Source organism: Cucurbita pepo, chromosome 2 (genome assembly GCF_057944985.1).
Source record: "Cucurbita pepo subsp. pepo isolate OVF chromosome 2, ASM5794498v1, whole genome shotgun sequence".
Classification (NCBI taxonomy): domain Eukaryota; kingdom Viridiplantae; phylum Streptophyta; class Magnoliopsida; order Cucurbitales; family Cucurbitaceae; genus Cucurbita; species Cucurbita pepo.
The window spans coordinates 7,416,412-7,477,359 of record NC_141799.1 but is presented as its reverse complement, the minus strand read 5'-3'; the positions used below and the strand labels follow the sequence as shown (position 1 = coordinate 7,477,359).

The window sequence follows — 60,948 nt, the reverse complement described above, 5'->3', positions numbered from 1 at the left end:
TGTCATTGAAACACAGCAACTACCTCCATTTATTTGAGAGTTATCAAAAATATGCATAAACCTTCTTCATTCAACTCAAATTCCAACATCATAAAAGAGATTGGGACATAATCCGAGAGACATCAACCTCAAATTCCAACTCAAATGATTAGGAATTCCATGAAAGTACACGTGGCAATAAGGGATTGGTCCAAAGTGGCAACGGGCGGCTCACCAAAGCTGGATTGTTGGAGCGACAGACATCAACCTCTACTAAAACAAAACAGACAATCCCTATGCTCACCTTCCTCATTATTGGTTGTTTAATCTCAAAAGGACAAAACCAAGTCATGTTTTTTTTTAACATTCCCACACTTTTCACCATTTTTAAAATTCTTAATTTTATTAGATCAATATACATATAGACTTAGTTCTCGTGGGATTAAGGAAATTCCTTATATACCCATAATCAACTTTACTGAATCGTGAGTTACATTATTTCAACGCCTTAACGATAATACTTTAAAAAGATATAATTTAGGGTTTTTCCAACATGTATGGTGATTTAAGCATAGTATGACAAGAAAAAAAAAAAAAAAAAACCCTGTAGAACATATAAATTTAGGGTTTGCAACATAAAATACAAGGAAAAGCATCTATGAAAGACAAAACAGCGGTGGGAAGAACATGAGAGAAGAGAAGAGAAGAGATGAGATGAGAGGGAGGGGGGGTGGGTGGCGTGAAAACAATGGTTTCACGCCGTCCAAACAAACCTTTCTATTCATCTGCCACCCCACGCGTAATCAATACCTTTACTTCTTTCTATCCTTCCTTTCTCTCTTTAGATATATATATATATATATATATATATATATATATATCTATCCTCTTAGTTTCATATTTTATTATGCATTCAATCTTCTCTTTCAATTTCTCTCTTCTTCTTCTTCATTCCATTGCCAACCAAACCACAATTTTCTGTGAGTATCTATATGTTTATGTCCTTTTTTAGGGTTTTATTTGGGATTTTGTTTCTTTCTTGGGTTTTGCTCGAGGGTTTGGTCCAAAGAGAAGAAAATCTTGTTCTATATAGAGTTTGTTAGGAATCACGACCCTCCACAATAGTATGACATTGTCCATTCTGAGCATAGACTCTCATGACTTTGCTTGTCAATAGAGATGTATTTCTTACTTCTCATCTTGTAATTAGTCAATATGGGACTCATCTTCCAACCGTAATCAGTTTAATTGAGATGGGTTTGGAAGAGGTTGAATATTAGTGAAGCTTATAAGTGAACTCCACACGTGTGACTTACAAAAGAGAGAGGAGAGACAAAAGGTGGTTGTGGGAGAGAGAGAGAGATAAGGGAGTGAACTACACTCAAAGAAATGTAACATGCTTTGTGGCAGCTAAAGTCAAGCTTTTCGGCCAACTTTCGTTTTAAAAATCAAAACTTTGGCCCCCAAAAACAGTAATTTTACTTCATGCACCTCAAAAATCACCCAAAATTAGGATTCTTGTCTCAAACCATATCAAATTTAAGCAACAAAATCAAATCTTCTCTCTTCTTCTCAAAGTTTTCTCTATTTTTTGTGTTCTTGTGGGTTCTACTCATTATTGTCTGCCATTATTTTCTGTTCAAATAACATTAGGGTTTCATTTTAATGGTGTTTTTTTATTGGTCATAGAAGAAGTTCATCAATGGAGAATTTGGAGTCATGTGTACCACCAGGCTTTAGGTTTCACCCAACTGATGAAGAACTTGTTGGGTATTATCTGGAAAGGAAGATCAACGCACAGAAGATTGACTTAGATGTGATTATTGATATCGATCTCTACAAAATGGAGCCATGGGACATCGAAGGTAATTCATTATGAATTCAAAGTCAAGTTCTTAGTGGAAGTTAGCTTCAAACCCATTTCCCCTACTTGGACTTTCTCCTTCATTCTACAAAAGCTAGGCTCCACTTTTTTTAACTTTGATCATTTTGAAAGCTTGAGATTTTTGGTTTGTTTTCATACAACTTTTTGTTAGATTGAATTCGTGGAATCCACTTCGATCGTAATCAGTATTGTTCAATCGTTCAAAATTATAACTTTTTGTTCAATTTTTATGATAATGAACACGATCCAACTATTTCAAATTCTAAAGTGACCAAAAAATTTTACATTTAAATCTAGCAAGATTAGGATTGTTCCTATTTTGAAAATGATGTAAAACTCCCTCTTAAATTCGTAATCGTATAGGTAATTGTAAATTTGGCCTCGAAGAACAGAAGGAGTGGTATTTCTTTAGTCATAAAGACCGAAAGTACCCGACGGGAAGTCGAACAAACCGAGCTACAAGTGCAGGGTTTTGGAAGGCCACAGGGAGGGATAAGGCCGTTGTTTCAAAGAATAGAGTGATTGGGATGAGAAAGACATTGGTGTTTTATATAGGACGAGCTCCTAACGGCAGAAAAACTGATTGGATTATACATGAATATCGTCTCCAAACCTCTCAACTTGCACCTACTCAGGCAAGTTTCTAAATTAATTTTGTTTTCACATTATGGTGCATGAGTTTATAATGATTGAAACAAAATTTGCAGGAAGAAGGTTGGGTGGTATGTAAAGCATTCAAAAAGCCAAACCCTAATCAAAGCCAAGGCATTGGAGGTTGGAACAATAATGGGTATCATAATCAAAATCAAGGGTATTATGATCTAAAAAACAACCCTCAATTTGTTAGGTCCCTTTCCTTTTCAGATGGCATGACTCCAACCCACATGCTCAATTCCTCTTGTTTGGAGTATCAACATTTTGTCCCAAACAACAATCATTCCTCTTGTTTCGACATAAACCAACTCATCCAACTCCCGAGTCTCGAAAGCCCGACGCTGTCGCCCAGCTTTGACACTAACGAGATGAAGAGAAATCACGACGTAATGTCGCCTTCTTCTTCATACCCTAATTTTTTCCCAAACTATTGAGGTGCAACCACAGAACCATTGTGGATTTGGTAACTTTTGTTGACTTTTGTAATCATATAAAATGAAAGCAAAGGCTGAAAGGCATTAAAAAGAAGTTAAGCTTCCTTAGAGTGTTTTTATTTGTATCCCTTTGTTTTTGGAAGTATAAAGTGAGAGATCAACTTCATATCTGATTCATAACAAACTTGTTTCACTGCAACCATAAGGGTTTACTTAAAACCCTATGTGGGCTGCTCAATCAGCTTGTTCATCATGCATAAGCCTCTTACAATAAACAATATAATTTAATGGATGTCATCCATAGTATGAAATAAAATATGAAAATTATGGTAAATTTTAAATAAAAATAAAAACAAACTATGTGGTGTTGTTTGAATTTATAATAAATGGAAAAACCGGTTCATAATACAATTACAAAACGAAATATAAAAGACCCAAAATGCACAAATGAACTGATGCCCCGAAATGGCTCCCTCTATGACCACAGAGCTCTGGAACCCTCGCACACCTCGATCGGCAACCAGCGAACACATGAAAATAAAAGGGAAAGGGGTGAGTAAAAATACTTAGTAAGCAATTTACTTGTGAGTTCTTGTTGCATTCTTAACCGAGTAGGTATCCATGGCTTTTCTCTGGGCTTTAGAAACTTCAAGCCTAGTCTCTATTGCTACCTTAGCATCTGGGGAGGTCTTAAAGTTTCAAGCAGATCTCTATCTGAATCTTACCCCTAGGGTTGTATAGGTTTTCCAACTTTTCTGCTCTTTGACTTAGGTAGCTTGCTTAGCCTACTCAATGAATGTTGGATATTCTAAGGCGTGACTTCATCATATCTCATAGAATAGTATGAAATCTGGTCTAAACACATTTGTGCAAGGTTAACAACTAGAAGAATGACCCTGTGTGTCTGCCAGCTACTAAGTCCACCAATGTGATCCCTTGCCCTTCTCAAGGCCAGTTTTGTATTACAACAAGCATGTTTAGGGGACCTCTAACTATTTCCACACATGATAATGGGATTTGGATGCCTCGACACGCTACACTATTTGCCCTAAGCCTGGTTCGATGATACCTGTACTACTAACATTTGGTAAGTCATTGCTAGTGCTAAGGGCGTATTATAGAAGATAGAAGGCAAAGATATTGTTACACTACTATTGGGTATGTTGAGCTTTCTTAGTTGTCTTTGTCGTAGAGGTCTACTAGGTTTTAGGGGTGTTTAAGCGATTTAAATCTCATTATGCATTTCTAGAACACTTGGGGCTAATCCAATTTCTAGGTGTACTTAGGTGGACACATTTGTTCGCTGCTCACGATCCTAGGGTACACGGTTTACTAAAAACATATTGACCAAAATCAACATCTAAATTGCTCTAGCATTAGCGCCTTAATCTTAACTTTGTTCACTCATGCATGTTTTGTTATTCTTATCTATCACTTAAAGCACGAAAAACATATTCTAAACATCACCTTGATCTTCCCCAAGTGCTAAGGAGGTTTACTAACTTCTTAGGGCCTAAAGAGGTTTACTAGCTTCTTAGGGCAGCTAGGTGGCTCTCAAACTTAAGACTCTAAGGTACTCTGTTTTGTCTCCTTAGTCTTTCTTTGTTTTGGAGCACTAGGGTCTGGACCCCTTGATCTAGATTATCATCAGCTAGCGTGACTCTAGGGCCCAATCTTAGCTCTATGAAGATGAACCTGCTCTATAGTGAAAACACACCATGTATTACCCAAAATTAAAAAGGAAGAAAAATGAAAGTTGTCCCACACTTAAGTTGAGAAAGTGGGGAGTTGGACTCCATATAAAATCAGTCTTTGATTTTCTAACTTACAACAATTGCTAAATTTTCTGACGACTCCAGGCCGGCTTTTCGGTTAATCCGACTTGGGTCTGATACGCTCATAATCTTTTCTACTATTTTCAACTCTTCGAAGCGTTTAAGGTTAGTACGACTGCCTTTATCTAGTTTAAAATATTTAAATTATTTTATGCAAAATTAGGTGAACCAATTTGCATGGTAGAATTATAATGTATGATTGTGAGACTCCTTAGGTAGAATGAAGTTTCAGAGAGTAGCGTTAAGCTAGCATCAAGGGGTCGTATAACTTCGGTCTAGGCCAACCAAGTAAGTGGCTCCACTATTGGGTTGGTTAAAATAATTTTTTTATATATGATGACACGTACCCAGTGACCCCTGCACGTGTCATATACTGTATGTTTTGATATGTGTTGTTATGTTATGTTAGACTATATGATATGCCAAATAATACTAATACTATGGTATAATGTAACGACCCTAATATTTTACCTGTCTAATCTAAGGTCATTACTATACTTTGAAATGCGGAATATACATTTAATGGGCCATGTTCATTAATGCGACTCGCACTCGCCTTTTATTACCTCAGAGAAAAATGGTTACAAGGGAAAAAGAGAAAATTGAAAGAAAGGAAAAGAAACAAAAACCAAAAATGCATATTTTATTTTACCCTAAGGTTTATTATGCAAATACCTTTCATCCTATACTAATCTATATTAATGATGCAACCAAATTCGGCCTAGACTACGAAATGGAAAAAGAACAACCAACTACCCTATGCATGTGCCACGATCCTGGGGGGTACGATGCCGTCGTCGTTGTCACATGGGTGCCTTGCCCTTATCTACAAAAGTAAAGTAGCACGAGGCTTGAGTATTTCTAGAATACTCGGTAAGTGACCCCCTATCAGGGTTATGCGACAAACACATGCAATGAAATGATGAGACCTATCGTTTCGTTTCGTTTCGTTTCGTTTTCCCTACGGTGTAATCCTAACAGGTAATCGTGGACGTGTACCATATACTCTACACGCAGCCCATACGTGCGAGTATGGGCTCACTAGCTAGTTCGCACACCGCTGGGCCACTGTCCCTAGCCGGTGGGCATGCTCTGGGGGCCCACCGGGACCCGTTAAAACTAAAACCGTCACGGCAGCGCTATGCAGGGCATAACGATCGTGGTCCTGCCATTTGGATGTACGCGTCCGTACCCTCGTGATGGGATAGGGGTATCCCCCAAATGCATGATCACACAATATGCATGAGGTCCCACTAGTCCTACAGTAATCATTTAATGAACATAACCCCGTGTCACGTTTTCATGCTTACATGTCATTCTCATTCTCATTTCGTTACATATCATACATATTCCTAGCGGGGTTATGTATCATGCAATTTACTGTATTTCATGTCATACAATTCATTCAGTTACATTTCAATACTCATACAACATGCCATAATCATACAAGGGTCACACATCGTCACATGCATTCATATCACATCAACTAAGCAGCATAAACAACATACATTCACGTTCACATGATTTCGTACTTAAGCACATTAAGCTAGCATACAATTTAATGGCACGTGCATAACCACGGGCACGTGCCAACATACAGCAATTAACACTTAACCTACGACGGGTGAGCCACTTACTTGGTAGGCCTTAGCCGAAGTACTCCCTAGAATATAACGTAAGCTCCTAGCTCCTCGTGGACGTTCTACGCTTCCGTTGGTGGTTGGTTCCTATTGGTTCATGAGTCACTTCCGTTAGTATTTCACAAATAAGAATAAATTCCCAACTGGAATTTGTGAAATACGACCTTAAAATGTTCTCTTTTACCTTAAACAGGGCCGAAACCAGGTCCGGGAGGGTCGGAACGGTGTCAAACGAGCTGGAAACAGGTTTCCCGAGCCACCACCGAGCCGATGAAGCCGCCTGAGCCGAGAGTAGCCGCGCTGCAGACGTGACACGTGGCACAATCCGAGAGCGACGCGTGTGCAGGCGTCTCGGGTCGAGGCGCGGGTTAACGGGCCGCTCGCGGGTCTCGGACCGAACGCAGGTGACGGGCCGTGCGGTGATGGGCCGGGTCGCGGGTGACGGGCCGCGGGTTGATGGGCCGGCTCGCGATTGAAGGTCGGGTGTTTGGGCTGCGGGTAACGTGGGTTCTGGGCTGACCGAAGGTACGGGGTTTGGTTCGGGTTTCCGGATCCAGATCGCGGGTCGGACTTCGTCCTCTTCGCCCGACTGCCTGCGCGATTTTCCGGCGGTCCCTCTCTCTCTTCGACAACGTCGTCCCGACGTCTTTTTTCCCTCTTTTTTTTCCCCGTTCCCGAGCTTATCCTTCACCAACCCCATTTTTGGTACCGATTTCGTTGGTAAGGGCCTCGCACTCTCGGATCTGGAGAAGCTCGGAAGTCCGCCGTTCCGTCTTCCTTGCCGACGGTGTTCAGCGTACGGGATTCGCGTAGAACCTACTCCTGATGTGTGTAAAGGGTTCTGGGATTACTTTTGTGGTGTGAAATGGGGGTTTTCGACGTCGATTCGTACGATTCGGCTTCGCCGGAGTTCCGTCGGTTTTCTATTCTCTCTCCTTTTTCCTTACCGTTTTCGTTTCTTTGCAGGTTCTTTCAGGGTGGCTGAAGGTCGGGGACACGATTTTGTGGCATCCCAGCCCTCGGCCGCCCTTTGTGGGTCGTGTGTGAGCGAAAACTCCGGCGTTCGCCGGAGTTTTCGGCTCTGCCGACGACCATCATTTTTTTTTTTTTCTGTTCCGTTACATATAAACTAAATGTCATGTTATGTAACGATAAACTATGATATGTTATGTTATGTTATGTTATGATATGCTATGGCATGATATGTTTTGAAATAAGGAAATCTATGATGCAAAACCTCCCTATGCAATGTCATGGAAGCTATGTTATATATGAAATGATGTATAAGAATTATGTATGCATAATTATCATATTTAATTTGTTAAGGAAAGAATGGAGGTTGTCTTGCATCATTTATTATGTCATGATGAAAAGTATAGGGACCTAATGCATAATTGTCTATGTGCATCAGGATGCTTCTATATTATGATGAGTACGGACGCGTCACTATGAGACTGATTATGACTATCATGTTTTTCATGATGATACGATGACAATTATTCCCTCCAAGTGTTTGGCAACAGCTCGCCAGCGAGTGCTAGCCCAAACAACATGCCTAAGGGGTGTGCAAGCTTGTCTGTTGGATTCACATTTACACGTGTGGACCATGTGTACAAAAGTACTACACATTCAATTTAGCCCGAACTGAAAAGCTGCCTAAGAAATGGAATGATGTTTTAAATTATAGATCCTACCATGTTGTATGTGACTGCATTTCACGACCCCAATAGTGGGGTCACTTACTGAGTATTTCTTAAAATACTCAAGCTATGTGCTACTCGTACATTTCAGGTAAAGATAAGGCACCCCTATATGGATGACGTAGGCGTCATGACGAAGGTCATGGAACCAATGTTAGAGTACGTGCATTCATATTTATTCTGTAGCTCTTAGGTTAGATTAGGACATTATGTTATTCTTCTCTTTTTTTTATTTATTTAAATTTTCGTTGTTTATTTTCAAACGGTTTAAGTCCATGGTATCATTTATGAACTATTTCAAATGAGGTATTCCACACTTTATAGTCATGTCGTGCATATGATAGCAACTCTATTTTAGTAGAAAAATAGGTCGTTACACACAATCAATTATGTAGAGCTAAATATACTACATCATGCATACATACATGCTCAATGAGAAGAAAATATCCATCAATCTCTTCGAGCACATATCACAATGTCCTATCATCCGTTGTAACACATCGAAAATCATCAAAATCAGCGTGCATCATAAATTCTCATCCTAGCGGTATTTTGTTAATTTTCCTTAACATACATAACATTATTGTCCAAATTTTTCTGATAGAATTCTAACCATGCATATCCTAACCCCCTAACCCCCTAAGCTAAGACATGCTTGTATGCTAGTAGGTCCAAGTGATCTCTACAAGTATTACAGGAAGAAAGTCCACATAGCTACTTATATTAGATGGCATGTGCATTTTCGAGCTAGTTTTTTCATAGGTTAAGAGATCCAAATTTTCTAAAATTTCGCTTATATGTCTTAATTCAAATCATAATAAGGTTAATATCAAATCGGAGTGAAAATAATCGAACAGTGGTCAAGATAGGACTACAACCACCTCATGCATGCTCATGTTCCTTAGACGCAAAAGTATAAACGTGCCTAAGGGAGAGGAACTCGCGACCTCGATGTGTCACGTGGCACACAATGAATGAGTACTTCAACCCTTGTGGCGCATGTTCAATCCTTGACTACATATAGATTTTTGTGATTTACAACATCTTGACATGTAGCACACACGAACTAGTGCTTTCAAGTCGGGTCGGGTTAGGCGGTTGGCTCGAGTCACAATCAAGGATGCAAAGAATCAAACCTGCGTTGATTTCCAAATGCACAAGTTTTTCAATTCTTACTAATTTCATTGGATTTTTCATAAATTTTTTTACAAAACTAAACTCAATTTAGTTTCTTCACTACTTTTAAAATAAAATTTCCACATAATCATTTATCAAACTATGAAAGGAAATAAACATACTCATATTCTTACCATTTCTTGAAGTTCACCTTCGAGTCCAAATCGACTCAAAGTTTCTTCTCGAGAGTTATGAGAAATCTTCTCGGGAACAACAGACCCCTCACTAGGAGATCAGAGGTTGAAAGGATCATTTGACCCCTTGACGTTTACCAAGTTTTTCTCTTTTTTACTATTTTCTTTTATATTTTTCAGGAGTTTTTGAGATTTTGCTAAGAAATTTTCTCCTTTCATAATCTTGAAATTGAGCTTCTAAAGTTGATCCTGGTCGAAAATTTTTCAATTAAAAAAAAAAATTGTTTATTTTTGGAAAATCTCAGGTAGGACTTCCTCATGTCCTACTTGCTTTTTCAGGTCACCTCATCCTCTTGATAGTTTCATCATAGAACCTTGACCAAGGGGTTCACTTTATTGTGCAACTGTTTCATGTCGCGAAATAGTATCCTGATAGACTTCTCTTCATAATACAGGTCCTCTATAAGAGGAAATGTCTCATGTTTTGTAATGTGCGCGGGATTTGGGGTGTACTTTTGCAACATTGAAACATGAAACATGTTATACACGGCGGCAAGGATGGATGGCAACGCTATCCTGTAAGCCATAGGCCCTATCCTTTGTAGGATCTTGAAATGGGCCTATGAATCTAGGTCAACTTCCTCTTCCAAAACCTCAACATCTCTTTCTTAGATGCTACCTTTAGGAAGACATGGTCACTCATGATAAACTTGACGTCTTTTTTACGACAATATTGAGTCAGTATTCATTATCTAATCTTTTGCACTCATGCTTTTGTAACCTGCACGAACTCCAATCCTAAAATTAATTGCTAGCCTCTTAACACCCATAGCAAGCTGAGCAACAAACGTGAAGATTGAATCTGAAAAATTCAAAGAGAGGTTGAGAAACATTTTTTGTGAAGATGTCAACAACTTGGTTCGGAGGAGACGTCTGGTTGGGCGCATAGTATTTTCTTGGCCATCGAAAACTGCAGAAGGATCGTCGAGCCGTGGCGATGCTGCCTTGGTTTCGATGAGAGAGAGGGAGAAACTCATAGGAAGAAGAAGAATAGAGAGAGAGGGTCAATGGAAAGGTCTTGATCAACCCGTGAAGAGAACAAAAAAAAAAACGAGAGAATGGAAAGTCCCCATGAGAATTCCAGCAAATCCAACCTTGGAAGATATAGAAATTTGAGTTAAAAATGGAATGGGAGTGAAACGAGAGAGAGAGTATGGAAACCGAGAAAGAAGAAGAAAGAAGTTAGAAATTGATGGGTCAAAAGGAAAGTCGATAAAGAAGACTCAACAGGAGATTGATAGATAGTAGGATTAGAGAAAGGAGAATCATCCGCAATCAGGTATTGATAAACAACTATAAGGTGTGAACTATAGAGAGGCAAGGTAAAAGCTTCAAAATTAGGGCGATAACTTTATTTTAAGAAGAGGGAAAGAGATAGATAGAGAGGGTTCGATGGTGGCTGGGGAAGGGTGGACGTGGTGGCAATCAGAACAAGAGAGAAAGAAGAGGGAAGAAACTGAGAATGCGAACTCTGGAGTGTCTTTTAGACGAAGAAAGAAAGAGAGGGGTGGAGACGAAGTTGGGTCTGCGCCTTGTGGACTAGTTTGCTATCGAGAAAATGAGACGAGTAAGAATATCTCGAACATATTTTAACTAACTAATAAAAAGACTATCGGGAGTGGTGAAGAGCCACAATGATAGATCAAGAGACAACGATTCTGTTCAGAACACCACTGTTGCCAGGAGTGGAGGCCAGCGACGGAGTAGTAGGCGGTGCCGGTGGAGAAGTAGTCGGTGCCATAGTAGGTGGTGAAGTTCCAATGGATGGAGAGGGAGCCACGCCCCCAGAGCAATCAACAAAGATGGTGTTGAAACCGGAAGATTCGCCACAATGGGCGAAGGAGCCGATTTTGGCGAAGAGGCCGACGACGACTTGGTGGGCGTAGAGGCTAGTGCGGCACCCAAATTTTGAAGGTAAATCTTTGTAGAAGGTTGATGGGCTTGTCAAGATTTCATGTATTTCTGATGAGAACGTTGATGAGGATCCTGAGGTTTCTATGAAGAATGAAGGGCCGATTGGGAAGAAAATGAGAGAGGCTACGTTGGCTAAGGGCAAACCGATTGCGTTGGAGAAGGTGAGGTCGTATGTACAGAGTATGGTTATCGGTGGGCCTGCGAAGGATGAGTTGGAGGCCAAAAGGGTGAAGCCAAAGAGTAATCAATCGGCTCCGCCTGCGACAGCCATGGAGACTGCACCTGCGGCGTCAAAGCTAGCAGTGGTGGTGGAGAACAAGATGAGTAGATGATTTAGAAACCATTGAAAATAAAGGATCGAGGTTGCCAAACCGAAAGGATACCATGGGAATATTTAAAACCACTAAACTTAAACAGCGGTGAAATTCTCTATTTATAATCATGTATAGAATCAGATAATTACAAAGGATATAGAACTAACAATAAATGGTAAGAGAAATAAATAGATTCAAGATATTACCTATCATAAAAGGTCAATTATGATATCTTTGATAAGCCGTAATAGAAGGCAATAAATGGATACAAGATATTTGACTTTGATAAATTGTCAAATATGACACCTATTTAAACTTTCTCAATCATACAGCATATTTTCGTGTAATAAAGGATATATACAGTAAACCATAATTCAGGACTAAATATACTTAACGACTATACTTTGATGAAGAAACCCGTGAGATAATGGTTATAGCCTCCAGATGAACTCAAGTTTTCATCCTTAGAAACCAACTAAACACGGGTATCATCATTGCTAGAGGTAGAAGACGATGATGTGTGAACTAGTCACATCAATTTTGAACCCTGTACACTATTTTGACCGGTTCACCTCTTTTTAGCCCAATTCTCATGAAAACCATATTGGTTTGAAGGCTATACTCAACTTAAAACACCTTCAAGCAATTTCAAAGAGTTCTAAGTTTGGATGCAACAAATGTTGATAGAAATCGACTAAGACTTGGTATAATAACTTCTAGAATGTATCGAGACTTGAATGAGAATGAAAATGAATAGCTAAACCTAAGATATGCAATATTTACATAGTTTAGCTTGATTGTATGTTTCAGGCTTTCGCTACGTTAAATTTGACTCAAATAATTTGTTAATAATGTTAGGACCTTGGCATGATACTTATGGATGCTTTATGATAATTATTTATCCTGTTAGTGTCCTAGAAGCATGATAGGAGGTTAAAAAACTTGATTATGCCTTAATGTATAATTAATCTGATGTTGTGTGGCCTACCGTATATACCTAATGAATTAGTGAGCCTTAACTTCTATTTTACCGTTCCTTAATTCTTGAGCTTAAAGTCTATTATGACTGTATGGGCTGATTAGTACTATGTAAGGACCGTTGGAATGCAACCCCTAATCGTGAACTTGTCTCGATTGGTGAGTGTCTACTTAGTATGTAGGATTACAATGACACCCACTTAGGGTCTATGACACGTCAAAGGGTACTACCGAAAGAGCTTCCATTGGGCTTAGTGGAAAGTCGGCCTTACCCTATATAAGGACTTGGAATTACAAAGGAATATTATGGAGTTTGTTAGGGACTATTAGCGAGGTTCCGACTAGCTCTTACTAGTATAGGTATGTATTGAGTTATAAGAAGACTCGGAGATTACCTATAGAGAGTGAGATTGTCTCCATGTTGAATATGAACACTTCATTCATGCAACCGAGCATTGAGATAGCCTTTCTCACTATCTAATATACGTTATTTATTTAATATTTAATGTATTAAATATAAAAAAATATATTTTTCTTTTTATAGATTAAATATTAATTCTCATTTATATTTAATATATGTAATATATTAAATATTAATTTAAATATTTTAAATTAAATAATTTTTTTTCTTTTTGTATTTAATATATTTTTAAATATTAATTTAAACGCTTCTAAATAAATATATTTATAATGTTATAGGTTAAATATTAATTTAAACAATTAATTTTTTTTTTAATAGATCATTTTAGTGTTACTAGAGTTAACCGTGACGTACAAATTATCTGCTTCAATAATACAAAATTAATTAAATTAACTATTTAATTAATTAATTTTTATTCGTTAACTACAGTTCACTCTACTATAGACCTAAAGTTGCACGTGTATGCAGCGTAGGACGAGTTGTATCCATTGATATAATATTTACTAGTAAGTCGAGCATTCATGAGTTGTTTGTAATTACAGCTAGGTCAAAAGTCCAGTTTACCCTTTTAATTACATCTTACACCTTAAGTAACGGTTGATTATTGAATTAATCATTTGTTTATAATCCAACCATAAACCAAGTTCTTCTTGAGACAGTGAGAGGACGAGGTACCACTATTCCAAGTCTTGAAACTATCATGACTTTGGTTAAGTCTAGGAACTTGAATGAACACATAACCTTAAGAAACATTGAATAGGATAAATTTGGATGATAGCCTATGAGTGGGCGGTTTATTGAGCAGTTTTTTATTTCTATTTTTCAGATGGATCGTAGATGGATGGAGGGTTGTCCATTGCAGGAGGGACTTTAGATGGGTGTGATGTGTTTTCTAGTTTTGATTACCTTATGGTTTTGTATATTGTTTGTAAATTTATATGTATTTGGATGTTTTTTAATTTCTCATTTATTTTAAAATTAAAAAATTTTGTGTTATTTTTCAGGGTCTATTATTTGAACACTTGAAAAGTGGATTGTTATACTTGACCTATGAGGTCGCTCCATATAGGTCGAGCAAATCTCAAGAGTTAGTTTTGTAATTAATTATAAAAAATTTTAAAAACTATGAAGTAATTTAAAATAAATAAATAAAATAAATAAAATAAATAAATAAAATAAATAAATAAATAAAATAAATAAAATAAATAAAATAAATAAAATAAATAAATAAATAAATAAAGGGGTGGAAGAGGAAAGACGGTGTGAGGAGAGAGAAAAGGGTCAAAACATTGAGGAGTTCACCGTCGTCCTCCCGTTGCTCTACGAGATCAGACGGTGGCGTAAGGCCATGGAAACATCCATTTCGAACCTCTTTCCCCACTGAAACACTTTTCCACAAATTCCCCACAAGTTCTCTACGTTTCACAGATTGCCCAATTTCTCAATTCTGACACACACACACACACACACACACACACACACACACACACGCTATTTTCTCCCGTTTCTCACTAGCGATTGCCTCAAATTCCCAACTCCCAGATCTGTCTTCATTCTATGTCTCACTGATGATTCTGTTGACCACAATTTCACGTTTCATAAACCACAAGCGTCGCATCAGTGTTCTTTAGCTTCTTTCGTTGGGAACCCCCCTTTTTTTTTTCCTCGGGTGGCCCTTTTTGAGTCCTCCTTCTAATCGTGTGAAATTGAAGGGGGGAGATATTTAGTTCGATCGCTTAATGGCGGCTTCGAGGAATGTGGCGGTGAGGGATGAGGAGAAGCTGAAGGAAGATGACTCTCCGACGGCTAAGAAGCCTAAATATGAGAGGTTTCCATTAACCAAGTGGGAGCTAGCTGCAGCTCTTGCTATATTCCTCGTGTGCTTCACTGGCCTTGTGTGTGTGTACTTGACGATGCCTTCTGCAGAATATCAGAGCATTAAGCTCCCTAGGACCCTTTCGGATCTTCGGGTGCTCAAGTAAGTCTGATTCTGTTCTGCCCCTTTTCGTTTGGGTCGTATTATGCCATTTTATTCCCTTCTTTCCCCTTGTTTCCATGTGGGGTTTGTGATATGATTGTTCATATCTCGTGAATTTCAAGGGGAAATATGGACGGGGTGGAGATATTGTGATTGAAGGAAATTGATTTTGAAACGATTTTGGGATTAAGATTGGAGTTATGAAAGATGAGGATAGATTCTTGCTAATGTAGAATGGATGAGGATCACTTTTTGATTATGCATAAATACTTGAACTTGCAGAATATATTTTGAGTTAGTTCTTCAGCATTAGGCTTGTTAATGCTCCATTTGTTGTCTCCTGATTGATTTCTCTGTTTAATTATACTCACCAGGGATCTGTTTGCAAATTATGCCAAAGATCATCCAGCACAATTCATTCTAGGGTATTGCTCCACTTACGTATTCATGCAAACATTCATGATTCCTGGAACAATTTTCATGTCATTGCTTGCTGGAGCTCTATTTGGTGTTATCAGGGGCCTTCTGTTAGTTGTGTTTAATGCAACAGCTGGTGCATGCTCTTGCTTTTTTCTGTCTAAGCTGATTGGAAGACCTTTAGTGTATTGGATGTGGCCGGAAAAGTTGAAAATGTTCCAGTCAGAGGTATTTAGTGACTCTAATTTTTATTCGAATTCCATCATACGCGTACGTACTCTCTAATCGCATCTAATGTTGCCTTGAACGCTTGGCTTTGAGTATCCAGATAGCGAAGCATCGAGAAAAGCTGCTCAATTATATGCTTTTTCTAAGGATAACACCAACATTACCAAACCTTTTTATCAACTTGGCTTCACCTATTGTGGACATCCCATTTCATGTTTTCTTCTTGGCAACTTTAATTGGCCTTGTTCCAGCATCCTATATCACAGTCAGGGTACATTTCTATCATTGTTGACGTTGCCATTTGTTTCTCCTCTTGTCTTTCATTCTATCACTAACCAATTTCCGATGTCTTTTATTGTTTGCTGCCCTCCCTGTTCGATAATCATTATCTTCGATCTTTTTGTGTCAGCTGTATTGATAGATTTATAGATTGCTTTCCATGTAAATATTGTTGGAGTACTTGAAAATTGATAGATTTATCTTCGAACTTTTCTTCTTTACGTTGATGTAGTTTTTCCTCTAGAAGCGCCGTATTTGGCTGGAATTTGCCCGACTTTAGTTTTATATTTAGATCTATCAACTTCTCGAAATATCTTACATTCGTAGCTGTGTTTGTTTTTGCAAGCATCTAAAACATATGAGACCAGAAAGATAAGTATGAATGTGTTTGAATAATTAGCAAACTGATGACTGATTATGTTATTCTCAGGCTGGACTTGCACTGGGGGATCTGAAATCAGTGAAGGATTTATATGATTTCAAAACTTTGTCTGTGCTTTTCTTTATTGGCTTTATCTCCATTCTACCTACACTTCTAAAGAGGAAGCGAGTATACGAATGAAGGCTATTTTTTGGGAGTCATTTCTGCCCGAGCCATGTGTATGGATGGCTGCTATAACAGGTCTTTGTAGCTTGAATTTTTGTGTCAGTATTCGAGCCGATCTGTTTCAGATTTATCTTTAGCGTGATACTGATTATTTTGCGAGTTTAAGATTTATTGCTACTCATGAAATGGCATTTTGTTTATCATATTACCACAATGATCTGAAGGGATGGCCTTGTGGGGATCTTTCTGATGCTACAAAGTTGATGTAGTCAACATATAATTTCACTGATCTTTGTATGCACTTTTTAAAACCATTTGCATTACACGACACTGAGAACGTTGGTTTCGATTGGATATGGATTTGAAATCACATTTTTTCGTATGCTCTCCATGGCTTAGTTCTACATCTTATACACCAACCGACCCCCTCTTGTTTCCTGGTTCTGTACAGATTGCTATTGGTTTGGTTTCAAGTGCTGTGATTGATGATACTAACCATGGCGATACCGTGGCGTGTCGGATGCAGATGTGACCATCAATCAAGCTGTTATAGCTCACATTATACAGTCAGTGGATGAATAGGCAGATGTTTGGAGGCTTTGAAATGAAATATTAGGTGAAGATACACTTGTATTCACGTTAGGAGCTCACTGATTATACGCAAAATAGGTTATTTATGTTTATTATTATTTTTGTTGCTCTATTATTATACATTGGAAAAGCATTCAGACTCTAGACAGCTTACAAATTAAAAACTAACTATATTTTGTTTTTTCTTTTCTCTATAGATTTCCACATTATTATTTATTTGTCTTCTCTTCTGCTTTTAAATTGATTCATACAAATTATTCCTTACCATTATTTGATGGTTTCAAAATGAAGAGTTTAAGATTGATGGTAACAATCTTATAGATTAATATACATATGGGATTCAAGATAGTTGATTCAAAAGAAAGATAAACATACCCTTTCGTTAATATTAATAAGCTATAAATTGGTAAATTTCTAGGAGTCCATATTAGCAACAAATTTGTTTGAAAAAATTGTCAGTAGAGTCACCTGAGAATCATTACCAGATTGAAATAACTGAATTGAAACATTTGATTCACAAGAACTTACATACAAGATATAAGGATTAAGATCTTCAAAGCTGCTGATTCAGTTCATCGGAAATTGTATCTACGACTCAAGTGTGGATGCGGGATAGCCTTCATATCCACTGATTTCCGTTATCCTAATTCGTGTATTCGGCTGCAGCATTACAGTCAAACACATTCAGAAACTACAAGGAAGAATATCTCTATACTCATGCACATAAAACATTCCTATCATCTGTGAATCAGTTCAGTAAGTTGAAGCTATGGAAGCAGTTGAATGGCAACGGATAGACAGAGAGAGATATGCGGTGGACAAGGCAAACACTAAGAACATACTGCAAAATTGTGTAATACAAGCGTACAGAGAGGCGCAGACTGAGAAATACCTGACGATGTCCGATGTTCCTTCGGTAGTTTTTCTTTTTCTTGTACTTGAACACGATTACCTTCTTATCTAATCCCTGAATAACAGAACACAAGAGAAACAAAAACAGGAAGACAATCTAAGAAAAGAAGAAGCTTGTTCTGTTCTTATGAGGGGGATGATCACTGAGCTGATGCATTACCTGCTCCTCGACAACGGCATGAACAGCAGCGTTTGTCACTATGGGTTTTCCAATGTATGCCTCAGTTTTTGTTCCCACAAGCAAAACCTTGTTCAGAGTTATCTGTTCAATCAGAAATTTAGAAAACCTTTAAGATGAATACAGCAAGCACATAAATAGATCTGTTTGTTATCATATAATCAATCTGTTCGTTTTGTTAACAATGATGGAGTTCATTTAGTAACTCAATGTGGAATGGAAGAAGTAAAACCTGAATGTATGTGCATATGTGGTGGCTTTCAACTAAATTTTGGTCCATAGTTACTCTCATTACATTTTTTAAGCTAATTTCTTCGTTTAATCCGTTGAATTGAAAAGCTCTTAAAAGTGGAAGAATGGAGCACTCTCCATAACCACCTACAAAGCGTTACTGCAGAAAGTGAAGAAGACAGAGATGAAACTATTTTCACTATCCCTTCCACAATGGCAAATTTGATTCCAAATGGTAAGCATGTCTTCATCCAAATCCTCAGTCTATTCCAAACTTTTATAGTAAAGTACATGATCCAAAATCTTATGTTACCTTATTCAATAGAACATACTACTAGGGTCTCAAAACGACACACTGACATCTTTATCTATCCTTCCCAAAATGATCAACTAGGAGAAAAAACCTAAGCTTCTTTGAGATTTTAAGGGCCAGAGAGCTGAAAAAGATTACAAAATGAGCAAAAAAAACTTACAAAGAAGGGTTGCAAGACTTCAGAGTTCGTTAATGAACGAGCAAAATTGCTAGGGAAAGGGAAAAGAAAAACTCTTTGAAACAAGAGAAGAAGGATAAATAAGTCTCGAGATTCATGGTCGATTGGCCATAAAGAGGTCATCCAATGAAATCTGAAAAAAGAATCGCAATTATGTGATGAATTCTATAACAGAATAATGGCTATGGATTATATGTTCTAGAGGAAAAGGATTTAGCCTACGAAGAAGCTCCTATCAAACTGTCCCTGACCCAAGATCAAGCTCTAACTTACCATCTCACACTTTTTCCCCTTGATGTCCAACACAAAGCATCCATTATGTGAAGCAGCAACCCCATTCACGAAATAATAAGCAGCAATCCTTCAAAGCCTCAAGTTCATAAATTACCATCATAATACTAACAATGAAAAGCCAAAAAGGTTCCTCTATGCAGTCAGTAAAGGAATCCAGATCTCAAATCCCTCATGGATAAATCAAATGTTCATAGATGGCTTCTTGCTCAAACTATATAATTTAAGCACGCTATATATGAGCTTCATATTATATATTACACATGCTGGAAACCAATTTTCACTAACAACTCAAGCTTAGGACCACGAAGGATCAAAATAATGTCAAAATTAAAAAATGGAAACTCCATCACTTCGACAAGAGTAGCACATCAGAATAAGAGATGAAACTTTTACCCAAATAGTATCAAAAGTCTCTCAATCAGTTCCTAAAATTACTTTCCTAAGGGCAGAAGGAACATTAATACATTATCCATAGGGCAGAGAGTAAACAACAATGCAAATCACTGCTTAGTACAATACGTTACCATAAAATTCAAACGCTGCAAGAATACTCTTTAAGTCTCCATAATGCAAGATTCATACTCACAAACTAAGATACTCAGACAATCCAACATAAAACGAGTAAGGTATTAAGGAAGCCCACCTTATCATTGACGTTAGCTCCTTTCAGCCTCTGGGTATGAATATAACGCCCTGGAAAGACTATATATTGGCGGGATCCAATCTATTAAAACAGACACACAAAACAATGACCAATGCTACCGTATAATAAACGTAAATCGCAGCACAAAAATCCCATCTGAAGAGTAACAGTAACAGATTAATCCACCATTTTTCACAAATACAGAACGAAAGGAGGAGCTGAAATCAAAATGCAAGAAAGTAGTTACGTGAAATTAAACACTGACCATAACTACCGCAAAGATTTCCTCGCGCTTGGGGGCCTCTTCCGAGGGGACTTCAACAGTTTGGGAAGCGGCAGGTTGAGACTCGATTACCGCCGCTTCGGACTCGGAGGACTTGAGGAGGAAGGGCAATGCAGGGTGGGAAGAAGTAACCGAAGAAGAGGAGAGTTTGAGGGAAGAAGATGAAGTAGAAAGGGCAAAATTGAAGGAATCATAATGGGAATTTGAGGGGAAATTTGGGGTTGAAGAAGGAAAAGTCTGCTTGGTGGAGAGTCGGCAATGAGAGGCGAAATGTGAGCAGAGGGAAAGAGTGAGAGACGCCATGGGAACAGTCCTTCAAGGTGATTGGGGCTAATTTTGGCCATGGCTCTGCTGGTTTTGAAATTCAGGCCTATCCTCCTATCCATTTCCAGTTTTAAAAGACTATTTTACCCCTATTTTTTTATCCCTCTTAATTTGGTGTGCAAAGCTCATTACCACCCCTGACCCAGGTAACCTATCCCTCTTAATTTGGTACGAGCTTTCGGGCGAGTGTAAAAATACTCAATAAACAGTTACTTGTAGGCATTATAGACTTTTCTCTCGTACTAGGAAGTATGGACCCAATTCTATAGTTATTTGAGCTTCTGAGAACACCTTAAAGTTTCGAGTAATTTTTTTATTTGTCACCAACCCTATCAGGACCTGAAACTTGTTCACCCGTTCTAGTGTATTTCATCTTTGGGTGAAATAACTTTTTTGATTCTCATACTTGGTAAATTTCTATAGCCACAGTAGTGAAAAAATTGACAGTATGGCTTCTTCGTCTAAACACGTTTGTATAAAGTTAACTAGCGACTATCCATAAGAATTACCATACAGTCAACATCTAGAGGGGCTACTCAACGTGGTCTCTCGTCCTTTCTAAAGGCAGGTGTAACAACAAAGCCTCAATGATAATTAAATTTTTAATTTTTGTTTAAAGTTGGAACTTAAGAATTTTATTGAGGGTCTTAAAAGAAACAAAGATATGTTGTCTAGTAGCTTCATGATACTAATAATGGGTGAACCACATCTAGACCTAGAGTGACTTTTTGATGGTCATGAGAACCGCTTGAAACCTCGAGGCCTTCCAAAAGCTCAGACAGCTGAATAATTAGGCTTAAACTTTATAGAGCTTAGAGAAAACGATGAATATGTTGCTTATTGAGTATTTTTATACTCATCTCTTTCTACCTTTCTTTTTCAAGTGTTAGTTGATTGTCATCTCTTTCTACAACAAAGACGAAAACGATGAATATGCAAAAGCATCCGCTTGGTACCATGTTACGTATCATCCAAATTTTCGTGATCGTTTCAGTAAATCGTATGATTTATGTTTTGAGATTTCTTTGAGTGGTACGTTAGAAGTCAAGTCGCTAATATTGGCATTATAGTCATAGATTAAGGGTTCTAGAAACTTGCTTATAATGTAAACTCTGTATGTCGACATGGCCAAACAACAAACGCCTAGTCCCGATCTCATATGCCCTTGTAGAAAGAATGTTTATGTATATATACTGTTCTCATATGCCCTTTAGGATGCTCCTATACTTTGCTTTTCTTCGGTGAAAAGCTTGATAGAGTGGAGAGGTGTTTATAATAGAAGGTAGACAATATGAACCATACATTTGTGATCATCTAGATTTATTGTCGAGATATCTAACTCTTTTTTGAACATTCTAAAAACTTCTAGATAATGGACTCGTATAATTATTGTAGGTCTCATTCTTAAAACAATTGAAACTCAACCTCCGCAAAGAAAGGAACCAAATAAAAACATGCACACTAGAGGGAAATGGAGTGGGGACAGGTGTACATGTCTTATGTCACAAACTAAGTATTTAGAGAGTAGGTTGTGACCATCACGTTACAACAAAAGAAGTGGTGACCCTCAAATGACTCCCATCCAGCCACGCGAGGGCCTAGACGAGTGCCATGATGCGGTTGAGGAGGACGGTGCATCATCTAACACACCACACAGAGTAAGCGTTGAAGAGAAGTCGAGGCATAAGCAAGATAAAGGCAACAAGTAGACAAGAGTGCCAAAGATAGGTTGGTTGAAGGGGTCGGGTAGGGCCTCGGACCTTAACCTCGAAAGTAGAGGTTCAATAAGGAATTTGGGCATGTGAAATATGAAAGCTTGCCAAAATTTGTGTTAATCAGACACTGGACGGACACTTCACAACACCGTATGTTTGTTCACCAAAATCATGTCTACACCCGCCACTTTGAAATTGCCTCAAAATGTACTGTAGGGGGAGGCATGGTGTCATATCTCCACCACTCCTGGGTCGTGCGGCCTAAGCGAGCTACCCTATGGCACATGTGTGTGTCACAATGAGGGCGAGTGTTTCGAGACGAGTGTCTCAAGCGACTTTCTTTGAAATGAGTTTTTCAAGGACGGTACCAAGCGACACGGGTGTGCCTCTATTGCGCCTCAACCCGTGCGTCGGAGGTTGAATTATGCACCCGCTATCCAGTACTATATCTGTAAATGACATGGAATGGGCATAGGAGGGCCAATGCCTCAATAAAACCCTAATGAATGGATATTTGAGATGTCCCAATGAGATCAGCGACACATGGGCTCATTCTCGATGGCATGACCGAGTGAGTTGCGATAGCCGACAACACCCTAAAACTTGGGATGACATCAAGACGTATGGGCCATGTCAATTGGGAACCAAAATGACAAATGAGAAGCGATGTCACATTGAAAGACCTTGGCCTCGAGTAGAGGCAAGGTCGAGCGAAATGACTTAGCCTAGTGTAGAGGCAAATTGGTTGGGTCGCAGACCATTGAACATGCACGTACAGGCAGCATATGTGGTCGAACAAACTTAGATTCTGCATAAGCGATGTTGGCAAAATCAAACCTTGCCTAAGGTTCGACTTGATTCCCCTTTAGGCTGATTGTGAGCATATCAAGATTATACGACCGTGACACCTTGGATAGATACTTCAAGTTTGAAAGAGCAAAGATTATAGAGCAACTTAGAAGTATTTTAGAAGTCTTCAGATATCAAAAGAGTTGAAGAATAAAGAAATTAAGACGTGTGATTTGAGAAGAAGAATGTTAAACATTGCATGAAATGATGTAAAGTATGATATCATTGTTTAATTTCTTCTCTTTGATAATAACAAGTTCCTTCTACAAACATTGTTGAATTCACATGCAATGTCACGAAAATTCAGAGCACTCGCATTCAACAACTTCAACAGTACACAAACCCATATATTTCAAACCAAAAATCAAATCCAAAGGCTCCTCCTACTCAGTGAAGCTATGGCATGATAATAACATATTTCTGCACTTGAACACCTACCCAAACTATACAACTTACAAACCCTACGCAGCTTCAACTTCATTCCTCTTCAACTTCCAACTTAAATCTTCAAGATTTGTCTTTTATTCCGAACGCATCGGCCAAATTGAAGTTCAAGTTGTTTCTCATCGTTCGACTTCTACCGACACCTCCTCCATCGCCCTTCTTCATCATCGCTGCAAATTCCTCGTAATCTATTCGTCCATCCTGCAAACCACAAGTTTGTAGAGTACAACAGCAAACTCCACATTCAGGTTTACACAAGAACATGTTCATCAAAACAAAAGGACTTACATTATCTTGATCAATTTCTTTGATAATCTCATCCAAATGGACATCGCCCAAGCCGAACTCTTTGCAGGAATGTTGAAGCTCATCAATGGTGATATAACCACTACCATCTTTGTCAAAATAGGAAAAGGCAGCCACTAAATTATCCTCTCTCTCTATCTTATTTAGGTGCAATGTAGCTGCAAGGAATTCCCCATAGTCTATGGTTCCACTGTTGTCTATATCAGCCTGTTCATAGATTAGGCAGCAAGATAAACGCAGGTCATCTACACTACAATTGAAAATCGACCAAAATATATAAAATCGAAACCAGACTGCCTCAAACATGATGTTTTATATTTACGAGTTATATACCGCATCCATAAGAGACTTGATATCAGATTCCATGAGTTCAGAGCCCACTTTTTTCAACCCCTCTTTAAGCTCTTCAAATGTTATTGAGCCACTGTTATCAGTGTCGATCATTTTAAACAATTCCTTCAACCCACCAATTTCTTCCTCAGACAGTCTTTCTGCTATGACCTGCCAACCACGATGTCGAAAATTTGAGAGAAATACACATTGCCATGAGAAAAATCATGCCCTCCGCTATTCGGCCCTTTAGTTCCCAAGCACATTACTCGTGGTCTTATCACTGAGAAAAGTGATCCAAATTCTCGACCAAAGGAAAAGGAAAAGGATAAAAAAATGTCATGCGAACATATGCACATCGAAACAAATAATAATAACAACAATAAGAGAATGCAAGCAGGGATATCTTCTTCAGTGAAAAACTAAAATATTCCTGGTATAGAATGAACTCCTAAAGAATATTTTCGTTTTATTAGATTATATAGGAAAAACGCTACAAGAAATAAATCTTACACGTAGAGCCATCTTCTTCAGCTTATTCATTGCTGAGAACTGTTTTAGCCGAGACAAAACTGCAGAATCTATAGGCTTGTCAGGTGCAACAGTGTCGTCAACAATCCATGGGTGACCTTGACTCCAAAAAGAACATCAGTCTTGTAAGTTAGAAGCAATTATATAAAGCTTAACGTTGTTACGGAGCGGAAAGAACAATTCTCCTTAAGAAGTGTCTAAAATCACTCACAAAGAACTTCATGGGCTGAGATTCTCTCCTTTGGGTCTCTTGTGAGCATCTTCCTGATTAAATCTTTAGCACCATCTGAAATGCTAGGCCATGGATCAGAGTTGAAATCTAGCCTTCCATATAAAATCTGTCTGAAGATCCCGGAATCAGTTTCTGTTCGAGATACAAAATCGAGGGGAAAAAGCCTTAGAGATAATATAAGATAAAAAAAACCCATAAAAAACAATTTTGGGTCCAGATTTGTAGTGATATACCTGCCCAGAAAGGTGGAACACCACTCAATAAGATGTAAAGGATAACACCAGCACTCCACACATCAACCTCATGCCCATACTCCTTACGGAGCACTTCTGGAGCAACATAATAGGGGCTTCCAACTACATCACAGAAAGATTGTCCTACAAAGAAAAATACATAAACAGACAAATGAATACATATTCTTATAAGAAAACATACCTTCAACTGAAGAAAGAAGGAGAAGCATATAGCTTGAACAGAACAATCCAAACTTAAAATATCAAAATACCTTTTGTTTTCTTTTTTGTATATTCATTAGTATCCGGACCAGTTTGCGAGCACATCGATTAATCTCACAGGACAATTGTATAACGCTACTACATTTAGTTGTCAAGGTAACTCATAGGATATTAATTCCTAGGTAGGTGGCGACCGATTGCTTGAACCCATTCCCTCTAAGTCTTTTATTGTTTACATGGCCCTTCTTGACCACTAAGGTAGACCATTTGAAGAATGTTATTGAAAAACGAACTGGAGATGGTCAATTTGAAGAATTTCCAGGGTTAAACTAATTTCAGATCAATATACAAATAAATGGAAGGTTCAGGATCGATATCCTGGGCAGGCAACATCTACATATTTAACACCGAAGTTTCAAAAAACATGCCACTCACAAGTCACAAGGAAGCTAAAAAAATAGGCTAAAACTTGAAGGCTGCTTTAGTTTATATTCATCTCATCTTGGCTACAAGCCTACGCTTCCATAAAGGTACCTAAAGGGCTGGACATAATCAGTAGATTCTGCAGAGAGTAACAGCTGAAAGTATATATAAATAATGGGCATGTGGCACATATTCTTGACTCCTTTTCTTTAATGACACAAATGAAGTAAAAAGCGGCAAAGAGAATCAATCAAACACAGTTGAGCTCACAAATATAACAAATAAAACATGAGACCAAAAGAGAAAAGAACACAAACATGATGACAAGGGGAACATGAATAAAATGGAGGAGTTTAAAAACTGAAGAAACTGACTGACCTGGCTGGTAAAAAACAGAGAGCCCAAAGTCCGTAGCCTTGAGCTTAGCATCTTCACCAGGGTTGTCAAACAAAAAGTTCTCAGGCTTGAGATCCCTATGCATAACCCCAAGAGAGTGGCAACTCTCGACCACTCCAACGATCGTCTTAATAAGCTTAGCGGCTTCTCTCTCGCTGTAGTGACCCTTCTGCAAAATCCTGTCAAAAAGCTCCCCACCGGCACAAAGCTCCATCACCAAGTGGACGAACACAGAATCCTCATAAGTGCCCTTGATCTGAACAACATTAGGGTGTTCAGACAAATGGTGCATGATCTGAATTTCTCTCCAAACATCCTCGTAATCCTCTTTGCAGAGGAGCTTGCGTTTAGGGATTGATTTGCAGGCATAAAGGGCCCCTGTGGGTCGATGAGTGCAGAGATAAGTGGTTCCAAATTGGCCCTGCCCGAGTTTCTTGCCGAGAAGGTAATGATCTCTGAGCCTGGGGGTCTGATGCGGCAAAACCGAATAGGTAACCCTTGTGGAGGACGATTGCGATGCTTTGATCGGCCTCTCCATCAAAATGGGTTCTGATGATCGAGGACGGAGGAGTTGGTAGCTAGGGTTGGTGGTGGAATGGGTTATTGAATCCGGGAATTGGGAGAGTGGGAGGGCATTGTTGGTCGTAAGTTGAAGCTAGGAGCATGGAATGTTGGATGAAAGTAGAGGGATTGGAATTGGGGTTTTGATTTTGGTTTTATTTGTTGTTGAAGTGGGTGTGATGGGAGGGGAAGGGAAGTCCATCTCCTCCTCTCACCCTATGTGTGGAATAATTGGGATTTAGGATCCCACTTTTCCCCCTTCTTTTCTTCCTAAGTTTTTTTTAACACTTTTTTTTTTTCTTTTTCTTTTCCTTTACTGACCCGACAACCCCAACTCACCCAACCCGAACTATAAGGGTTAGATTGGGTTCATTTTTTCTTAACCCGAAATGAATCAGTTCATTATAGAAAGTCGTGTTTATGACTCTAAAAGAAAAAGAAGTCGAGACTTCTCAAAGGCATGGTAAAAAATGATTAAGACTACAAAAGATAAGGAGTCGAGGCTTCTCGAAGGCATGGTAAAAAATGACTAGGACTCCAAAAGAAAAGGAGTCGAGCCTCGTCCCAAAAATTATCTAAGTTCGGCATTAAAGTATTATTGGTCTACCAAAATAAATAATTTGAAAATATAAAAAAGCTAAAATAATATGGATGAGAATCATAATAATAATAATAGTAGTAGTAGGCGCAAGTTGGTCCTTTTTAACGCACGTGAGCGACCAAGCTTCTCCGCTATCCTCATCATCTTCCTCTCCTCCGTTCACTTCATGTTCAAGCAGCGATGTAGACTTGTACATCAGTCACACCCACATTCAATCAACTCGGACTCATTAACACCCACTAACCCACGATCATTTCTTATATTAGCTAACGTGAGACTCCTTTCCAACAATCCTCAATACTGCTTAATATAACAACCGGATGAGGTTTTGGGTTCCACTGAAGCCTTTATTTTCAAGAAGTAGCTTCACCATTGGTTCACGGCTTGACTTATTTGTGTGGTCCAACCCTACTCAGTTTTTGTTCATTTCTCTTGGGTCTTTGTCATTTCATCTTCCAACGTAATGGGTTACCATCGTTGACTGAAATTCAATAAAACACCTATCAACTATTAACTGAAATTCAATACATTTTGATACCTTATCATAACTAAAAAAATATAAGGGTAGTATGTGACTTGAGTATTTTAAAAAATAATTAGTAAGTCACTTGTTGTTGGGGTTAGTAATGCAAGCACACACATAACATGGCTGGGAACTATCTTTAAAAATCGTCACATGGCCTTGGACTCTTTTCAGTTCTCTGCAAGGTTAAATGTGTGGTACTTCCCCACACACGACCCACGTACGCGCACATGGACCCACCAGGTGGGCTCGTATATGTACCCCTTAGGGCTGCCTTGGTCGGACAAATGCATTACACGTCACCGAAGGCCATATAAAAGGAAAGACTCGCATGATATCATGACAAACATAAATACCGAAAGTATGCGTTCATATGAACATAACATAATGGGAAGTATCTCGATGCACATGACATACATACATGCATGTTAGACGTCTCTCTCCTTCTTGCGGTTTCATATTTTTCTAGCCAGGTTTCCTCCGACTAGCATTTCTTCGTTCGTTTCTGCTACCAATGGCGACAGTGACCCTCCTCGTGACCTATTACATCCATTACCACGTTGAGTTTGCCTCGGAAAAGAAGGGAAGAGCATCGTTAACTGAGATCGTCAGTGAGTTCTCTCTCTCTATCTCTCTCTCGGATGCATCGATGAACTACATAAAGGGCGTGCGAATGCATTGTAAGCTTTATTATGTGTACACCTTGAAAAAGAAAAATTGTAATATTTTATTTTATTATGTGGTGTGTATGATATATATTGTATGTTGAGATTGAGTGTACATGTAAAATATGCGCTTAAAAGATGATGAATCTAGTTTTAGTTATACATAATTCTAATGATTCCAACGGGAAGAGGGAGATAAAGTGACCAACAAGGAAGGTTAAAAGCTCCATTCTATGATCAAGAACATCTTAGGGATGCTCGTGTTTATGGACAGTTATCTTAGGATTACGAAGGTGGAACGCAAGAAAGGAGGTACCTACGAGACTTAAACATATTTAGTCTTTTATTACGGTTAAACATAGAATATACCATATTTGATCTTTTATTGATGGTAAATATCTAGATATTTGACTTCCATTACGGTTTACCATATGTATCATCCTTCCCCTTTTATTATAGGAAATATCTTGTATCCATTTATTACTTTTTCCATTTACTTGGTAATTTATTTGATGATTATAAATACATAATTTCACCATCATTTAGGTGTCGTGGTTTTAGCAAATATTTTCATAGTATTAGAGTTCCTTTGGTTTATTAACCCCGAACCTTTCTTCTGCAGAGCTTTTGAATCCTTTTCTCATCTTCTTCTCCACCATCACTGCTGGCTTTGACGTTGTAGGGGCAGTCGTCATGGCTGCCGCAGGCAGAGCCGATTGATTACTCTTTGACTCCACCTTTTTGGCCTCCAAATCATCTTTTGCAGGCCCACTCTTCGCCGTACTCTATATATACAACATCATCTTCTCCAACATAATCAGTTTCCCCTTAGCCAACATAGCTTCTACCATTTTCTTCCCAATCCCTTCACAGAAACACTAACCTCAAGATCCTTATCAGCATTCTCATCGGAAATATATGAAATCTCTACAAGCCTACCGACCTTCTGCAAGATTTACCTTCAGAATTTGGGCATCGTACAAGCCTCTTTGCCAACCAAGTCGACGCCGACCTCTTCTCAAAATCGACTCCTTTGCGCACTGTGGCGACTCTTATGGCTACAACACTGCCTTCATCCCATGCTCTGGGGGGCGTGGCGCCCTCTCCGTCCATTGGAAGTTTACCACCTACTATGGCGTTGGCTACTTCTCCACCAGCTCCACCTACTACCCTGTTGCCGACCTCCACTCCTGTCAATGGTGGTGCTGTGAATAGAATCACTATCTTTGGATCTATCATTGTGGCTCTTCACCCACTCATGATGATCTCTTTATTAGTCAGTTAAAATATGCTCGAGATATTCTTACTCGTGCTCATTTGCTCGATAGCAAATTAGTCCACAAGGCGCAGACCCCTCTCCCTCTTCACCCCTCTCTTTCTTTCTTCGTCTAAAATACATCCTATAGTCCACATTTTCAATTTCTGCCATTTTCTTCTATTGCTCTCACCGCACGTCCATCCTTCCTTCTTCACTGCCACCATTAAACCCTCTCTCTATCTGTCTCTTGCCCTTTTTTAAGAATAGAGTCATCGCCTTAATTTTGAAGCCACTATCTTGCATCTCTATAGCCCACAACCCAGGATTGTTTCTCAATCCCTAAGAGGGGTGCTGATGGTTCTCCCCTCTCTGATTCTACTATGCATTGACATCTCTTCAAATTTTTATCCAAGTTTTACGTTCGTTCAAACTCGATGCTCAATTTGCAAGGGGTGTTAAGGATATTTAGCCTTCCATTAAGGTTTACGATAACATATTTGACCTTTTATTGAAAGCAAATATCTAGATATTTGCTCTCGATTATGGTTTACTGTAAATACCATATTTGACCTCCTATTGAAGGCAGCAAATATGTTTATTACTCTTTAACTTTAACATAGTTATTATATTTGACTTTTTATTATAGACAAATATCTTGTATCGGTTTATTTCTGTTACCTTTTACTTATAATTTATTTGATGATTATAAATAGAAAATTTCACTACTATAGTCGTAGTTTTAGCAAATATTCACATACCATGAGAAAATTTCTTTAGAAAATATTCCAATGATACAATACTAAAAACTCTTAGAGTTTTTGCAGCTCCAACATGAGATAAGTCTATTAATATTAATGAAGGAAAGCAAGTTTATTACGGGTTTGAGGCTAATATATCACAACCTGATTTTCAAGCTTGTTCGAAATATGATTGCGACTGGGGTTGATTTGATGGTGTAAAAAGACATGTAAAAAATACGAGAGAAACATGAAAAATATGGAGGGAGTACAAAGAGTCAGTGAGAAGCCTATTTTTAGGCTCTTCATCTTGTCCACCTACGTGTACTAGGATACTACCCTCTTTCTTGACATGTTCTCATTCTTATCCTAAGAATTTAGGCTCTTAGGTTATATTATTATTGTTGGCTTTTTGGTAGTTCATCTCAAATTAATTAATTAATTGATATTTTGATGGTAACAAACTTACACTCAATTATTAACAATTGTCAGTATTTTGAATTGTCTACAGTATAAGGTTAGAAATAATGATTTCAACGTCTTTTTCAATAACTCAAATCAGAGCTAAAACAGAGAAATTTCAATCGAAACAAGATACCCGACGTGATGATGTAGCGGCAAAATTGACATCAAGGACCAATCAAAATATGACATTTTTAAGTTTGGAAGAGTAACAAAGGGTGGAATTTTCAATTACTTTCGATAGAAATAAAATTATTTGAATTATAAAAATAAACGGTACTCACGTCATTTTTATTAATATTTTTTATTATTATATTATTACATTAAAAAAAATATAAATAATAAAAATGAATTTGAAATGTTTTAGTGATCCAAAAGTTTGCTCATTAGTTGACTGTATTAATTCCTATTTTTGACATATGTTTCCTATTTAAACTCATATCTTCTCCATCTTTTTTATAACACAACACACAACTTCCAATAGTTTCTTTGATCTAAATTTTTATAAAGTCTTACTCCCTCCAAATTGGAAATTTTATTGCTATATTGCGTGTTCATCTTATTCTTAGAACATATATTTATTCTATTGTGTGGCCAATGGTTCTTCTCTCCAAATCTTCTAATTTTATCGAAGATCTCTCCAAATTTTTCAATTTTATTGCTGGTTCATCTTATTCTTTACCAAATGTTTATTGTAGGGTAAGTGGTAAGGATATTTAATATTAAATTATAGTTTACCATATATATCATATCTGATATTTTATTATAGACAAATATCTAGATATTTGCCTTCTTACCATAGGTGTCTTTCCATTGTTATTTCCATTTATTACTCTTCCCATATACTTGTAATTTATTTGATTATAAATAAGGTAATTTTCACACATACGGTGGATTAATCAAACATTCTCAGTGGGGAAATAGTTGTGTACCAATTTGATCCTGAGCCGTGGAGAGAATTGAGTTTGCTCTTGAACTCGTAAAAACAGCGGTGTACCGATTTGATCCTGAGCCATGGAAGGGATTGAGTTTGCTCTTGAACTCGTAAAAAGAGCAGTGTAGCGGTTGAGCTCTGATCCGAGGAAAGAATCGAGAAAAGTTTATTCAAATTTTCAAGAGGCGCTTGGGGAGTGGGGTAGGTCGAGTTTGACCAAACCACTATAAAACTACAAGTGTCATATTTTCTAACTCTTTTCTATTTAATTTCAAAAGTGTTATTAATAATTTCGAAAGTGTTATTAAGATTCATTGCATGTTCTAAGTTTTTTTTTTTTTTTTTTTTTTTTTTAAATAATTTTTATTGTTATTTCTTGAACTATTTTATTGTATCCATTATCAAATTCTACTCATTAAAAAAAAAAAAAATCATAATTAGAATAATTAATCACATTTAAATAATTTTATTGTTAAAGCCTATTCACCTCCTCTAGGGTGCCATACCGTTGCAACAATAATCTAGCCCAAGGACCTTGGTTCTGAGTTCTTAACTTTGGTTCTTATCTAAGGACCTTAGTTTTGAGATTCTCGATTCTTAGTTCTCAAAATTTGGATCTTGATCCACATTCTAGCTCTTATTCGTAGTTCTTAATTCTTGTCCTTGATTCTTTTCCTTCTCCTTAGTCTTGCTCTGGGTTCTTATCCTTAGTTCTTGTTCTTGTTTTTGTTCTCATTTTGTTCCCTAAGACACTTCACCCCTAGAATTTATGGTACAAGACATGAACCTGACAACCTGTATTTAAGGATTCATGCGTTTTAAGTGACACAATGCCAAGTAACGAACAACCAAAGGAATAAGTAGCTAACCAAGTAATAATATAAAATGACCATAGTGACGGGTATTTTAGATATTCCGTCCTTTGGCACCATGTGTCTTAAGAACGAGACTTGTCGCAACCAAGATTCACACTTGGAGAACTTGATATACAACTTATTCCCAGAGTGGTTAGGTCTTTTCGGAGGTGTTCCTGGTGTTCTAGGTCTGTTTTCGAGTACAATAGGATATCGTCAATGAACATAGTAACAAACGTATCTAGACAGTCTGTGAATACTCGGTTCATTAATTCCATAAACACAGTTAGGGCATTGGTGAAGCCAAATGACATCACTACGTACACGTAATGACCGTACCTTATCCTAAATGTTGTCTTTGGTACGTCTTTTTATTTAATTTTGATTTGGTGGTAACCTGACTGAATGTTTTATCTTGGAGAATATTGTTGCCTCTCTAAGTTGATCGAATAGGTCTTCTATACGAGGCAGAGGGTATTTGTTCTTTATGGTTCTCTTATTTAACTCTATGTAATCGATGCACAGACGCATCGATCCGTCTTTCTTTTTCACAAACAACACCAGCGCATCCCAAGGGGATACACTAGGTCGAATAAAATCTTTGTTCAGTAGGTCTTGTAACTACGTCTTGAGTTCTTTCAACTCTATTGGCACCATACGATAGGGTGCTTTGGAAATAGGCCAAATTTCTAGCTCGAGTTCTATAGCGAAGTCGACCTCTCGAAAAGGGGTATTCCTTGTAGGTCTTCCAGAAATACGTCTGAGAATTCATTTACTACTAGTATGTTGTCTAAGGTCTTTTGTTTTCCTCTTACATCTATGACACATGCTAATATAGCCCAACCGCCTTGTTGGACTAGTTTCTTTGCTTTCATCATCGAGACTACCTTTGGAGTCGTCCCAATACTTGTGCCTTTAATCTTAAAGCTAGGTCCATCCAGTGGTGAGAATACTACTTCCTTTTTGTGACAGTCTATAGTAGCACGATTTTTAGCTAACCACTCCATGCCTAGTATTACATTGAAGTCGGTCATGTTCACTACTATTAGGTCTACACTTGGGGTTTGGTCCGCTACGATTACTTGACCATTCTTTACTCTATCCCTAGCTACTAAGTCTACCCTCGCAGGGGTGCTTACCAATAGTACATGTTATAAGGGTTCTAATTCGAACCCTGTCTTTGATCCCTTTCGAGGCGGGCTCTCTTCTGCCTCATATCGCCTTCTTCCTCTAATAGGGGTCATCCCCTTCCTTGTCTTACTCTTCTGCGTGGTCTGGACGACATGGTTCTAGAAACCAAGATAACATCTCTTAAGTTTAAGGCTCATTGCTTATGAACATATGCTATATATTACATATACTAAGTTCACATCATAGTGTCAAAAATAATTTACTCAGCATGCTACAAACAACATCGTACTCTTAATAAATACATGAAATGCCACAAGAATTTCAGTAATATAAACAGAAAAATCTATGCGAGTTTGAAAACGCTTCTCTTTTCTTATCTTCTGCAAGGCGTACCTGACGGTGATGGGACATCGACGTTGGGACCATGGAACGTGTCAAGCCTACATCATAGGCTAGTCTATAGAATCTAAAACCTAGAGCTCTGATACCAACTGTAAGGACCCTAAATTTCTACTTACTCAGAGTCGCTATTAACGTTTCATGCTTTTCTAAAATGCAGAACATAACTCTTAAAAGAAAACATCATCTATAGTATAAATGTCGAAAACATTTAAAACATCTTTTAACTCTGGAAAACATAGCCATGGTCTTACGTGTTTAATACGAAATACAGAAAATTTAAAGAAAATAAAAACAATACAAAATAATTTAAAACAATGAAATGAAAAACAACCTATTTTAACTTAAGACTGGAATTTAAATATGAGTCTACCCTATGCACGTGTCACCGTCTCTGTTTGTGATGTTGCCGTCATCCGTACATATGTGCCTTGCTTTTACCTAAAAAATGATGTGGCACACAGCCTGAGTATTTCGAAGAATACTCAGTAAGTGACCCCACAATAGGGGCCATGCTAAATGAAATCACATGCAAATAGATATAGGCATCTATGTAACCACCCGACTTGTCCTATAAGTAGCGGTCAGGGCAGTTACCAAAAATAATTTGATTTATTTAAAAATTAATGAAAACTATGCAAAAACGGTCATTTATTAAAATCATGTGCGGGGTACCCCTTTAAAAAGGTTAAAACATGTAGCTTAAAAAATGTTGGCAACGTATGAAATTAAAATCAGAAGGCAATTTGGTGTGACCGCCTAATTCCCATAAACTAAGCGTCCACAAACATAGTTTAAATTAATAAACAAAAGTGCGAAAACGTCTATCCATCAAAATAAAATTCCAATAAACATAAACTCCTTGAGTCGCCCCATGACTGACTTCGACATCCCACTCGTCACCTCCATGCCACACCTTCGCCTGAAAACCATTTTAAAAACACGGTGAGTATTAAAATCCTCAGTAGGAACTCCTCTATTTGGTCAAATACATAAATCGTCACAAGGCGATCAACTAGAATCGAGGGACCCTAGTGTTTAATCACCCGAAACAAGCAGCGGATGATTATTGCCACAAGAAAATTAACGCCCATCTTTACTCCTTAAAATGATTATCCCTGGCTAGTTACCCGAAACACACAGCGTGATCCATTGCCACGAGGAAATCAACATCCCTCCTTATTTCATTAAAATGACTATCGAAGGCTAGTTACTCGAAACACATAACCCTTACCTTGATAGTCATTTTCTACAATCACCCCAAAGGTGATGATTGAAGGAAATGAACTCTTCATCCACGTAGCGGAAGCATTGGGAACCGTTTTGAAATTTATTAAGAATTAAAACAAAAGTAATAATTCGAGTATAAGAACTCTACCTTTGTAGAAACCCTAGCTTGCAAGACTCCTCGGAGTAATCCAACCATGCAAACGTTCTTCCACATTTCACTAGATCTTCCTTGCTATGACTCGAACACAAGGTCAAGGCTTGTAGGAGCCTCTTGAAAGAAAATCTCAAAGGGATTAGAGAAGAAGAAAGAATTCTAGAAAATCTTAAAGGGATTGGAGAAGAAGAAAGAATTTCGAGAATTCTCTGGTAATTTCATTCTCTAAAGAAAGTGGAAGAGATTGATGTGTTTGGGTGGTCTTGTTCATAGGGACTCTAGAAGAATCTTTTCCAAATAATATATTTGCATATTTAATATTTAGAATATATGAGATATTATAACATATCCTAATATATATTTAATTAGTTTGAATCTAATTAAAATTTCAAATATAATTTTATTTAACGTATCAAAATACATTGATTTAATATTTAATTCTATCAAATACAATAAATATGTTTTTCCTTTTTCATATATCTAATATATTAAATATTAATTTTAACCATTCAACTTAATATATTTTTCTCCATTTATATTTCACATATCTAATAATATTAAATATTAATTTGAACCCTTTAAATTAATATATTTTCTCTATTTATTTAATATATCTAATATATTAAATATTAATTTGTCATTTAAAATTAAATTTATTTTCTCTTTTATATTTAATATATCTAATATATTAAAAATAAATTTTAACCCTTCAAATTTTCTTTCAAATAAATTAAACCTAGCGTTATTATGAGCTAGCAAGTTATGGACTACAGATTATAAGCTCCAATACAAAATTAATTAATTAAACTATTTAATTAATCAATTCTCATTCATTAACTATAGGTCACTCCCCTATAGACCTAGAGTTTCACTCTTATGCTCTGCAGGACAAGTTATGTCCATTGATATAACCATTATAAAGCAAGTCGATCCTTCACGAGTTGTTCATAATTACAACTGGGTCAAAAGTCCGTTTTACCCCTGTAATTACATCTTTCACCTTAAGTATCACTGATTCTCTAATGAACAATTTGTCTATGATCCAATCATAAATCAAGTCCCTCTCGAGCCAGTGAGAGAGTGGGGCCCCATTGTTCAAGTCCCGAAATCAGTATTTAAGAGAACAACTCATCTACTTTCCATATATGGAAAGGAGTAAATTCAATCTCATGATATTATGTTCCCAACTCCCTATTTGGTCAAGTCCCCAAAATGGTAGACATATTGAATCGGCTAAAAGAGTCATTCTAATGACCCTATAATTTTTACCTATTTAATCTAAGGTCATTACTATACCTTGGAATGTGGAATATACATTAAATGGGCCCTGTTCATAAATGCGACCTACACTCGCCTTTTATTACCTCGTGAAAGAGAAAATGATTACAAGGGAAAGGAAGGAAAAGAACATTATTGAAATAAAGGAAAATGAAAAAACCGAAATGAATGTCTTATACTACTCTATGGTTTATTATGCAAATACAACTCAACCTATACTAGTGATGCAAACCGAATTCAACCTAGACTATGAAATGGAATAAAAAAATAACTACCCTATGCATGTGCCATGGTCCCGAGGTGTACGATGCAGCCGTCGTTGTCACATGGGTGCCTTGCCCTTATCTGCAAAAGTAAAGTAGCACGAGGCTTGAGTATTTCTAGAATACTCAGTAAGTGACCCCCTATCGGGGTTATGCAACAATCACATGCAATGAAATGATGGGACCTATCGTTTTGTTTCGTTTCATTTTGTTTTCCCTACGGTGCAATCCTAACGGGTAATCGTGGACGTGTACCATATACTCTACACACAGCCCATACGTGCGAGTATGGGCTCACCAGCTAGTTGCACACCGCGTGGCCACTATCCTTATCTGGTGGGCATACTCTAGGAGCTCCTTATGCCGGGACCCGTTAAAACTAGAACCATCACGACAGCGCTATGCAATGCATAACGATCGTTGTCCTGCCCTTGGATGTACGCGTCCGTACCCTCGTGATGGGATGGGGGTATCCCCCCAGATGCATGAACACACACAATGCATGAGGTCCCCCTATTACTACATTTATCTTTAATGACCATAACCCCCCCTGTCACGTTTCATGCTTCATGTCATTCAAATTTTCAGTTCACATTTTATACACATTTCTATCGGGGTTATGATTCCAGACAGTTTACCGTGTTTCATGTCATACAATTCATGCTGTTCACATTCACATATTCCATACAAACATGTCATAATCATTCAAGGACCACATATCGTCACATGCAAAACCTATCACATCAAACTAAGCAGCATACATAGCATACATACACGTTCACATGATTTCGTACTTAAGCATATTAAACTAGCTTACAATTTAATGACACGTGCAAATCCACGGGCACGTGCCAACATACAGCAAATAACGCGTATCACGTATCCCACAAAACTCTCTAGAACTGTGGGCACTGGGGCGGATACTAGTCTTTGTTTAGCTCTTGAAAGCTGGCCTCACAAGTATCGTCCCAAGCAAAAGGTACACCTTTTTTTGTCAATTGGGTGAGAGGCGTGGCTATTCTAGCGAAGTCCTGGACAAACCTTCGATAGTAGCCCGCCAATCCCAAGAAACTTCGTATCTCGATGACCGTTGTTGGGCATTTCCATTTCGTGACAGCTTCTATCTTATTGGAATCTACGAAGATTCCGTCTTTAGACACTACGTGCCCTAGAAACGAAACTTGTCGTAGCCAAAATTTGCACTTGGAGAATTTGGCATACAACTTGTTCTCCCTTAGGATAGTTAAGGCTTTGCGAAGGTGCTCTTTGTGTTCTAGGTTCGTTTTTGAGTATATCAAGATGTCGCCTATGAACACGATCACAAACGAGTCTAAGCACTCCTTAAATACTTGGTTCATTAATTCCATAAATACCGCTAGGGCATTGGTGAGACCAAAAGATATCACCACAAACTCGTAGTGGCCAATTCTGGTTCGAAAGGTTGTTTTCGGTATGTCTTCATTTTTAATCTTAATTTGATGATATCCTGATCGAAGATCTATTTTAGAAAACACTGTCGCCCCACGAGGTTGGTCAAATAGGTCCTCAATACGGGGTAACGGGTATTTGTTCTTTACCGTCCTCTTGTTTAATTCCCTATAATCAATGCATAAACGCATTGAGCCGTCTTTCTTTTTGACAAACAACACTGGTGCACCCCAAGGGGACACGCTAGGTCGAATGAAGCCTTTATCTAACAGGTCTTGCAGTTGTGATTTAAGTTCTTTTAGTTCTGCTGGTGCCATGCGGTACGGGGCCTTAGAGATGGGTCCCATTCCTGGTTCCAGATCTATTCCAAAGTCTACCTCTTGCGATGGAGGAATTCCCAGGAGGTCCTCCGGGAAGACATCCATAAATTCGTTTACTATGGATACTATATCTATTGGTTTTTCCTTTCCTTTTGTGTTTATTGCACAGGCTAGAAACGCCCACCCCCCTTGTTGTATTAGGCGTCTCGCTTTCATCATCGATATTATTTTTGGGGTGGTACCTATGGAGGTTCCTTTAAACTTAAAGGTAAGTCCGTTGGGAGGTGTGAATATCACCTCTTTCTTATGGCAGTCTATGCTAGCGAAGTTTTCGGCTAGCCAGTCCATTCCTAGTATGACGTCAAAATCCGTCATATCTACTACCTTTAAGTCTACGTGGATGATTTGTCGAGCTATTACCACTTGTCCGTCCTTTACTCTATTTTTCGTAACTAAGTCTACCCCTGTTGGGGTACTGACCGAAAATACATGCATTAAGGGTTCTACTACGAACTGTGCTTGTTTAACAAATGGTAAAGTAACAAAGGAATGGGTAGAACCAGAATCAAACAATGTCAACGCAAAGTGTCCTAGTATAGAAAGTGTACCTGTCACCACGGTGCCAGATGTTCTCGCCTCTTTACTGGTCGTTGCATATGCCCTGGTCTGTGGGCGGGTTTGTATGGTGGGCTCTCGGATGACCGGTCCTCTAAGGGGTTCCCTTGGATTTCCCGAGCTCCTTGTAAGACAAGTTCTGGCCACATGACCTGCATGACCACAGATATAACACATACCTGAGCCCGCTAAACATCTCTCAACATGTTGTTTTCCATAGTTACGCCACAGGGGCTTCTCCATTGCTAGGTATCGAGCTATTGGGGGTGGAGCAGGTGGCCTACTCTGATATCGAGGTCTCTGGAGCGGTGGTTGGAATTCTGTGGTTTCGACCTCGACAGGGCGTTTCCTCCCTGTGACAACCTTTGGCTCTATTTTCTTTTCCTCTAGGGTTCCTCTAGGGCCTTGGTCGTCCTTAGGGCCTCTTCATCGGTTTTTGGGTTAAAGACCTCTAACATGCGGCGGGTTTTCGGGTTCAATCCCAACACAAATTTTTCTGTTTGTTTCTCTTCAGTGTCAGCTAATGATGGTGCAAACCTTCTCAATCTCATGAAGTCCTGATCATATTGATCCACCGTGCGATCACCTTGGGTTAAATGGTTAAACTCTTGTTCTTTCTTTATACGAGTTTCGTTTGGATAATAATATTTCAGAAAAGCTTCCTTAAAGGTTCCCCACGTTGTAATTCCCCCGCCCGGGTTGATGCTCTGTTTATTATCCGACCACCACACTTCTGCATCTTTTTGTAACATATATGTCGCACACGCCACCTTATGTTCATCAAGGCATCTCATTGATTTAAAGGTCGTTTCCATGTTTGCGATCCACATCTGAGCCGTTGTGGGATCTTCCTTTGAACCGACAAAAGGATGGGGGTTATACTGTCTGAAATCCTTTAACCAACTCGCACCCTTATTCGAATGGGGGTTGTTGGCCGGTTGTATAGCTACCGCATCCACCGGTTGTGTGGCCGCCGCGTTGGCTGGTTGCGTGGCCATTGCCGCGACTTGTTGGTAGCTAGCAACGTGGCCTGTTGTGTGGCTAGATTGGTTTGCATTGTTGTTTGGAGTGATTCCAACATTAATCTTGTGGCGAGGTCTAACCGGGCCTGTGGTGCAGCTTGAGGGGGTGGTGTGTATTCAGGAGGGGGTACAACTTGTGGGGGAGGTGCATATTCAGGAGGTGGCACGGTTTGTGGGGGAGGTGCGTATTCAGGAGGTGGTACAAACGCATATGGTCCGGTAATCGACCCCTCTTGGGAAGAGCTTCTATCGGCTTCTCTTCTTCCCCCTCTCCTAATGGGAGGTCGTCCTCTCCCTCTCCTACGTCTTCTACGTCCTCTATGCGGCATGGTTCTAGAAACCAAGAAAAGGATTCTAGCTAAGTTTATGATTTACTTATAATATTCCCTACATCCTATCTTATAATTCATATAGAAGACATAAATATCATAACGTAAAGACATGCATTACATCAGATCACATCACAACACATTTTCATACAGTATCATGTCATGCATCATTTAAAGCCAACCACATTAAATATATCACAATGATCATACATCCCTCATTCTACGTAAGGTATACCTGGCAACGACGGGGCATCAGTAATTGGACCGTGGAACATGCCAAACCTACTCTGTAGGCTAGTCTACAAGATCTATAACTTGGCTCTGATACCAACTGTAATGACCCTATAATTTTTACCTATTTAATCTAAGGTCATTACTATACCTTGGAATGTGGAATATACATTAAATGGGCCCTGTTCATAAATGCGACCTACACTCGCCTTTTATTACCTCGTGAAAGAGAAAATGATTACAAGGGAAAGGAAGGAAAAGAACATTATTGAAATAAAGGAAAATGAACAAAACCGAAATGAATGTCTTATACTACTCTATGGTTTATTATGCAAATACAACTCAACCTATACTAGTGATGCAAACCGAATTCAACCTAGACTATGAAATGGAATAAAAAAACAACTACCCTATGCATCTGCCATGGTCCCGAGGTGTACGATGCAGCCGTCGTTGTCACATGGGTGCCTTGCCCTTATCTGCAAAAGTAAAGTAGCACGAGGCTTGAGTATTTCTAGAATACTCAGTAAGTGACCCCCTATCGGGGTTATGCAACAATCACATGCAATGAAATGATGGGACCTATCGTTTCGTTTCATTTCATTTTGTTTTCCCTACGGTGCAATCCTAACGGGTAATCGTGGACGTGTACCGTATACTCTACACACAGCCCATACGTGCGAGTATGGGCTCACCAGCTGTTCGCACACCGCTGGGCCACTGTCCTTATCCGGTGGACATACTCTGGGAGCCCCTTATGCCGGGACCCGTTAAAACTAGAACCGTCACGGCAGCGCTATGCAATGCATAACGATCGTTGTCCTGCCCTTGGATGTACGCGTTCGTACCCTCGTGATGGGATGGAGGTATCCCCCCAAATGCATGAACACACACAATGCATGAGGTCCCCCTATTACTACATTTATCTTTAATGACCATAACCCCCCTGTCACGTTCCATGCTTCATGTCATTCTCATTTTCAGTTCACATTTCATACACATTTCGATCAGGGTTATGATTCCAGATAGTTTACCGTGTTTCATGTCATACAATTCATGTTGTTCACATTCACATATTCCATACAAACATGCCATAATCATTCAAGGACCACATATCGTCACATGCAAAACCTATCACATCAAACTAAGCAGCATACATAGCATACATACACGTTCACATGATTTCGTACTTAAGCATATTACACTATCATACAATTTAATGACACGTGCAAATCCACGGGCACGTGCCAACATACAGCAAATGACACGTAACCTACGACGGGAGCCACTTACTTGGTAGGCCTTAGCTGAAGTACTCCCTAGAATATAAAAGCTCCTAGCTCCTTGTGAACGTTCTACACTTCCGTTGGTGGTTGGTTGCTATTGGTTCATTCGTCACTTTCGTTAGTATTTCACAAATATAATTAATTCCAAACTTGAATTTGTGAAATACGACCTTAAAATGTTCTATTTTACCTTAAATAGGGCTGAAACTAAGTCCGAGAGGGTTGAAACGGTGACAAACGGGGTGGAGCCGAGGGGCCGCCGCTGAGCCAATTGATCCACCGGAGCCGAGGGGAGCCGCGTGACACAATCGCACTTTCGAAGGCAGCGGACTAGCGATTGTGCGGCACTCACTTTCTAGCGACAAGTGAGCTAAGCCAATTTGTTCTTGCGTCGCCTACGGCCAAGCGACGTACGATCGAGCCTCTAGCCTCGATTTTAAAACAAGGTTTTAGAAAACGAGGAGAGAGAGAGATTTTAGAAAGAGAGATTTTGGAAAGAGACGCTATATAAGCAAGTAAGAGAAAGATAACAACGGCTTAGCATATATAACCTTGGGTAGGGAGAAGTTGACAACTAGTCATATCCCCCTATAATACATTCTGAGCCATTTTATGTCTGGCAGGGCTAGACATGATATTTTTGAGGCGTCATACGCCCTAGAATTACAAAAGGAAAAACACTAGAATGAAAAGACATGCCAAGGGTTTGGCTTGTCATGGGCATGCGGCCATGGGCAACACGCCCTAGACGAGCATGATCGTGACATCCTCCCCCACCTAATTGGTTGACGTCCCTGTCAACTGACTACTTTCAAACCTTGCGATGTGGGTGGCGGCGGAGTTCAGATCTTTGGCGCGTTCCCAGCTGGTTTCCTCTGTAGGGAGATTCTTCCATTTGACAAGGAATTCACGAATCGTCCGTACAGGTCTTCCTATCTTCCTAACCCTGTCGGCTAGGATCTCTTCTACTTCTTTTGTTTCTTTTTGCTTCAGATCGATGCTTGGTCTTGTGGTTGCATTTCGTTGGTCGTCGTCTTGGTCAGGGTGATAGGGCTTCAAGTTGCTCACATGAATTACTGGGTGGATTTTCATCCATGCGGGTAGTGCAACTCGGTAGGAGGTAGCCCCGATCTTTTTAAGGACTTCAATCGGGTCTTCATATTTTCGAACTAGTCTCTGGTCCTATATGCTGCGAAATCTGATCTGTTTTGGTCTCAGCTTGATAAGAACTTGATCTCTTGCTCGGAATTGAAGGGGGCGATGCTTCTTGTCCGCCCACTTTTTCATATGCTTGGAAGCCTTCTCTAAATATGCCCGGGCTATATCTGTCGTCTGCTTCCATTCTCTTGTAAAGTTGTGAGCTTGAGGGTTTTTCCCTGCATAAGGATGATCAATAATATGGGGTAAGGCCGGTTGTCGTCCACTTACAATTTCGAAGGGACTCTTCTCCGTAGACGAGCTTGTTTGGCAATTGAAGCAAAATTGGGCGACATCTAACAGTTGTATCCAGTTCTTCTGGCGAGCGTCGACGAAGTGACGTAAGTATTCTTCGAGCAAGCAATTGAACTGTTCTGTCTGTCCATCGGTTTGAGGGTGATAACTCGAGGAGATGTTTAAGGTTGTTCCCAAGAAGGCGAATAACTCAGTCCAGAATGTCCCAATGAATCTGCCATCCCCATCACCAATGATGCTTGACGAAATACCCCATAGCTTTACAACGTGTTTGAAAAACAGTTGGGCTGTGAGTTATGCCAAGCATAATTTTGGAGTGGGGATGAATGTCGCATATTTTGAGAATCGGTCTACGATAACCAAGATGGCGTCATATTCCCCGACTTTTGGGAGGTGTGTTATGAAGTCCAGAGATACACTTTCCCAAGGTCTTGTTGGCACAGGTAGAGGTTCCAAGAGTCCTGAGACTCTGGCTTTCTCGACTTTGTCCTGTTGACAGATGAGGCACGTCTTGGTGTATTGCATGATGTCGTCTCGCATGTTTGGCCAGAAGTACCCCTTCTTTATTAGGGCGTATGTTCTTTGCCACCCAGGGTGTCCGACCCATAAGGTATCGTGACATTCCTGAATGAGCTTCTTCCTCAGTTCCCCCGTTCTTGGGACATACAATCTGTTTCCTTTGGTCATCAGGAGGTCTCCCTCAACCCAAAACTGTCGTGTTTTTCTAGCTTTAGCTAGTTCGACGACGGCTTTGGCCGATGGGTCTTTATGTAACTATTCCTTGATGATGTCGCGCATCGATCCATCGATCTTACTTGAATGAATATGAGCTAACATGCACAGGGCCGCATGTTCGCCCTTCCGATTCAGCGCGTCGGCTGCTTGATTACTCTTTCCTGCTTTGTGTTCGAACTTGAAGTCGAATTCCTTCCACGACTCCTGCCACCGGGCTTGTTTTGCTGTTAATTTTGGTTGATTAAAGAAGTGGCAAATGACGCTGTTATCCGTCTTCACTACGAACTGTGATCCCAAAAGATACTGTCTCCAGACTCGAAGGCAGTGGACTACAGCCAGCATTTCTTTCTCGGAGACAGTGTATCTCCGTTCGACATCGTTGAGCTTTCGACTTTCGTAAGCGATGGGGTGGCCTTCCTGAATAAGGACCCCACTTAGAGCAAAGTCGGAAGCATCTGTTTCTATTTCAAATGGCTTTGTAACATTTACCAACCCGAGGACAGGACCCCTCGTCATGGCTGTTTTCAGATTTTCAAAGGCCATTTGACAATCATTCGACCACGACCAAGGGTGGTCTTTGTTCAACAGCTCTGTCAATGGGGCGGCTCGTCGTGAAAACCCTTCGACGAACCGCCTATAGTAGTTGGCTAATCCTAAGAAGGACCGCACCTCAGATGCGGAAGTAGGAACTTTCCATTCTTGGATAGCTTTTATCTTGTCGCTATCCATACTAATTTGTCCACATTTGACGACATGTCCAAGGAAGTTGATGCATGTTTGTGCGAATGCACATTTCTCTTTCTTCACATACAGTTGGTTCTGCCGTAGATTGTCAAACACTAGCTTCAAGTGCACTTTGTGTTCCTCTAGGGTTGTGCTGTAAACAACGATGTCGTCGAGGTATACTATGACGAACTGATCCAAGTATTCGTAGAAAACCTGGTTCATCAACGTGCCGAAAGTAGCTGGGGCGTTTGTCAAGCCAAAGGGCATTACTAGGAATTTAAAGACCCCATATCTTGTTACGCACGTCGTCTTGGGTTCGTCGCCTTCGGCAATACGTACTTGATAATACCCTGATCGTAAGTCCAACTTTGTGAAGTACTTGGCCCCGTGAAGTTGGTCGAACAAGTCGGATATAATCGGCAGAGGATATTTGTTGCGTACCGTCACCTTGTTTAAGGCTCTATAGTCTATGCACAGACGCAACGTCCCATCCTTCTTCTTCTGGAACAGTACGGGGGCTTCGTAAGGTGCCTTTGCCGGGATGAATCCCGCCTTCAGCAACTCATCCAATTGTTTCCTCAATTCGGCTAGCTCGGGCGGAGCCATCCGGTATGCATTCTTCGCTGGCGGTTTTAACTCTGGGGAGGAGTTCGATTTCATGGTCAATGCCTCGACGAGGTGGTAGTGTTTGGGGTAGACTCTCTGGCATTATGTCGGTATAGCTGTTTAGTACTTCCTTGATTTCCTCTGGGACAGTCTCTTTGGTGGTTGCTTCTTCCATCATCGGTATGGCCATGAATGTAGGTTCCTCTCGTGCGAGTCCCCTTTTCAGCTGTATGGCCGAGATCACTCGAAGATTACCTGGTTGCTTGATGCTTGCAGGTATTACTGTGGGGTTGCGGTCGGTGATCACCAAGCATTTCGCCAGTGGCATTGGGATGACCTTGTGTTCTAGGAGGAACTCCATCCCAAGTACCACGTCGAAGTCGTCCATGCGTACCACGACAAGGTCTAGCTCTCCAGTCCAATCCCCTATTTTGAAGGGGACTCCTTTGGAAACTTCCAAAATAGGCAAGGCCTCGGAGTTGACAGCTTTCATTTTCCCCGGGTCCTTTCCTATGGTGAGTCCCAATCTTCGGGCTTCTTGATCGGTAATGAAGTTGTGGGTTACTCCAGAGTCTATCAGAGTGCTCTTGCTCGGTCGAGAATTTATTGTCGCATCTACGAACATGAGCCCTTTCTCTATTATCTCCTTCGGTTCGACTTTCCGTTGGAGGGCTGACAAGAATTTGAGTGCGCCCATTCGGGGGTTGTCGTGATCTTCCTTCTTGTCTAGCATAGTCTCGACCCTTGCCTCATTGCTCTCTTGAATGGACACTTGGAGCGCAGTGAAAGAGGCCCGATTAGAACAGTAGGATACTTTGTGGGGACCTTTACACAGCATGCATTGTAAAGGTGTCGTCGGGTGGTTCTTTTGATGGTAAGGCCCTCGAGATGTCCCCGCTTGATTGTTCTGGGGAGATTTATCCGTCTATCCGCTCTGTCTTTTGGGGCTTCCATTTCGATGACCTGGTGGCTTGTATGTTTTGCCCCCAGTGTTTGGGGACGGTGTCGATCTTCTTTGGGATCTTGCTTCGTTCCCACAGTCTATGAGTCTCTCGGCGCAGGCCATTGCAGCAGCTAGGGTTTGGACCTTGTTCTCATGTATCTTTGTTTTGGCCCACGACTGTAACCCATTTATAAAGAAGAACATCTTGTTCTTCTCTGCTGTGCCCCTGATATCTAGCATCAGGGTTGAGAACTGTCTGACATAGTCCTGTATGCTTCCAGTATGTTTCAGGGCTACTATTTTCTCCATTACTATATGTCCTGCGTTTTCAGGGAGGAATTGTTCCCTCAACTCTTTCTTGAGGTCCTCTCATGAGTCGATGGTGCACAATCCATCCTCGATGTCTTGCACCTTCGTACGCCACCACAGTTTGGCGTCGTCTATGAGATACATCGAGGCTACAGTCACCTTCTTGTCGTCAGTACAAGCCGTTGTGGCTTTGAAGTACTGCTCGACATCAAAGATGAAGTTTTCCAACTCCTTGGCGTCCCGATTCCCTTTGAAGGCTCTAGGGTCTGGGAACCTTAGTTTGTTGGATCCTGTACTAGTTTGCCCAGCCGTGACGCCTTCCACGGCTTTCATGGTCACTTCAATTCGAGTGCTCATGGAGGCCATCCTTTCTTGGATGTCGTCGATTGTTGTTCTAAATTCATCAGCTAATCCATTGAACAAACTCATCATTGTATTTTGTAGCACATCGAACTCTTCGTCACGTCCCTCTTTGTGCGCGACAGAGCTATCTGGACTACCAGACGGTTTTGGGCTACTCGTAGGAGCAACTCTTTCTTCGAGCGAGGTCACTCGAAACATCAGTTCTGCGATTGGCAACCCATCCAGGCGGTTGCCCATTGCGTCGACTTTGAAGACTTTCTCACTCAGTTCGGTCACCCGTTTTTCCAGGAAACGGATGGTGTCAGGGACTTCTTTGAGGAACAGCATTTCCTTCTCTATTAGCGTAAGCCGGTCGGCTTGTGCTTTGGGTGCCGACTTTATCGTCGACATGATCTCGGTCTTTATGATGTTACGGAGCTAACAAAGCTTTGATACCACTTGACACAATCGCACTTTCGAAGGCAGCGGACTACGATTGTGCGGCACTCACTTTCCAGCGACAAGTGAGCTAAGCCAATTTGTTCTTGCGTCGCCTACGGCCAAGCAACGTACGATCGAGCCTCTAGCCTTGGTTTTAAAAGAATGTTTTAGAAAACGAGGAGAGAGAGAGATTTTAGAAAGAGAGATTTTGGAAAGAGACGTTATATAAGCAAGCAAGAGAAATGTAACGAACCGAAAAAAAAAAAAGAGAAAAAGAAAAAAAAGAGAATAATAATAATAAGTAAATAATAATTAAAAAAAAAAAAGTAAATTATGGACTTTCCACCTTCCCCAAATATCTCCCCCACCCCTTCTCCAACTGCAAATGATCTGAAAAAAAAAAAAAAAAAAAAAAAAAAGGTAGATTTTGGGAAGAGAAAAAGAATGGGAAAAAAACAAAGGAAAGATCACAGATTCTGGGAGAGAAGAATTGGAGACGACCTTCCCTTGAAGCAGATTTAATAGGAATGGAAAGAGGTAGAAAAGTTATCTGTGACGAACAGTTCGATATGAAGCGAACTCTAGCAACCTTTGGAGCAGCTCTCGAGGAACGGGAGCTTACGTTAATTAAATTAGGGAATCTTCGGCAAAGGCCAACCAGGTAAGTGGCCTTACTATAGGATAGGCTAAAAATTGTATGAGTTACGATGTTGTATGAACTATGTCGTACGATGCGGTATATGAGTTATGATGATGTATGACTTATGATGATGTGCTCAGTATATATATATTTTGAGGAATGTCGTACTTGATATGTTTGATGCACTTTGTGGCAATATGATGAGTATGATGATTGCGTGACGTTTACCTTAATATGGTGATGTTTTCCATATTGAGCATGCTATATGATGATGAGTGCCATATTGCATCATGTCGTTAGATCGACATAAGACACAACCCTAAGAGCGTGAAAATGATATTAATATAAATATCCACGAGTATGTGTTACCTAGAGTAACAAAGAGATGAGACTAGAGAGTTGTGTCAGAAGAGACATTATGATGGATTTAGAGGGATCTCATGCATATTGTATGTTCATAAGCATAGGGCTACTTCCCCTAGAGATGATGAGTGCGGACGCGCACCGTATGATGAGCGCGTATGCGCACAGGTGCGGAAGCACACAGATGAGGGTGTTCATGAGGTGCATGACACTATGGGGTTCTGCTGACCTCCGGACGTCGCTACAGATTAGCTTGACCAGAGGGTCCAGGGGGTGTGCGAGCGCCCTGGGGATTCACACTCGCACGTGTGAGTCGTGTGTAGGGAAGTACTACACATCCAATTTGTCCGAGACTGGAGGCCACCCCTAAGATGATTAGAGATAGGTCCCTAAATCATGATTGCATGTGTTTGCATTTGCATGGCCCCCTATGGTGGGGCCACTTACTGAGTATTCTTTGAAATACTCAGGCCGTGTGCCACTTCATTTTTCAGGTAAAGGCAAGGCACACTTGTACGGAGGACGGCGACATCGCGAGCAGAGACTGTGGCACGTGCATAGGATAGACTCATATTTAAATTTCTAGTCTTAGGTTAGAATAGATTGTTTTGCATTTCTTTGTTTTAAATTATTTTGTATTTGTTTTTGTTTTCTCTAAATTTCAGTATTTCATATTTAAACACGTAAGACCATGGCTGAGTTTTCCAGAGAAGAAGTTGTTTTAAACGTTTTTTTGAAGTTTACATTATCAATTATGTTCATGTAAGAGTTATATTTCCGCATTATAGATGAGCATGAGACGTTAGTAGCGACTCTGAGTATGTGGAAATTTAGGGTCGTTACAAGAAAGATAACAACGACTTAGAATATAACCTTGGGTAGGGAGAAGTTGACAACTAGTCATATCCCCCTATAGTACATTCTGAGCCATTTTATGTCTGGTAGGCCTAGACATGATATTTTTGAGGCGTCATACGCCCTAGAATTACAAAAGGAAAAACACTAGAATGAAAAGACATGCCAAGGGTTTGGCTTGTCATGGGCATGCGACCATGGACAACACGCCATGGACGAGCATGACCATGACACCGCACTGCCGACGTGCCACGTGGCACAATTAGAGAGCGACGCGTGTGCAGGGTTCTCGGGTCGAGGCACGAGTTATCGGATCTCTCGCAGGTCTCGGCCGTACGCGGGTGACGGGTCGTTCACAGGTGATGGGCTGTTTGCGGGTGATGGGCTGTTCGTGGGTGACACGCCGTTCGCGGGTGAAGGAAAAAATGCAGGCGGGCTGGCTTATGAGGTTTGGGCCGCGAGAATCGTCAGGTTCTAGGCCGACCTAAGGGAACTGGGTTCGGTTTCGGTTGCGGGATCTGGCCCTCGGGTCGGACTTCGTCCTCTTCACTCGACTGCCTGCACAGTTTTTCGGCGACCTTTCTCTCTCTTCGATAACGTCATCCCGATGTCCTTTTTCCCTCTTTTTTTCTCCGTTCCCGAGTCTCTTCTTCACACTAACCCCGTTTTTGTTACATATTTCGTTTGTAAGGGCCTCACACTCTTGGATCTGGAGAAGTTTGGAAGTCCGACGTTTCATCTTCCTTGCCGACGGTGTTCAGCGTAAAGGATTCGTCTAAATCTACTCATGATGTGTGTAAAAGGTTCTGGGATTACTTTTGTGGAGTAAAATGGAGGTTTTGACGTCGATCTCGTATGGTTCGGCTTCGCCGGAGTTTCATCGGGGTTTTCTTTTCCTTCTAGTTTTTTCACTGTTTTCGTTCTTTGCAAGTCGTTTCGGGGTGGCTGAAGGTCGGGGACAAGTTTTGTGGCATCCCAGCCTTCAGCCGCCCTTTGTGGGTCGTGTGCGAGCGAAAACTCCGGCATTCGCCAGAGTTTTCAGCTCTGCTGACGACCCCCCCCCCCCCCCTTTTTTTTTGTTTTCAGTTTCGTTACACATTCTCACCCATGTAAATTAAAGAACAAGCCCTCACAGGCAGGAGTTCATAACTCACTCAGGATTAAGATCGAGTCGCATATTGTCATCATGTGAAGTATTAATCTTCTCAGTTAACGGATTTATAAAGAGAGATTAAATATTTCTTGGTCCGAGTCTTATACAAACTCATTGTATAGGATACCCCCACTCTCATGTCTCCACGTGGACGATTTGGATCAAATCATTTGTAAAGATTACAAAGTGGGCCGTATCAATATTGTTACCAGATAAGACCCAACCTTATCCATATACTATAGACTCTTTATGTTATTACTTGAACATGATGTTGTTATATGTCAGCCACATGCTATTCAAGATTACATTAATAACCTTGGAGTTGCATAACATTTAAATTACAAATAAAATAAGATAAATTAGTGTTAAAAACTACATAATTAATTAATAGGCTTTACGCATAAATCCCAACAATTTTCCACTTGCACTACTGGTGAGACATGTGTCCTAGGGCATATTCTATAGCCAACATGTTCTCCCACTTGCCCTAGAGAATATGAGACATGTCTCGTAATCCTAGACAGTCTAGGTGACCCTCAAATACTTTAGTCTAGAGAGTCATTTCATATAAATCAAAATAATTATCATTAAAAGTCATCATGGTCACTACCACCATGCTTTCTCTCTCAATATCATTCTTTATAGATTGATCTTTTGTAATTTCCCCATATTTTCTTTGTAGTGATTAATATGTTTTCTTTCAAGGAAAGCCTCTTTCTTTCTTTCTCCGATTCAGAGTAAAAGTGACAGACTAAATCACATCTGAAACAAATTTCAAATGTTTAAGAAATTATTATAGTCATACAAGTAATTTTGTTGCTTTAGAAGCAAAAAGTATTCCACTTGTATACCATACTTCACCATCTAAGGTAAAATTGATTTTAACATTAATTATGTAACTAGGATATCACTTAAAGATCAAATCTTTAACTCCATACACAATAAAAAATTCTCATTATCCATCGATAGTCCAAGAAAACTTTAATTTTCCACTTAATGGTCATACCATTAGTTTAACTAATATAATCTAACTAACGGTATATTTAACGTTAATTCTCATCTACCCATTAATTGTCTCCCACTCAAGAAAGATAATTAATCATACTCTCAACATTTGAGGTTATTTCAATAATCATTAACATTTTTTTGAAGTGTTGCATCAAATATTTGACAACAAATTTTGTCAACATAATATATATGAGACAATATTGACGTTTATCTTTAAATCTTTATTTTTAGGACATACAGAATTATTCCAAACATTTATTTCGAAATTGTTAGGTAGTCATCTATTTATGTTAGATTAAAAGATTACATCATTCATAATTAGTAATATGTCACCCACCTAATAAAAAAATAAAAAATAAATAAAAAGAAAATTCACTAATCAATTAGAAATTTTTCTTGTTTTTACCGGCTCATTACAATTTATTAAAGTTGTTACCAAACCTCATATTAAAAAATTTATAGGTTAAATTCATTTCAAAAATGAATTTTACGAACCTTTTCTTTTGATCTTTAATAATAAATCCATATAATAATATGAGTCCTATCTTGAACATCTGTCTTCTTATCTATACATAATTTTCCTTTTGTAGATCTATTCAGATGCTATGAGTTTAACCTCATCAAGAACACATACAAATCCCTGAATTTTATGACTTTAACTTATTTATCCTTCGTCATCATTCTTCAGGACTATTTTGAAGGTAATAAGTCTTCAAATTGATCATCTAACATGACAGTTTGAATTTTAGTAGGACTGAATCATCTTATAATTCTCCCACTACTATGAGGCTTATTCAATTAATGACCAGTATCCACTTGACTCTCAAGCGAAATTAAATTGTTAACTTTTGTTAACTAGCAGCCGCTTCACTTGTAACTATTTAATTAACACTATCTCACCTTATTAAAGATGTATGCCTTTTATTTGAATATCTTTATAAAATTATATTTGTCATACAAATATGTTTTTCTGTTTAGAATTAAATAAAAGACTATTTTGTTTCTCGTTAGGAGTAGCCTACACTTAGGCATAATTTTGAACCTACACTTAGGCATAATTTTGAACATATTCAACCTCTTTGAATTTGTCTCGTATGTATGCTTAATTTTAATTATTGAAGTGTTGTAAACTAAGTTTACTATACTTTCATAATCTCAAAAATTGTCTCATAGACAATTTTGAAGACAATGAGGATTCACTATGCAATCTCTATTGCATATCCTAACAAGAATTCGTTAATGACGTATAATTTTTTTTTAATACGTGAATATATCTAATATAGTCTTGTTTTCTCCTCCTACATCACAGTTTTACAAAATTGTATTATGCTTAGAATTGGAAATCAATTCCACTTTCTATCAACTAATTTTAGTATACAATATTCTTGTACTATTCGTTATGATCTGATCCTAATGTCTTAATAGATTTACCAAAATGGATATCAACTTTAGTCTCATTTTTTCTTGAACTTTTCAAAAAAAACAAAAAAATAAATAAATTACATTTGGTAAGAATAGTTATATATTGAATAATCATCCATAGATGGATAATATATTAACAATATTCTTTGACTTTTTCATTCATTCATGAGACCATTTGGGTCAGAATGCATAAGCTCAGAAAGCTGTTTGGTCTTGCAGCCTTATTCAATAAAAGCCCAATAATTATATTGCATGAAAAACGAGATCTATAGACATGTAAAGTAATTAACTCCAACGTTTAGAGAATTACCTTTTACTAATATCTTTATTGTATTCAATTTGATATTAATCAAATGAACTACCGAAGACAAGTATCATCTTTTGGAGAAAACAATTTGTATTTTTATTCTTGATTCTCTAATCATGAATATTTCAATACTTCGTAGCAGGGTAAGTGTTAACATTTTAACGCATTCTAATTGTACTTAATTTAAGCTAAACATATTTTCAAACAGTTTTGAAAATATAAACTTTAATAGTTCAAAGTAATTCATACTATATGAACTACTTAGTAATAAAGTTTAAGAAATTGAATTTCTCTTATGGTTATTAAAAACACTAGATTCAGCATTTACTCACAATTTTTACTTAACAACATCTTAATGTCTCCCACTACATCAACTGAGATTGATTTCCTAGTGTCAACTAGTAGAATCTATTCTACCTCATCAAGTATTTTCCAAAAATTACATATAAATGTAATGAAGAACAAATCTTGATAGTAGATCTTATATCAACTATCTAGGTGGTGTCACTGGTCTCCACCAAAAATCTAGTAAATCAAATTTACTTTCATTTAGATTTTTTTCCATATAGAAATTTCGAAAATTTCTCTCACTATGACTGTTCTCGCTAATTATGAACTATTTCCTATCATAGCTTCAGTCATAAGATTTTTTTGAATTTTTGTAATACTTAATTTCGAGATCATTTAGATAACTATATAAATTTAGTTTTGATTGACTTAAGCATTTCACATGTTTTTGTCATTTTCTAATCTTTTAGTCATGACATCCAACATGTCAACTAGAAGATATGAACAAAGCTTTCTCATCACCTTTGATTCACCAATCATATGCTCTTCGAATAATTCGATTCACTTTGACAATAGGTCTTGAGAACATTTCTCAATAAAGACAAAAAAAATTATATCATCATATGGTGCTAATATTATTTTTTCAATTATTAAAATTCTCGACTTATCAGTATTAAAAATTAAACAACCGAGAGAATTTGAACATAAAATTTAAAATATTATTTAATAACAAACGATCAACTATCCAATCAATTTCAGCATAAGAACAAACAATTTTATAAAATGATTGAACCCTATAAATAATTTCTAATGCTATGGTACTTTGATTTAGAACAAGTGCCGCCGTAGGGTAGGTCAAGTGTTCCCTCACTAAACTGAGACAATCTCAACCAAACATTATACCAGAATAACTCTTATTCCTATAATATTTAGTTACCATTAATTTGGTAAGAACATCATTAACAACCTTAATGATCTCTTCGTAAATGTAACCCATCATTTTAGATCTTGTAATTTTATTCCAACAAGTGCCGCCGTAGGGTAGGTCAAGTATTGGAAATAAAATTACTATCTTATCCTTCTCAAGAGTTTACCCTGATATTGGCCCATGCAAACACCTTCCGTAGGGGGATGGTCCAAAAGCCGCCACGAGGCCTTACATAGATCTCAAGTTATGAGCTAACCATGGAGACCATAGAATATGTTGACACATCTCCTTCTCTCATTTACTATAAATACTTTCTCAAGATTGACCATGATATTGACTCATGCAAACACCTTACATCTTTCACGTCAAGTACCACTAATTCTCTAATGAACAATTTGTCTATGATCCAATCATAAATCAAGTCCCTCTCAGACCAATGAGAGAGTGGGGCCCCATTGTTCAAGTCCCGAAATCAGTATTTAAGAGAACAACTCATCTACTCTCCATATATGGAAAGGAGTGAATTCCATCTCATGATATTATGTTCCCAACTCCCTGTTTGGTCAAGTCCCCAGAATGGTAGGCATATTGAATCGGCTAAAAGAGCCATTCTCACCCATGTGAATTAAAGAACAAGCCCTAATAGGCAGGAGTTCATAACTGACTCAGGATTAAGATCAAGTCGCATATAATTATCATGTGAAATATTAATCTTCTCAATTAACGAATTTATAAAGAGAGATTAAATATTTCTTGGTCGAGTCTTATACAAACTCATTGTATAGGATACCCCCACTTACATGTCTCCACATGGACGAATTTGATCAAATCATTTGTAACGATTACAAAGTGGGTCGTATCAATAGTATTATCAGGATAAGGCGCCCAACCTTATCCATATACTACAGACTCTTTAGGTTATTACTTGTAAACAATATCCTGTTGTATGTCAACCACATACGGTTCAAAATTACATTAATAACCTTGGATTTTCATACAATGGATAACAATTAAATTACAAATAAAATAATATAAATTATTGTTAAAAACTAAATAATTAATTAGGAGGCTTTAAGGCATAAATCCCAACAACTAGTAGTAGTTAATTACAACAGAAACTATTACCACAAGCCCCTTAATCATTGCCACCAACAAACACAATATGTGTAACGACCTAGGAAAAAGAAAAAGAAAAAAAACTTAGTCATTGGAAAACTCGACAAAAAGAAAAAGAAAAAAAAAACTTAGTCGCCGAGTTTCACGGACCCCACGCGAAGCGACAGCCACACCTCGCTCAGCCTTCAGCCCACGACTCCTAGAATCGATCAGAATATTTGCAAACAGAGAAAAGGACGAAAATACGAGAGAGAGGGAGAGAGATTTCAAATAACGTCGGAGAGTTTCCAATTCCTCCGACGAGCCCCAAACCACCCTAAAACTGATGCCAAACATTCAGTTACCACCACGAGAAGGATCCTTAACGAAAGCACAATAACTCAGGGTACATTTTGTGCCTTTTCGTAAGCGTCGTCGTCAGTAACCGAGGTCGGAAAATTGGGTTTTTCTAAATGTTCTTAGATCTGTGGTTTTAGGAACCTTTAGGCTACTAAACTTCGATGAAGGAAATAAGGACGACAAATAGAGAGGAAAAGGAAGAAAGAGGACCAAAATCGGCAACGGAAACGCCGTGGGAAGGAGAGAGAAAATGCACTTGAAAATCGGTCGAAGTCGGGTAAGGAAGACGAGATCCATGGATCCGGGTCAACCCGATAGAGCAGCCCGACTTATTTCCCCTCGGCCTCTTCCTTTGGCCCAGCCCAAGTACAGCGGCCCAAACCTCAATCCAGCCCAGAAGCCACAGTTCAGCTGAACTGACCCTGGACTAGACCCACAGTCCGATCGAACCAGCCTGCAACCCAAATACTTGCAGCCCAATTCAGTAAACCGAGGCCCAACAACCAGCTCGACCCAGTAGCCTTCTGCATCAGTTGACCCAAACCGGAGTGCCGCGCCTTGATTCGATGCACATCACACGACGTGGCGCACTCTGATTCTGCACGTGGATACGAAACAAACCCCGACAATGTAGGAAGCAGCTCTCACGGAACGGGAGATTACGTTTAGCTAATTAAGGAGTACTTCGGCCAAGGCCAACCAAGTAAGTGGCCTTACTATAGGATAGACTAAAGATTGTTTTAATTATGATGATGTATGAGTATGACATTGTGTTGTGATGTATGTTAATTGTACGTTATTTATGTTTCGATGCATGACGTACATGTTATATTTGATGCACTTAATGGCTTCTATGATGAGTATGATGTATGCATGACGATGTTATTAACATGATGATGTTTTCCATGTTGAACATGCCTTATGATGTTGTTTGCCATATTACATCATGTCGTTAGATCGACATAGGACACAACCCTAAGAGTATAAAAATGATATTAATGTAAATATCCACGAGCACGTGTTACATAGTGTAACCAAGAGATGAGACTATAGACTATAGGGTTGTTTTAGAAGAGATGTATAATTGGACTTAGAGGGACCTCATGCATATTGTATGTTCATAAGCATAGGGCTACTTCCCCTAGAGATGATGAGTGCGGACGCGCACCGTATGATGAGCTCGAATGCGCACAGGTGCGAATGCACACAGATGAGGGTGTTCATGAGGCGCATGACACTATGGGGTTCCGTTGACCTCCAAACGTTGCTACATATTAGCTTGACCAGAGGGTCTAGGGGGTGTGCTAGCGCCCTGGGGATTCACACTCGCACGTGTGAGTCCTGTGTAGGGAAGTACTACACATCCAATTTGTCCGAGACTGGAGTCCACCCTTAAGATGATTAGAGATAGGTCCCTAATTCATGATTGCATGTGTTTGCATTAGCATGGCTGCTATAGTGGGGTCACTTACTGAGTATTTCGAAATACTCAGGCTGTGTGCCATATTATTTTTTTCAGGTAAAGGCAAGGCGCCCATGGACGGTTGACGGCGGCATCGTGATCAGAGACTGTGGCGTGTGCAAAGGATAGTTGCATATTTAAAATTCCTAGTATTGGTTAGGATAGGGTGTTTGCATTTCATTTATTTAAATTATTTACTTTGTAATTGTTTTATCTTATTTTGAACTCCAGTATGATGTTAGAAACACGTAAGTCCGGCGGTGTTTTCTAGTGTCTTAACGTATTCTGATGTTCTAAATTTTTCCGCTAATAAAGATGAGCATTCTTAGAGTTATATTCTGCATTAGAGATGAGCATGAGACGTTAGTGGTGACTCTAGATATGTGGAAATTTAGGGTCATTACAATATGCATGCAATAGGTCCCCAAAACGTAAAATGTTGGATTTCATGAACCCACGTATATTGTGTCATACAACTCACATCGAACCCACTCATCAATTACAACTACACACATGCAACAGATGACACATGCAACAGTTTACATAGTGTTTTAACAATCATCAATTACCCAATATTTATCACCCACCAACTGATTACACAGCACACTTACATAGCTCTCAACACACAGCACACAATCGACGGATTACACAGCACACAACACACAGCACTTAGCACATAACCAATAGATTACACAATACACTTACACAACACACAACCATATGACAAATCTGTTCGACCCTTTTTCAAAAACAAAACATTTAGTTTCAACAGTTGGGTCCCTTACCTGCTCCTTTCCTAATCGTTCCTACAGTTATTGGTTCGCTCCAACTTAGATCGAGCCTTCTATCCACGTAGAGGTTGGTTCCAATCCTAACTATCCCGAGAGGAACCCGCATTGTATCTTTGCTACATTTAATCCTCTTAATGTCGGTTCTGGCGATGGTGATGTCGTTCACTTGCGGCGGTGATGTGGGTGCTAGGTGGCAGTTTTCTGATGTGCGAAGGGGCGTGGAGTGATGTGGGATATAGTCGACGGCGGGATGGCGTGAACGTTGGGTGACAGTGGCTTAAGGAAGAAGATGATAAAGAAAGAAGGAAGGGCGGCGGGCAACTTAGGGTTTGTTGTGGCTAACTTGCCTCTAGCTTGGTGCAAAAACTAATGAGGTTGGCAGTTAGCTAAGGGTTTGGCTATATTGCTGCTAGCTAAGGGTTTGGCTATATTGCTGCTAGCTAAGGGTTTGGCTAAATAGTTGAAACCTAGGACTTATTGATTGTATTTTTATAACTATTATTTTGTATTGGGCCTTACAATAGTCCCAAAAAGAAACTTTTGTCCTCGAAAGCTTCCCTTAAATGCAGAAGGCTTGTGCTACTTACCTTCCTCTCTAAAGAGCCCAAGGTACTTGATCATCATTTCCTCTTCTCGCTCCCAAGTGGTTTCTTCTAGCTGGTGATTCTGCCATAATATCCTAACAAACGCGATCTCTCGATTACGTAGGGTCTTCACTCCTCTAGCCACAATTTGCACCTGTTCTTCCTCATACTTCAATCCCTTATCCAACCGCAGGGGTTTGAAATCTATCACATATGATGGGTTTGCTATGTATAGTCGCAACATGGATATATGGAACACATTGTGGACTCTTGAAAGTACAGGTGGTAGGGTAACCGGTAAGCTACTTGTCCCACTCGCTCCAAGATCTCAAATGGTCCAATGAAGTGTGGGCTTAACTTTCCTTTGCACCCGAACCTAAGAATGCCTTTCATGGAAGCCACCTTAAGGAATACTTTGTCCCCCACCTCAAACTCCAAATCCTTTCGTCTCACATCGACATAACTCTTTTTTCTGCTTTGGGCCGTACGCATTCTAGTCCTTATTTTCTGGATAGCCTCATTAGTTGCTTGCACTAAATCGGGGCCCAACACATTATGGATCGACACTTCTTCCCAAATAATGCCTCAAAAGATGTCATACCCAATGTCGCTTGATAACTGTTATTATACGCGAACTCTATGAGATGCAAGTGTGTGTCCCAGCTACCGACAAAGTCCAACATACAGGCCTGCACCATGTCCTCCAGAATTTTGTTTAAGCATTCAGTTTGCCCATCCGTCTATGGGTGGGATGCTATACTAAACTCTAGTCATATACCCAACGCTTGCTGAAGACTTTTGCAAAACTTTGATGTGAAACGGGGATCCCTGTCTGACATAATGGACACCAGTACTCCGTGCAATCTTGTTACTTCCTCCAAGTACAACTGAGCCCATTTATCTACAAAATAGGAGGACTTCCCTGGCAGTAAGTGAGATGACTTGGTGAGCCTATCAACCACAACCCATATGACTGTGTACCCACTGGCTGTCCTCGGTAATCCCACGATAAAGTCCATGGCGATGTTCTCCCACTTCCATTCAGGTATGCTAAGTGGTTGTGTAACGACCCTAAATTTTCACATATCTAGAGTCGCCACTCGTCTCATGCTCATCTCTAATGTATTATATAACTCTAAGAATGTTCATGTTTATTAGCAGAAAAATTTAAAAACTTCAGAATACGTTAAAACATTAGAAAACACTGCCGGACTTACACGTGTTTCAAACGTCATGCTGTAGTTCAAAATAAGATAAAACAATTACAAATTAAATAATTTAAATAAATGAAATACAAACACCCTATCCTAACCAAGACTAGGAATTTCAAATATGCAACTATCCTATGCACGCGCCAGAGTCTCTAATCAAAATGTCGCCGTCAACCGTACATGGGCGCCTTTCCTTTACCTGAAAAACAATATGGCACACGACTTGAGTATTTCAAATAAATACTCAGTAAGTGACCCAACTATAGGGGCCATGCTAATGCAAACACATGCAATCATGAATTAAGAACCTATTTCTAATCATCTTAGGGGTGGCCTCCAGTCTCGGACAAATTGGATGTGTAGTACTTTGCTACACATGACTCACACGTGCGAGTGTGAATCCTCGGAGTGCTCGCACACCCCCTGGACCCTCTGGTCAAGCTAA

The 60,948-nt window shown here is 39.2% G+C and overlaps 6 protein-coding genes across 7 annotated transcripts; 3 read left to right on the top strand and 3 right to left on the bottom strand.

Annotated features, from left to right (window-relative positions):
* Nucleotides 1-903: 903 nt before the first annotated feature.
* LOC111785075 (NAC domain-containing protein 30) lies at nucleotides 904-3,118 on the top strand. 2 transcript variants are annotated; one of them, XM_023665550.2, is made up of 4 exons: nucleotides 904-959; nucleotides 1,669-1,844; nucleotides 2,228-2,499; nucleotides 2,572-3,118. In XM_023665550.2, the coding sequence occupies exons 2-4, from the start codon at nucleotides 1,682-1,684 to the stop codon at nucleotides 2,950-2,952; spliced, it is 816 nt and encodes a 271-aa protein (XP_023521318.2). In that variant the 5' UTR covers nucleotides 904-959; nucleotides 1,669-1,681; the 3' UTR covers nucleotides 2,953-3,118. The 2 variants fall into 2 exon arrangements, with proteins under 2 accessions (XP_023521318.2, XP_086977770.1); XM_087121644.1 differs by lacking the exon at nucleotides 904-959 and adding an exon at nucleotides 1,054-1,580.
* Nucleotides 3,119-11,131: 8,013 nt separating this feature from the next.
* On the top strand, nucleotides 11,132-11,743 carry LOC147793458 (uncharacterized). The gene is made up of 2 exons (XM_087121121.1): nucleotides 11,132-11,302; nucleotides 11,426-11,743. Exons 1-2 carry the CDS (start codon nucleotides 11,132-11,134, stop codon nucleotides 11,741-11,743), a joined length of 489 nt encoding a protein of 162 aa, XP_086977247.1.
* Nucleotides 11,744-14,372: 2,629 nt separating this feature from the next.
* LOC111785076 (putative membrane protein At4g09580) lies at nucleotides 14,373-17,380 on the top strand. Its single transcript, XM_023665551.2, has 5 exons — nucleotides 14,373-15,102; nucleotides 15,477-15,747; nucleotides 15,848-16,018; nucleotides 16,457-16,648; nucleotides 17,025-17,380. The coding sequence occupies exons 1-4, from the start codon at nucleotides 14,864-14,866 to the stop codon at nucleotides 16,586-16,588; spliced, it is 813 nt and encodes a 270-aa protein (XP_023521319.1). The 5' UTR covers nucleotides 14,373-14,863; the 3' UTR covers nucleotides 16,589-16,648; nucleotides 17,025-17,380.
* Nucleotides 17,381-17,517: 137 nt separating this feature from the next.
* LOC111785072 (large ribosomal subunit protein bL21c-like) lies at nucleotides 17,518-20,541 on the bottom strand. The gene is made up of 5 exons (XM_023665548.2): nucleotides 20,179-20,541; nucleotides 19,914-19,994; nucleotides 18,237-18,338; nucleotides 18,057-18,131; nucleotides 17,518-17,824 (listed from the first exon to the last, which is right to left on the bottom strand). The coding sequence occupies exons 1-5, from the start codon at nucleotides 20,497-20,499 to the stop codon at nucleotides 17,753-17,755; spliced, it is 651 nt and encodes a 216-aa protein (XP_023521316.2). The 5' UTR covers nucleotides 20,500-20,541; the 3' UTR covers nucleotides 17,518-17,752.
* A 2,748-nt stretch (nucleotides 20,542-23,289) lies between these two features.
* Nucleotides 23,290-26,979, bottom strand: LOC111786352 (calcium-dependent protein kinase 11-like). The gene is made up of 7 exons (XM_023666654.2): nucleotides 26,184-26,979; nucleotides 25,161-25,304; nucleotides 24,907-25,059; nucleotides 24,678-24,793; nucleotides 24,168-24,335; nucleotides 23,817-24,041; nucleotides 23,290-23,729 (listed from the first exon to the last, which is right to left on the bottom strand). Exons 1-7 carry the CDS (start codon nucleotides 26,737-26,739, stop codon nucleotides 23,592-23,594), a joined length of 1,500 nt encoding a protein of 499 aa, XP_023522422.2. The 5' UTR covers nucleotides 26,740-26,979; the 3' UTR covers nucleotides 23,290-23,591.
* A 16,274-nt stretch (nucleotides 26,980-43,253) lies between these two features.
* LOC147793457 (uncharacterized) lies at nucleotides 43,254-47,253 on the bottom strand. Its single transcript, XM_087121119.1, has 5 exons — nucleotides 46,965-47,253; nucleotides 46,129-46,772; nucleotides 44,770-46,097; nucleotides 43,713-44,148; nucleotides 43,254-43,664 (listed from the first exon to the last, which is right to left on the bottom strand). Exons 1-5 carry the CDS (start codon nucleotides 47,251-47,253, stop codon nucleotides 43,260-43,262), a joined length of 3,102 nt encoding a protein of 1,033 aa, XP_086977245.1. The 3' UTR covers nucleotides 43,254-43,259.
* Between the last annotated feature and the right edge of the window lie 13,695 nt (nucleotides 47,254-60,948).

Coding starts and splice junctions, on each gene's coding strand:
- LOC147793458 (XM_087121121.1), top strand. CDS start 11,132: ATGATAGATCAAGAGACAACGATTCTGTTCAGAACACCACTGTTGCCA. Junction 11,303..11,425: donor CAGAGCAATCAACAAAGATG/GTGTTGAAACCG, acceptor AAATCTTTGTAG/AAGGTTGATGGGCTTGTCAA.
- LOC147793457 (XM_087121119.1), bottom strand. CDS start 47,253: ATGGAGAAAATAGTAGCCCTGAAACATACTGGAAGCATACAGGACTAT. Junction 46,098..46,128: donor TCCCAGAGGAAATCAAGGAA/GTACTAAACAGC, acceptor ACATAATGCCAG/AGAGTCTACCCCAAACACTA. Junction 43,665..43,712: donor AATTCCGAGCAAGAGATCAA/GTTCTTATCAAG, acceptor CGCAGCATATAG/GACCAGAGACTAGTTCGAAA.
- LOC111785072 (XM_023665548.2), bottom strand. CDS start 20,499: ATGGCGTCTCTCACTCTTTCCCTCTGCTCACATTTCGCCTCTCATTGC. Junction 19,995..20,178: donor AAATCTTTGCGGTAGTTATG/GTCAGTGTTTAA, acceptor CTGTTTTAATAG/ATTGGATCCCGCCAATATAT. Junction 18,339..19,913: donor GAGCTAACGTCAATGATAAG/GTGGGCTTCCTT, acceptor CTGATTGAACAG/ATAACTCTGAACAAGGTTTT.
- LOC111785076 (XM_023665551.2), top strand. CDS start 14,864: ATGGCGGCTTCGAGGAATGTGGCGGTGAGGGATGAGGAGAAGCTGAAG. Junction 15,103..15,476: donor TCGGATCTTCGGGTGCTCAA/GTAAGTCTGATT, acceptor TATACTCACCAG/GGATCTGTTTGCAAATTATG. Junction 16,019..16,456: donor CATCCTATATCACAGTCAGG/GTACATTTCTAT, acceptor TGTTATTCTCAG/GCTGGACTTGCACTGGGGGA.
- LOC111785075 (XM_087121644.1), top strand. CDS start 1,465: ATGCACCTCAAAAATCACCCAAAATTAGGATTCTTGTCTCAAACCATA. Junction 1,581..1,668: donor TCTCTATTTTTTGTGTTCTT/GTGGGTTCTACT, acceptor TATTGGTCATAG/AAGAAGTTCATCAATGGAGA. Junction 2,500..2,571: donor CTCAACTTGCACCTACTCAG/GCAAGTTTCTAA, acceptor CAAAATTTGCAG/GAAGAAGGTTGGGTGGTATG.
- LOC111786352 (XM_023666654.2), bottom strand. CDS start 26,739: ATGGAGAGGCCGATCAAAGCATCGCAATCGTCCTCCACAAGGGTTACC. Junction 24,794..24,906: donor CTCAGCCCATGAAGTTCTTT/GTGAGTGATTTT, acceptor TTTGGAGTCAAG/GTCACCCATGGATTGTTGAC. Junction 24,042..24,167: donor TCAAGTCTCTTATGGATGCG/GTATATAACTCG, acceptor ATCTATGAACAG/GCTGATATAGACAACAGTGG.